General features: G+C 44.5%; 3 protein-coding genes across 3 annotated transcripts; 1 reads left to right on the plus strand and 2 right to left on the minus strand.

The window, feature by feature from the left end:
* Positions 1–210: 210 nt before the first annotated feature.
* LOC145404440 (Na(+)/citrate cotransporter-like) lies at positions 211–10,156 on the minus strand. The gene is made up of 11 exons (XM_080275958.1): positions 10,058–10,156; positions 9,168–9,417; positions 6,770–6,900; positions 6,409–6,536; positions 4,496–4,747; positions 4,135–4,254; positions 3,564–3,797; positions 3,133–3,212; positions 2,325–2,593; positions 1,983–2,120; positions 211–377 (listed from the first exon to the last, which is right to left on the minus strand). The coding sequence occupies exons 1-11, from the start codon at positions 10,154–10,156 to the stop codon at positions 246–248; spliced, it is 1,833 nt and encodes a 610-aa protein (XP_080132084.1). The 3' UTR covers positions 211–245.
* Positions 10,157–17,600: 7,444 nt separating this feature from the next.
* Positions 17,601–37,852, minus strand: LOC145404345 (glutamate-gated chloride channel-like). The gene is made up of 10 exons (XM_080275867.1): positions 37,809–37,852; positions 26,250–26,320; positions 25,778–25,881; positions 25,123–25,184; positions 24,603–24,666; positions 23,144–23,291; positions 22,511–22,593; positions 21,475–21,609; positions 20,258–20,598; positions 17,601–19,265 (listed from the first exon to the last, which is right to left on the minus strand). Exons 2-10 carry the CDS (start codon positions 26,300–26,302, stop codon positions 19,098–19,100), a joined length of 1,158 nt encoding a protein of 385 aa, XP_080131993.1. The 5' UTR covers positions 26,303–26,320; positions 37,809–37,852; the 3' UTR covers positions 17,601–19,097.
* A 15,717-nt stretch (positions 37,853–53,569) lies between these two features.
* On the plus strand, positions 53,570–64,057 carry LOC145404346 (deubiquitinase OTUD6B-like). The gene is made up of 7 exons (XM_080275868.1): positions 53,570–53,653; positions 55,902–56,044; positions 58,185–58,284; positions 59,475–59,664; positions 60,675–60,882; positions 63,485–63,532; positions 63,778–64,057. The coding sequence occupies exons 1-7, from the start codon at positions 53,572–53,574 to the stop codon at positions 63,934–63,936; spliced, it is 930 nt and encodes a 309-aa protein (XP_080131994.1). The 5' UTR covers positions 53,570–53,571; the 3' UTR covers positions 63,937–64,057.
* The last annotated feature ends 549 nt before the right edge of the window (positions 64,058–64,606 follow it).

Raw genomic sequence — 64,606 nt, forward strand, 5'->3', positions numbered from 1 at the left:
TCCCCCCCAAAGGATAGTGGACTGCATGAAAAGGGCAACCTCAGTCTGCAGTTCACTGGGCTCACGTATCAGATGAACCTGCGGCTACAACAACAACAAAAACTACCACTACTACCACTACTACTACTACTACTACTACTGCTACCACTAATTCTACTTCTACTGCTACTACTACTACTACTACTTAAAATGACAACAATAATAAAGGCTTTGAAGGACTAACAAAAAATACGAAACAGCCACAGTCATATCGTAGTAGTGGTTGAGTTGATCCACGATGGGTAGGTGTTAAGGTCAAAGAGGAAGACCCCCAGCGTGTTAATCATGCAGTTCACCACCAACACACACAGCACGTTCATCACCACGCCCGCACGCATCTAAAATAAAAAAAATAATGATATATATATATATTTTTTTAACGTTCATCGCCACGCCCGCACGAACCTGAAAGCAAAAGGAATGTGATAATTACATTTTTGCGTTCATCACCACGCCCGCACGCATCTAAAATAAAAAATGTGATAATTTTTTTTTTTTACGTTCATCATCACTGCTGCACGCATCTGAAAGGAAAAAGAATCTTATAGTCATTTTTTTTTTTTATCACAACGCTAGCTCGAATTTGGAAGTAAGATCTGTCTTTTTCATTTATCACTACGCCTGCCCCCTTCTGAAAATAATAATAGTACGGTAATTCTATATTCTTTTATTACAGTACCGACACAATTTAAGATAAAAACAATGCAATAATCGTCTTTTTTCTTTTATCTGAACGCCGGCACGCATCTTAAAAATAACATACCATAATCAAATATTTTCCTTTATCATAATACGCCGGTACGTGTCTGTTAGTGAAATTAAAACAGTAATTAAATCTATATCTTAACTCCGGCAAACATCTCGAAGTCAAATAAGATGAAAAGTCTGTACCTTGCCTCTGGTGCTGTGATGCGGAATTAAGGAGCTAGTTTCTGTTCCTCTCACGCGCCATGTCACCGTTACGTGTTTTACTGTAATTATTTCTTAGACATGTATGGTGTTGTCGTTATAGGGTTAAGGTGTGGGTGTACTGAATGAACCTGTATCTAAAATATATATATATATATATATATATATATATATATATATATATATATATATATATACACATATAGAGAGATAGATAGATAGATAGACAGATAGATAGATAGACTGACAGATAGAGATATAGATATAGATATAGATAGGTAGATAGATAGATAGATAGATATAGATAGATAGATAGATAGATACGTATGTACTGAATGAATCCGTATCTAAATTATATATAAAAAAAAAAATAGATACATATGTACTGAATGAATCCGTATCTAAATTATATATAAAAAAAAAAATAGATACATATGTACTGAATGAATCCATATCTAAATTATATATAAAAAAAAATAGATACATATGTACTGAATGAATCCATATCTAAATTATATATAAAAAAAAATAGATACATATGTACTGAATGAATCCATATCTAAATTATATATAAAAAAAAATAGATACATATGTACTGAATGAATCCGTATCTAAATTATATATAAAAAATAGATACAGATATACTGTACATGAAGAAATAAAAAAGTAACTATATTGAAAATAAGTAGATCAATCAATAAGATATAAATAAATAAATAAATAAAAATCTATATCTATCTACCTATCAATCTATCATCCATCTATCCATCTATCTTTCTATCTATCAATCTCATGAGACGATTTAATCCCAGAAGAGGTGGCCACAAACAAATCGCCTCCATGAGGGTCCACTTTTTTTTTTTTTTTTTTTGAAGCTTTCATTCACTCCTCCCACTGCCTTTACATTTGATATCCGTTTTTTAGTGACTAGCACAGAGTCTAGTGTTTATTTCGTTCTACAGCTAAGCATTCAAAATGGAGAGATGTCAATTTTACGCCAGGTTAGAGTGAACAGAGCATAGTTACTCATTTACCATCTCTTGCGTGGTCATGCGTGCGGCGGTGAGGACGATGGTGTTGCCTGGTGTGGCCACGGGTAGCATGAAGGCGAAGGCGCAACAGGTGGTGGTGGGGATGAGCAGGTACAGCGGGTTGATGTGCAGTGCCACCGCCTGAAGGTGCAAGAAGAGTGTAATGAGCCAGAGATGATTAATTTTACTGAGAGGATAGTTGTTGTAGTTGACACTGCTGCTTTTGTTGATGGGCTAATATAATTCTCGTATCTCTGGAGACGAATTACTTATATTACTCTGTCTCAGCAGGGTAATAACCTAACTTGACCTAACTAAATCTATCCGAACCGCATCCCGTCTCACCAGATCCTTAACGACAGGCAGTAAGACGGAGGCGGTGGCGGTGTTGGATGCCAGTTCTGTGAGTGAGGCGGCCAGGAAGGTGAGAATGAGGGCCACAACCTCCTTCGGCAACACCTGAAGGACCTGTAGCTGTCTCCCGAGGTATGCAGACAGCCCTGAGGTGTCGGCAGCCTTGGCCATAGCTAGACCTCCCCCAAGCAGGATCACGGCGCCCCACGGAACACGGCGCGACACAACCTCCCACGTGAGGCATCCTTCCATACGACCATCTGTGTATGGGGAAGGTGATGAGAAGGACAGTGACAGTAACAGCAACACTAACAGTCACTGTCAAGGAAAGTAGCAATGCCTACGCTTACTACTGCTATCACTACTACCACTACTACTACTACTACTACTACTACTATTACCATAACTAATAGGTACGCGAGAAGTGTGGCTCCATTTAGGAAGGAGGACATGATAGACAATTGATGATGACTGCAAGAATATACTGTAAATCACAGAAGTTTAGTAAGCCGTTGCCTTTTTTTTTTTCTCTTGACATGTGTACAAAGCCATCGCTCTTCGTACAGGGTAAACTATACATCACTTTGAAACAGGCGTGATATTTTATGATAATTAAATATGGCTACTCAAAGGAAGTGATGGCGTGGAAGATTAGTCTATGAAAAGGTGTTAACTTGTAAGACCCCATCCCACAAACTCACTGGCACTCACTGGGGCTCGAACCGATTCCAGAGCATCCCGCGAACGTGAGGCCAGTGCCATATCGACCGAGCCACTGAGCACCCAAACAGCTTCTCACCTTTGTTACGCCCCCTGCCAGACGGAATGCAGAAGAGGAGGTACACCATCAGCATGACGGGGGTGGCCGGGCGAATTGATCTGTAACGAGGGAGAAGAATGCTGAGAAAGAGGATGACGTGAGGGAGTGAAATGGAAGAAGGAGGAGGAGGAGGAGGAGGAGAGAAGAAAGAGGAGGGGTGTACTGATGTGGGTTTGAGACTGTGTTATTTCTTCGTGACCAGCAAGTGACTAGTTATTTTTGCTTTTGATAACTGTACGAATGTTTATTTATTTTTGTATTGAGCGCGGATATTGGTAACACTGACTGAGCCGTCCCTACAATGCACGTCTACCTATCTGTCTATCCATCCATCTATCTATCTGCCCTTCCATCTGTCTATCTATCTGTCCCTCTATCTATCTGTCTATCTATCTATCTGTCTGTCTCACATGTGGTCCCCAAAGGCTCGGGTGAAGAGCTGCGCCCATCCCTTCACGAAGCCCGGGGCCCTGAACAGCCAAAGCAGCACCACAGCACCGAAGGACAACAGCACCACGTATTCCCTGCGTGATACGGCCCCCAGCTGGTAGTACTGCTGCTCCAACACACATCTGATTGCCGCTTCTTCTTCCTCGGCTGCCTCATTCGTCTTCCTCCCCTTCAGTAGCGATTGGCAGTTTGTTCTGTGATTATGGGACGTGTGGTTACTTGGAAGCTGTTAGTGGTGTGGTTGATGGATGTGGTTAAGGATTGTGGCTAATGGTTGTGGTTATGGTTAAAGGACACACACACACACACACACACACACACACACACACACACACACACACACACACACACACGCAGAAAGAGAGACGGGGGCAGCGAGAAACAGAGACAGACAGATAGGTAACACAACATTAAAATACATATACCTTAACCAACAAAAACTCAAACCCAACAAAGAAGACAGAGATCGAGTGTTAGGTGTTACAGTATGTCCTGGGCTACAAATGAAGGCGGTAGGAGTTACGAGGCTACCTGCAATGGCCGTAGAGAACCTGCAGCCATACCCAGCCCACCACACTGCACGCCACCAGACCAGGCACGTTGTAAAGGAGCCACGTAGCGAAGTTTAGGCCCGTGGGTTGACTGTAGGTGCTGTGGAGAGGTTGGAAGATGGGTAGATAAGTAGGTAGGTGGATCGATAGATAGGCTGTTAGGTAGGTAGATAGACAGCAATTCCATCAGCATTAATATTCGGTACACATCTTAAGAGTGTTTGTAATTCTTCCTCACTCTCCCTCTGCCTCTACTCCATAGTTACTCTGTTTTACCTCATTTCTTCTTCCTCCTCCTCCTCCTCCTCCTCCTCTTCCTTCTTCCTCCTCCTCCTCCTTACCTCTGCAGCAGGCCCATCAGCACAATATTAGGGCCACATCCAAGGGGGGAGCCCGTGCCTCCTATGTTAGCTGCGAAGGCCACGGATAGGAAGAACATTTGCCTAAGCGCCTTCATTTCCGAGTCCTCTCTCTCCTTCCAAGCACCCTCTCCTTCCTCCATCTCTCCAAGTTCCTCCTTCGACCCCTCCGGCTCCGGTATCTCAGCGTAGGGGGACATTTCGAGGTTTACTGTTCCGTCCCTGTTGCTGTCTCTGTAATGGAAGGAAATAATAGCAGTTTATCCTCTTCCTTTCTTTTTTTTTTTTTCCTAAGTCGATGTGAGGGATGGTAAAATGAAATAGTTGGTCATTATATTATTTTTTATTCGTTTTTTTTTCTTATTGTGATTTTCTCTCTCTCTCTCTCTCTCTCTCTCTCTCTCTCTCTCTCTCTCTCTCTCTCTCTCTCTCCCAACCTATCTTACCTACCAATCTATCTGTCAGCCTACCTATCTATGTTATCTATCTATCTATCAGTCTGTCTTTTTTCCACATTCCTTTACTTTCTTATTCATTCCTTTCTCCCTGCTTCTTTAATCTCTCCCTTCATTCCCCTTTTCCTCCCTGTCTCTTCTTCCGGGGAGAGAGAGAGAGAGAGAGAGAGAGAGAGAAGCGGAAAAGGAGGAGGAAGAATATGACGAAGACGAAGAAGTGGGAAAAAAAGCAGTAGAAGAAAAAGAAGAAAACGAGGAAGAAAAACAACAAGATCAAAAAGAAAATAACTGCTAAAAACCAAACACGAATATGACGACATTGCGAAAAGCGCGGGAAAGTGCGAGCCGAAATATAATGACGAACGAAACAAGTCGCCTTGTTTATATAACCCTGATTTTGTGGCATAAATCAGGCTTGTTGCTAGTTGATCCGCCCGGTTATATCAGTGCCACCACATGAAGGCGTCCCTCTCGATCAGCCGTAACACCTCTTCCATACTGATTTATTTTTGGATACGGCCGGCTCATTTCGTTTTGTACTTTATTTATGCAGAGTATGGTGATATTACGATGATTTAAGTAACACAGAAGAGGACGGCAAGGTGCACTAGGTTAAATAAATCGCTTGGGAAAAGTTATTAAAGGGATGAGAATAAGGGCTAAAATGATGCTGGGGAGGGTCGCCTTCACGTGGTGGCACTGATATAACAGGGGGGGCTCCACTACCCGTTTATATAAGATTCCTTCACTTCCCTATCCCCCGAAAGGAGAATGGTAGACTGAGGTGAAAAAACGCGTCTTCAGCCTGCAGTCCACCGGGTTTACGTCGAGATAAGCCTGAGATCACAACAATTATAAGCTCTTTTTACTCTCACTTTTTACCCCAGGATAATAATAGTAATAATAATAATAATAATGATAATAATAATAATAAAACGAAGAAGAGTGAGGAAGAGGAAGAGGAGGAGGAGGAGGAGAAAAAATGAAATGAAGAAGAAGAAGAAGGACAACAACAACAACTACAAAGAAAGAAAAGCAAAAAGAGAAGCACAATTAAGAAAAGGAGAAGGAAGACGAGGACGAGGTAGAAAAACAGTCACTCCATCCTCCCCCCAAACCTTAAATCGCCTCTTAAAAATTCGAATCTACACGAGTCCCCCTTACCAAGATTGAGAGAGAGAGAGAGAGAGAGAGAGAGAGAGAGAGAGAGAGAGAGAGAGAGTTTGGGAGCGACTGAAGCTGTGGTAGGTGTATATTATAGAAATTAAAGAGATAACCAGCTGTGGGGAGAGAGAGAGAGAGAGAGAGAGAGAGAGAGAGAGAGGGAGGGAGAGGGAGGTTGGGGGAAAGACTACGTGACTGTCAAGATCTACACACACACACACACACAAAGTAAAAGTATGTAAATGAACTACTAAAATAAAGTGTGTGTGTACTGACGTGTGACTGTTCGCCTTTGATATGATATTAGCGTGACTCCTCCAGCCCTCCACGTCCTCCTCTCCCGTTGCCTCTCCCTTCACTTCACCTCGCCAACGCCGCTGGTGCTGCTTCCTCATTGACCTTATCTGCGGGCATGTCAGCAGTTCAACCTCATATCTACCTATCTGTCTATCTGCCTATCTATCTCTGTATCTATCTATCTATCTATCTATTTGTCTATCTGTCTGTAAAGCCTGAACTAATACAATACAGTCTAACGTAACTTAGTGTAATTTTACCAGGACAAATTCCATATCTATCTTTACCTACATACGTTCTCTGCCTTGCCCTGCCCTGCCCTGCCCTGCCCTGCTTTTACCTTGGCCAGCTCTTGCACCACCGCGTCCACAATGGGTACGATCATGGCGGCGGCGGCTGTGTTGGAGATCCACATGGAGAGGAAGCCTGTTGTCGCCATGAACCCCGCCATCAGCATACGCCCACTCTGACCTGACCGAAAAAAAAAAAAAAAGCAAATACACCGGTTTTCTATACCTGTATTTTGTAGCCTATATATATTCTGTGTCTATTCCCTGTAATTCAATGGCAGACGAAGAAAATACTATGATTCAACATACTTTTCATAGCACTTCCTCGTGACTAGTCTATATTCTGTGACTCTCTTGTTACGGCCTGACATCCAAGACTGATAGACAGAAATTTTACACCCAGTTAAAGTGAACAGAGTATAGTTGCAGCCAGAAATATAGGCCTTGAACATACTTCATATTAGCTAAGCATTTCTATAAAGACTATACTCTCTTCACTTTCACTAGGCATAAAATTGCCATCTCTCCATCTTGAATGCTGAGCTGTCAACAAGAGATTAACGCTTCAATGTGGTGCTAGTCACGAAGAAGTGCTATGAAAACAAAACAGGGTCGCTCCAGTGTTTTGTTGCGGCATTGAGCTACGGGAGATAGACTGCAAAAGGACGAAAATCACTCCTACAGTACTTTTACCTTAACTTGGCCCAGATTTGAGTTTCTTTGCAGCTTATTTCACGTAGCTCAGCGGCAGGTAAGGGCAGTGCTACGGCTCCACATCTTTTCCATAGCACTTCATGACACACAGGAAGTAATGAGATAAATATTTAGAAATGGAGACCAACACGTACCAGGTAAATGAACAGTTTAGGATAAGACAGAAAAACAGAGGAGTAAGCAGTCCGAAAATTGATAAAACAGAACTGGATGAAAGTACTGTAGAGGTGGAATGACTTCTGGGAAAAGAGTTCAGACTGGAATAGAAAAAGAATTTCTAAACCATATGAATAGAGATTTCACTGCACACTGCTTGAAGTGAAAGGTAATACTCAAGCATGTGCATACCAGAGGAGTGTAACTACTGAGATAAACTGGTAATTTACTATTAATAACAGTCAGGGATGGATCGGGGAGGGGGGGGGGATGGGAGCGATGCACTCCCCACCGGTCAGAGAGAGAGAGAGAGAAAGGGAGAGACCTGGTGGATGCAGTTGAAGGTGTCATTTTTATGAAAAAAAAAAAAAATACAATCTTGGAGAAATACAGATGAATGAAAGGATGCAGATTATGGTCCCTACACTACTGCACAGAATTTGGTCCACACAGTTGATGTTGATCTCTGCATTCCTAAACTCGCAGCTCGTCAGAGAGGTGGAAATAATGTACCTGCTGATAATGCAGATGATTATTTCAGGCGAGTTGTGTGGTACCCCTGCCTGATACAGTGACTGAAGCTAGTGAAAGTCGCTTTACATCTCACAGCATTCTTGTCAGCAAAAAGGTGGGGTTCATTCCAGCACAGTTACCACCCACGACCAGGATGTGAAGCTAAGTCGTCAAGAAATCACTGGGCTATGTCTGAATGCCTGGGACAAGGTGGTGTGTGTGTGTGTGTGTGTGTGTGTGTGTGTGTGTGTGTGTGTGTGTAAATCGTATACATATATAAACTGGAAGCATAAACCAAAATTTGTATGCACCAACTCTTATTTTTAAAGTTATCCATAAACGCAAATTCTAAAAGATCATGGAATTTTAAAGTCATGTCAGGTGCTCACTTCAAATTTTCGGAAAGGAAGCTTAAGGCCGGCATATCAGCAATAAATCATTTCGCCATCACCTCTATGCACACCTGGATTAATTACAGGTGAAAATTTATCCGTGTGACGTCATGGATCGCTAAACTTGCCTTACTATTAATGTGTATCTGTTACCAAAACATCTCAAAATCAAGTGGGCAAATTACGTTCAAACTTCGTGGGCAGTATCACGGAATATGTGGCTTGAACTGATTACATTTTGAAGTAAATTGCGACCATTTTACTTAGCAAATATTCATGATCTTTTTTTTTTCTTTTTTTTTTGTGATGGCAGGTGATATGTATTCATGGGCGAATGCTTTGGCTGTTCTTTCTATAATATGGGCCGTTGCTGAAAAGGGTCAAGAAATATTAGTCTAAGGTCTCTCACTCTCTCTCTCTCTCTCTCTCTACTACTACCTATATAATCCGTCTACTCATCTATCCATCGATCAGCATATCTACTTATCCATCCATCAGTCAGTCATTCATCCACCCATCCATCTATCTACCTATCCATCCATCAATCATTCATCCATCCATCCATCTACCTACCTATCCACCCATCCATCAATCATTCATCCATCCATCCATTTCTCTATCCATCCATCCATCAATCCATCCATCCATCTATTTTCTATCCATCCATACTCACCTAATCTCAGTATAACGAACAGGGCAATCCTCTTATGCAGCCCACAATGCTCTACCGCCACGGCCATGATGAGACCCCCAAGAAACATGACATTGGAGTCCTTCAGGTAGACGCCGCAGACAGTCGCCGTGGACAGGACGCCGAGGAGGGGGAAAGCGAAAACGGGAATGAGGGCTGTGACGGCAAGGGGGACTGCCTCGCTGATCCAGAGAACTGCCATGGTTACGAACACCACTCCACATCGCGTCTCCTGTAAGGGGGAAAGAGGCTAGTAACACCATTTATTCAGCGATTTATTCTACAGACTGTCTCGCTGATCCAAAAAACCGCCATTATTACCAACACCACACCACATCGCGTCTCCTGTAGGAGGGGAAAGAGGCCCCGTAGCACCGTTTACTGAGCTACTTATTCTTCTGGGTGATTTAAGACCCCAGAATAACACTAATATATCCGTTGCTAATGAATGGATTTATATAAACTCCGTACATACAGAATTCATACTATGAGTTCGACGATGAGAATGTGGAGTTGAAAAAGACTAAGAAGAAGAAGAAGAAGAGAAGAAGAAGAAAATGAAGAAGAAGAAAAGAAAAAGAAGAAGAAGAAAAAAACGAAGAAAGGAGAAAGATGAAGAAGATGACGATGATGACGATGACAGTGACGACAACCATGACTCTACTGACGAAGATGGTGACTAGACGGATCTTGAATTTGGCTCTCTGTTATCTTGTTTTTGTTTTTTCTTGGAGGGAACAATCTAGCGGAATCCTGGCCTTTGGTTCCTTCTTCCTTGCATAAAAAAAAAAAAAGACGATGACAATGATTAGACAAATGACGATGATGACGATGACGATGACGATGATGATGACGATGATGACGATGCTTACCGATGGAGGGCGGAGGGCTGCGGTGAGGGCTAGGGCTATGGGGGTGAGGAGGGCGAGATAGAACAGAAGGGGAGGCCTTAGGGAACGACACAGATCCATAGCGTAGGTGGCAGAGATAGATAGACAGGTAGATAAATGGCTAGAGATAAAGTGATAGATAGATGGACAAATTAGATACGTACATAAATAGCTGGATAGATAGATATACAGATAGATAAAAACAAATAAATTAGATTGGGATGTAGGTAGGTAGGTGAAATGGATGGACAGATAGGTGGACAGATGGACAGGTAAATGGGTAGGTAGGTAAGTAGGTTGACAGAAAGATGATTAAATATATACACTGACAAAAGAGAGAGAGAGAGAGAGAGAGAGAGAGAGAGAGAGAGACCCTTTTCTTCCTGTTTTCTTCTGTAGTTCCTCTTTCTTCTTCCTCTTCTGTCCTCCTTATCAGATCTGCGAAAGAAAAACATCACATTACTAAAAAATAAATTAGAATATAGATGTAGCAGATAAAAATATACAATAATAATAATAATAATAATAATAATAATAATAATAATAATGGGTTCTCCTAGCAAGAATACGCCTAATATTGAGGTCATCGTGCTGAGAGGGTTCACAGCACCAATATATTAGCGTCGGTTTAGGAGGCTCCCTAACACCTTTTCCTAAGCGATTTATTTTGCTTATTACGCCTTTCCGTCCTATTCTGTTTTGCATAAATCTTTCCAATATAACCAACTCCGTATAAATAACGTTCAAAAGGGTAATAACCACCCATATTCAAAAATAAATCGCTAAGAAAAAGGTGTTAGGGAGCTTAGTTAACCGACGAGAATGCGGATCTATGTTCTATGCATTTTTGGAAAGACTCACTTTCCATTATATTCTGAGTAACGTGAGACTAGCCCCGGACCTCTACGCCTCACACGGAATATTGAGTGTTTTTTTTTTCTTTTTACCTTTCTTATTATCAGTGTTCCTTCTGTTTCTGTCTTTTTATTGTATTTTCGTCGCTTTGCCTTCGTTTCGTTCAGTGGGGAGGAGTGAGGCGGCGAGCGACACCCCGTACGAGAGGTGGAGAGGCACACTGAGCTACCTAAGAGAGAGAGAGAGAGAGAGAGAGAGAAATTAAACAGCATGTGGAGGGATCGCAATGTCAGTAATTTGAGAGGTTTCGCAATCCATCTTCCGCGACGAATTATTCTACACACTACACCTCAGAATCGGATTGCATGTTACTGATGCAGACTCTCTTGATATTAAAGAAGCGTAAATGACATGCAAGAGAGTGTTAAGATTCAGCGTAAGAGAATAAATAGCCATGAAAGAAGTGTTGCGAAACCTTCTATACCACTTAAAATTCTGATAATCAACGGTAGTCCCACGAACAAAAATAAATAAATAAATATAGATAGATAGATAGATAGGTGGGTAGGTAGATAGACAGATAGATAGATAGGTGGGTAGATAGATAGATAGATAAAATAAAAATATTCGAATGGTAACTTACTTATCTTGTGAGTGTGTGTGTATGTGTGTGTGTGTCTGTGTGTGTATGTTCATCTCCAAATCACTTTATAAACACTTCTTAAATATCTTATAAATAAAAGTCTCTCAAAGACGAAGGTAAAATTCTTCATCCATCCATCCATCATCCAATCCTACATTGCCCCATGAGGAGCGTAGGGGCCCGGGGCTAGGCAGTTGGTCCCGACATTTAAGATGAGAGTGACCAGCCTCACTCATCCCTGAGTGGCATTACATGAGCAATCAACCCCAACCACCCCTTGGATATAAACTTTCGCCAGCTCAATCCGATTGGAACGCAATAATTACCCACTAAACCAACAGGCGCCAAAATTTGGCAATATGGTTACCACTCAGCGTAGTAAATGGTTTCCTGGTGCACAGGAAACCATTTGACTTGTCACTCAGTGTAGAGTGTTCTTAATCCAACAATAACAAAACAAACCGCCGCTCTCACCTACACTCAGGCACAGAAGTTAGCATAATATTTCACATCTTCGCGCCCTCCTTAGCTGGGTAGTTTCCTAAGCCGAGAGAGGCTTGGTATGTTTCACCTCTTCATGTCACTTTCCTCTGCTGGCTAATATTCCTAAGCTGAGAGAGGCTTGGCATGTTTCACCTCTTCATGTCACTTTCCTCTGCTGGCTAATATTCCTAAGCTGAGAGAGGCTTGGCGTGTTTCACCTCTTCTACTTGTCACTTTCCTCTGCTGGCTAATATTCCTAAACTGAGAGAAGCTTGGTACTGGTATTTCTCTGCCGTAATATTTCACCTCTTCTGCTTGTCGCTTTCCTCTCCAGGCTAATATTCCAGTGCTGAGAGAGGCTTGGTATGTTTCTCTGCCGTAATATTTCACCTCTTCTACTTGTCACTTTCTTCTGCTAGCTAATATTGCTAAGCTGAATGAGGCTTGTATGTTTCTCTGTAATATTTCACCTCTTCTACTTGTCACTTTCTTCTGCTGGCTAATATTCCAAAGCTGAGAGAGGCCTGGTATGTTTCTCTGGCCATAGATGATTCCCTTTGATATGATGCGTCAGGGAGGAAGGTGAAAGACATAAGAGGAGTAGTATGCTGAATTTTGACCCGTATCCCGGTAGGCTAAGAAAGCTCCCTAACACCTTTTCCTAAGCTATGTATTATGCTTATTGCACCTTACTTTCCTATTCTATGTTTTTCATATCCTTCTAACACCTTTTCCTAAGTGATTTATTTTGTTTATTGCATCTTACTTTCCTATTCTGTGTTCTGACGCCATCTCCTAAGAGATTTATTTTACTCATGACACCTTACTCTCCTGTTCTGTTATACAAATCCTTCTAACATTGTCATAGTCTGCATAAATAAAGTACGAGAAGATATTAACCGGTCATATCCAAAAATAAATCGCTAAGGATGAGGTGTCAGGGAGTCTTGTTACGTGAAGAGAATACGGGTTTTGTTACTGTATAGGGTGGTTCATATATTGCCCTCCCCCTTCAACGGCTCAGTCAGCGTTATCGGTTTCTACACTGCATCATTCATTCATTCATTTCCTACTCCCACTGCCTCACCCACGCCCACACCAGCAGACTCAGCCATGTCCGCCACACGTAGGGTACCGCCAAATGAGTTACTAGCGGAGTGTTATTTACAGACCACCCTGTATAAGGCGTCACGTAAAGTACAGTATGTAAAATTCCGTTTGACCTTGGAATGTTGCAGATTTCGAGATGCAATAAATAAATAAATAGATAGATACATAAATAAACAGATAGATAGATATAGATAGATAGATAGATAGGTATTGTACGCAGGTTGGTACATTGATAAACAAATACAAACAAAAAAATAACTAACAAAAACAAATAAATGAATAAATAAATGAGTAAATTAAAAAATCAATAAACAGAAAAAACCTGTAGGAGGTGATGAAAATAAAACACCATCCATCGAAATTCAAACACGCTGGTTGGGTGTATTTATTGAATCGGCACTTCCTTCACTGTTCTGGGAGAGAGAGAGAGAGAGAGAGAGAGAGAGAGAGAGAGAGAGAGAGAGAGAGAGAGAATCGAGCAACAGGTAAATCCCAATCCTCTGACCTTCAATGTACACACTTTTCCCACACACCCAGCAGATACTTCGATGTTCACGATTTGGGCGTATTTGGCGTAAAAATGGGGCTGTGTATGGGCGTAGGAGCGTAGTGGAGGGGTGATTCGAGGTCCTGGGACATAGTTAGGGGTCGTTAAGGTACGCACAGGTGAGATAATTAGGAGAAACGCACCTTTTTTGTAGTGATGAGTGAGTGTGTTTTGTGTATGTGAGTCCCGTCGTTGTCTGGCTATTACTGATATGCTCCTACCTGCTTACCTCCTGACTTGTTCCTACCTTCCTCCCCCTCCACCCCTCCCTCCACTTCCTCCCTCTCTTCCCTCCTCTTTCTCCCCCTTCCTCCTTCTCCTCACTTCTCTCCCTCCCCTTCCTCTCCTCTCTCCTGCGTTTTTCTTCTCTCTCACTTCTCTCCAGCTCCTTCCTCCTTCCTACTTTACTGTTTGCCTGTCCTTGTCTTTCCCTTTCCATCCCTTCTCCATCTCCTTCCTTCCCTCCCTCTCTCACCTCTCTCTCTCTCTCTCTCTCTCTCTCTCTCTCTCTCTCTCTCTCCCTCTCTCTCTCTCTCCAAAGTCCCCCACCGGCACCTCCTTCCTCCCCTTACTTCCCTATACCTCCCCTCTCTTCCTCCCTACCTTACCCTACCCCTCTCCCTTCTCATTCTCCCTTCCTCCCTCTCTCCCTTCCTCCCTTACGTCATATCTCCCCCATTCCCTTCCCTCCCCTCCCTTCCCCTCATCTAATTTTCCCTCTCTCTCTCCCTCTCTCCTTCCATCCCTCTCTCCCTCCCTCCCTCCCTCTCTCCCTCTCTCCTTCCATCCCTCTCTCCCTCCCTCCCTCCCTCTCTCTCCTCATCCATCCACTGTCTTTCTACTCATCTTTCTTTCATCCTTTCAGTTCATCCATTTATCCATCTGTCTGTGCATCCAGGGTTCATCCATTCATTCATCCATCCGCCTACCAGTTTGCCTATCCATCCAGCCATCCATCCATCCAGCCAGCCAGCCAACCATAGAACCATCCATCCATTCATCCATCTATCTATCCAACCATCCCCTCTCTTAACCCATCCATTCATCTATTCATCCATCCATCTTTCTCTCCACTCAGTCATCCATCCATACATCCATTCCATTCACATAATGGACAGTTGACCTCGGAAGCAATTGTGTGTGTGTAAAGATGAATGGAAGGGCAGTCACTGAATCATGACATCTGTGACTCAACTCTGCTACAGCCTTTTCATTATTTCACATTATTATTAAGATCGTCAAATAATAAAGTTAGTTTACGGCACACGCGTCATATAATCCTTCATATATAATTACTCATCTCATTCACCTTGATGTACAGAAAATGTGGGTCGCAGATAGGAAGAAAACGAGAAACGCTATATTGTCTTCCCTCTCCTCTCTCTCTCTCTCTCTCTCTCTCTCTCTCTCTCTCTCTCTCTCTCTCTCTCTCACACACACACACACACACACACACAGAAATTAACATGTATTCTTCTAGTCATGAATAAAGCAGTCGACATCAAAAACACCATTTGCTATTAAATTTCCTCCTCCGATATCCGAGTCAGCAAGATAGCAGTCACTTTTATTTACATTTACAAAAACATATCAAATTTTCATCCACCTAGGCAGCAGATGAGGTCAGTTATAGTTTTATTCTTTTTTACGTTAACTTGGCCTAATATTATCACCTTTCCATCTTGAATGCTGAGTTGTAGCAATAGATTAACACTGGTATACGATGCTAATCAAGAAGAAGTGCCACGAATGGGATGTAGGGCCAAAGCACTGTCTTTTTCTGCCACTGGGTTCCGTGAAATACGTTGCAGGTCAGATGCAGAAAAAAAAAAACGCAGTGGTTCTACATCCTTTCCACAGCACTTCTTTGTGACTATTATCATATTCTAGTGTTAATCTATTGTTCCAACTCGGCATCCAAGAAGTAGGTGATAAATTTTAGGCCAAGTTAGAGAAAAAGGAGTATATATTCGCTCTGTTCCAACCTGACAGAGATCCCTTACCTCCTCATCTTATGTGGTGGCCAAGTGTAGTGAGAATGGAGGATGAATTTGACTAGTAACCAAGGAGACTCATTTCTGCCTCATAGCTAAGACTTATCTATTTTCACGCCACCATGACTTAGCATTCAAGCTGAGGGTGGCCTAGTAAGACTGGAGGATAAATTTGACTAGCAACCAAGGAGATTTTCCAGCTAAGAGTGGCCCAGTTCCCTCAGATGAAAACAGACTCTAGTACACAAGGTTAATAGACAGACGATAATACCAATACACTTATATTTATATGTATTTTTATTTTTATCATAACTAAGAATTTCACGCAGTAACATCAGGCCCGTATTCTCGTGGGGTGAGGAGGCTCCCTAGCACCTCTTCCTTAGCGATTTATTCCTGGATATGGCTAGTTAATATCATTTTGCACGTTACCGAAGCAGAGTGTTGCGATATTGGAAGGAATGACGTAACACGAAGAAGGGAGTGAAAGTCTACTAAGCAAAATAAATCACTAAGGAAAAGGTGTTGGGATATTCAAACTGACAGAGCCCAGTCCCAACAAAGCGACTTTGGCACACAAAGATCGGTATATGGAAGCTCCCTAACACCTTTTCCTTAGCTATTTATTTTGCTTATTACCCCCCACTGTCCTCTTCAAATCAAATCAATATAGCCATTGGTTTACATACATAGCGTACAAAGAATATTAACCAGCCATATCCAAGAATAAGTTGCTCAGGAAGAGGTGTTAAGGAGCTGCCTTAATAGAAGAGGGAGAAGGTTAGCAGTTAAACAATAGCAAAAGAGGCAATTATTTATTTATTTATTTATTTGTGGAAGTTAAAAGTACAAAGCAACAGTTACTAGGAAAATTTAACAGAGCCGATGGACAACAGAGAACAACAGAGAATAACAGAGAACAATAGAGAACAAGAGAACAATACAGAACAACAGAGAACAGAAAGCAACAGAGAACAGAGAACAGCAGAGAACAAGAGAGAACAAGAGAAAACAACATAGAATGAGAGAGAACAACAGAGAACAACGGGTATACAGTGAACTAAAACTAAAGAGCTGTATACTAGACTATGGAAGCTCCGTAACATCTCTTCCTTAGCGATTTATTTTGACATTTAACATCTTTATATTCCATGTCCACTTTTTACAACACAAACCCTTTCATTGTGGTTGCCGTCCGTATTTGAAGCCTCCCTAACACCTTTTCCTCACCGATTTATTCCTGGATACGGGTACTTAACATCAATTTGTATGTTACTTATGCTGAGTATGGTGGTACTGGAAGGATTTAAGTGACACAGATGAGGATAGCAAGGAGTAGTGAGAGGAATAAATCGTTGTATTAAGCAAAATAAATAGCTTAGGAAAAGGTGTTAGAAAGCTTCCTTAACGAGCGGAAATAGAGTTCTAAGCTAAATAAAACTGCCTTAGAATGGGACCTCAAAAAAACACGAAGAGATATTAACTTACTTGATTCTCGAAATTCCTAGTCACGAAGAAGTGCTGGGGGCTTTCTAAAATGATGAAAATATGGGTCTAATCTCTTCACTATGCAGCTCAAATTACTTCTACGTGTTGGGCAGTTTTTACATATCTAGTCAGCTTAGTTTAAAGGACAGATTAATGCTAGTGTGATTATTTTACAAGCTAGGCTACAACAATACTACTACTTTACATATAACAATAAATGGTGTAATAATAATAATAATAATAATAATAATAATAATAGAAATAATAATAATAATAATAATGATAAAAATAATAATAATAGTAATAATAATGATGATAAAAAAAAATAATAAAAAAAAAAATAATAATAATAAATCATCCCACACCTTATTACCACCTAAAAATGGTGAGTTAGGATCCAGTAGATATAAAGAAATGAATAATATTAATAATATTATTATTATAATAATAATAATAAAAACTCTTGAAAACACACTGGGCCACTTCTTGGGAGAGTAAATGCAAAAGTGGCGAGAAAAACAATATAAAAAAAAAGGGAGGGCGACAAAGAGAGAGAGAGAGAGAGAGAGAGAGAGAAGCCATTTCCAGCTTACAGGTGAGCCGAGATGTAAGCAAGAGACGAAAAGGCACATAAACTTCACAAAAAAAAAATAAATAAATAAAATAAAATAAAGACCTTTGGCGTAATTCATACCAGGTAGATGTTCGTTGTATTTGTTCCACCTGTTCTTGTTCTTCAGTTTCATTTCTTACTGAACAGGTTCCAGTAATGATTTTTTTTTTTTCTTCGTTTTCAGTCTGTCCCCAAAATTTCAACCCCTCCTCCCTCAGGATTAGGTTCTGTAAGGTTAGAGTTTCCTTTTCTTTCTTTCTTTCTTTCTTTCATCTTTTTTTTTCTTCTTTTCTTGCTCCTCTTCCTCCCCTTCCTTCTCCTCCTCCTCCTTCTCTTCTTCTTCATCTTCATCTTCATCATCATCATCATCATCACCATCATCATCTTCTTCTTCTTCTTCTTTTTAACTTAGAGATCCATATAACACTCCATACAAAAGGAGACGATTCCTTTTATTTCTTCCTAGCCTGCATCCATGATTTCCCTTCGTTTCCTGCATGTAAACTATTAGGAAATAATAATAATAATAATAATAATAATAATAATATACCTGGAGCAATAGAGAATAAAATCTAACAATAATAACAGATGGAACAAATATAAAGAAGTTCACTCGATACTCCAGCCAATGAAACAAATACAACCAGCTTAAGGAAAGGCAGAGAAAGTGAAGAAAACGAGAGACATATCAGAAATCATCATCATATTACCTTTAAAAACTGGAAAGAGGAATAAACTGAGAATATACCAGCATTATGTGTGGGTTATCCTGAAGTGCAGCACCAAGAACTTCATGAAATACTTAACATTACGTCAGAGGAAATTCATGTGAAATTCTTACTCGTGTTCGCTGCTATGGCAACAGGTCTAGAGCGATTGGTTCACTCATTCTTATCTAAAATCTAGGAAACTATCTGTTACGTTGGGTGGTAACCATATCACCAGTAAATGGTAGTTTGGTGGTCCTATAGTTATGTTGTTCTAAATGGATAAGGGCCAAGAAGGTTAAAGTTCAAGGGATAGTTGAGATTTATTACGTACACAGTGCTACTCAGGGACGTGTAACTGGTCATCCTTGCATTATATGTCTGGACTAAATAGCCTAGCCCCGGGCCCCTACGCTCCTGATGGGGCAGTACAAGACAGGAGGATGGATGAAGAGGGAGAATTAAAAGGCAAAGGGAGAAAATTATGAATTAGAGACACGAGAGAAAGGAGGAAGAGTAAGAACCAGAGAGAGAGAGAGTGAGAGAGAGAGAGAGAGGAGAATAGGAGGGAGGGGGGTTGATCTAGCCAGTGCCACAGTAAGCCACGAAGTAAACAAAGAGGAAGAAGACGTAGGCGCCGATGATGGCCACGCGGGAGATGTATTCGGCGCGCTGCAACAATCGGCGCAGCAAAGTCGACTTCCCGCTTGGTTTGGGATTCGCCTCTCCGTCCTCTGCACCTCCGGCCTTCTGGAAAAAAGGACGGTGAAGTATAATGAGAGAAAAAACTGAATATGTCTTGTAAGTTGAATTTGTCAGTCGAATTGTCGGAAATGGATCACTATCACCTTGAATACTAAGTCGCGCTGGCATGAAATTCAGCGAGCTTTAGTTATGATGTAGAAATGAGTCTCCTTGGTCACTAGTCAAATCCATCCTCCAGTCTTATTACCTTTGGCCATCACTTGAGCTGAAGAGGGTTAGAAATCTTCTCCAGGTGAAAGCAAACTGACTATAGGAGCTAGCAGTGTTGAGAAATTTTGATACTACCAACTAATAATCCTGGAAAGTACTGATTCTACAGACGTGGGGCTTACGCAACGAACTACTGATGCTGAGAATTAATAGTGCTATGAACTACTGATGCTGAGAATTAATAGTGCTATGAACTACTGATGCTGAGAATTATTAATGCTATGAACTACTAATGCTGAAAATTAACAGTGCTACTAACTACTGATGCTGAGAGTAAATAGTGCTATGAACTACTGATGCTGAGAGTAAATAGTGCTATGAACTACTGATGCTGAGAGTTAATAGTGCTACGAACTACTGATGGTGAGAAATGATTGTGCTACGAACTACTGATGCTGAGAATTTATAATGCTACAAACTATTGATGCTGAAATGAAAAATCCCTGAGGAAAAGGATTTACATGGCTTGTTTTAGATGTCCTTAGGCATGACGTTACAGTATAATCATCATCATCATCATCATTATCATCATCATCATCATCATCATCATGATCATCATAATGACAGACTGAATGGATGAATAAAAAAAAAATACAGTAAATCATCTTTATCATTATCATCATGAAAAAAGATGATGGGTCAGGGGTGAAGTACGATTCTAAAAAGTGGAGAGTACAAAGTAAAGGAATATCAACAGAATGCCAAGTGAAATAACAGTCCTAATAAATAAATAAAGTAAAATCAATGAACTACGTCAAGGCACCCACCTCGTCTCCTTTAGCTGCGTTCCTCCTGCACATCCTAACGTGGCAGACGATGACGTAAACAAGGGTGAGGAACATGACGGTCAGGGAGATTCCGGTGAAGATGTCCTGCGCGCGCACGTACGGCACCGAAGCCAGAGACGCCCTGTTTTGGTGGCTGGAGGAGGCGAGGGCGAGGGGCGGCAGGAGGGTGAGAAGAAGGCGCCCGAGGAACATTTCAGGAGGTACAAGGAAGGAGAACCAGGCCACCACCACCAGGAACATGCACGGGATGTACCAGTCCACCAAGTACGACCCGAACACGCGACGAATCTGCATGCCCACCTCCACGCATGTGTACTCTCCTGAAAAGTAAGATATTTTGTTATGGTAATCAGGTTGTGTGTGTGTGTGTGTGTGTGTGTGTGTGTGTGTGTGTGTGTGTGTGTGTGTGTGTGTGTGTGTGTGTGTGTGTGTGTGTGTTTTGTATAACATGAATGAAAATAAACAGGGGTAATAACATTGGGAAGTTTCCTGTTAGCGAGAAAAATCGTCTGGTGTTTGTTAGCGTAAAGTATAATAGTTCCCCGATATAGCTGTCTGCCTACAAACTGTCCGTTGGCCTCATACTTCCCAGCCACATCTTGTACTACTAAGGTGCTTTGCCACATATAACTTCTGCCTCCACTCCCACTCGTGCATCTCCTATCACCAGTTCGCCTTCGTTTCGTTTCGTTTATAATGGCACCTCTCCGCACTGCTCGATTTCTAGCAGTTTCTCTGTTCAGGGCCTTATCCCTGAGGCCACACTCTATGGCCTCGTCCCAAGTCTTTTTCGGTCTGCTTCAAGTAACTCTACCTTCAACGTTCACATCTCTCGTCCTCCGTACCCAGATATCACCCTCCATCCTCTCCACGTGTCTAAACCATCTCAATCTACCCCGTCTCATCACAGCACTAAAACATTGAAGTCCCATCCTTACCTCTCAACCCTTCAATAGCAATCCTTACCTAACCCATCCCCCCCAGGCCTATCATTCAAGGACGCACTACACATCCATCTAAAAACTCTCATCCTTGTACGTTTGATAAATATCCTCTTCCTCCACTGCCCAAGCCTCACTACCGTACAGCATTACACTCCTAGTACTTCACCACACACACCAAAAAAAAAAAAAAAAAAGGAACGAAAACAAAAGAAAAAACAGTTTCCCGTCCTTATTTTCTTCCAAGATACTCACCCGTAGCCGTGACAGAATTGCAGTAATCGGAGTGTGACTTTTCAAACGTGAACCTGTCGGCGTGGATGTCCGACTCGATGGAAACACTGTCCGCGTCGGCAAATTTAAACACCAGGTCCTTGGTTGTGTAGCCGTCTGTGGGGAGGAAGAAGGGTTTAGTGGGGAAACGGGGAGAAAAAGGGAGGAGAAGAGGTAGTGAGGAAAGGGGAATAGGGAGGAAAAGGGGAGAAGTAGAGGTGGGGAAAGTGGGAGGACTCGATGAAAACATTGTCCTCGTCGGCAAATTTAAACACCAGGTCCTTGGTTGTGTAGCCGTCTGTGAGGAGGGAGAAGGGCTTAGTGGGGAGATGGGGAGGAAAAGGGAGGAGAAGAGGCAAGGAGGAAAGGGGAACAGAAAGGTAGGGGGAGAAAAAAAGCGAGGAAAGGGGATGGGGAAAGAGGGAGGGAGTGATAGGCGAATGAAAACTTGTACTTCGAAACATCATCATTAACCATATCTCTTTTCTTTTTCTTTTTCTCTTTTTACCTAAGGACAGGGTGAGATAAGATCCAGAGGGCAAGGGAAAAAATGAAAAAAAAAAAAAAAAACATGAACTAGTCAACATAAAGAGGAATTAACCACAGAATCCTCAATAAAAATGAACACACATCCATTCCTCTCCATTCACTTCTTTCAGGGTATCAGCTTCATCTCATTAGCAACTCATTCAGATATTATTTTATGTTTTCAGAATTGCGCTTTATATATGCCTGAAGACTAGAGCTTTTTTGTCAACTGATAAAGTAAAAAAAATCCATTTCTCGTCGTGTACGTCTTCATACATACTTCAGCTATTGTATATTAATAGATAGATAAATAGATAGACATAGGTAGACAGACAGATAGATAAACAGAGGTAAATAAATAGATAGACAGATAGATATGAAGGCAGATGGAGATATAGATAGGCCTATAGACATGCTGTATGCAACATAATCCATATCTTTCCTATACATGTTCAAACTCTCTCTCTCTCTCTCTCTCTCTCTAACTCACAGCTGCCAATCCTGACGAGGCAGGTTTGCACGTCGTGGGGGAAGCGGGCAAGGTTCATGGGGCAGCCCTGTTTCAACGACAACCTGTGGATGGGAGAAAGAAATATTAGAGCTAGTTCACTGAAGATAGTTCTTTAGAGATAGTTCATTAAAGATAGTTCGGATTTATGTTTCAGTGATAATTGGTACTAGGATACATACTGGGATACATACTGGGATACATACTAGGATACACACTAGGATACATACTAGGATACACACTAGGGTACATACTGGGTTACATACTGGGATACATACTACGATACATACTAAGATACCTGTACATATTAGGATACATACTAGGGTACATACTAGGATATATACTAGGACACATACTAGGATACACACTAGGATACATACTAGGATACATACTAGGGTACATACTAGGATACACACTAGGGTACATACTAGGATACATACTGAGATACATACTACGATACCTGTACATACTAGGATACATACTAGGGTACATACTATGATATATACTAGGGTACACACTAGGATACACACTAGGGTACATACTAGGATACACACTAGGGTACATACTAGAATACATACTAGGATACACACTAGGATACATCTAGCCTGCCCATACCTGCTGCTGTAGACGACCTTGCCAGTGGGGTATATCCTGACGAAGGCCTCGGGATGGACGGTCTCGCGCTGGGTGACGAGGGCGTTTTTGAAGAAGGCGTCAGGCAGCCACAGCATGTCAGTCTCCAGCACCGTCACGTACTCCACAGCTGCTGAGAATAAGACAAGGATAGGCTAGTTTACCGATCTTTTGGACTGGCTGTTTATTTGTCCATCCTTCCCTCTCTCCCTCTCTCTCTACGTCAGTCTGGCATTGTATCATCTTTTACATAAAGGCATCTGGGGCCCATAACACTGAAGTCTACAAAGTTGTCTAGCACTCTGTATCCATCCATCTATTTATCTATCTGACTATCTATCTATCCATCTATCTATCTCTCGCCAAAGCTGTCAAGAATTCAACATCTAATGCAAGAAGGTGGAGATTTTTAAACACTACAACTGGACGACTGAAGAAAAATGAGACAAGGCGATGAAAAAAGGCACAAGTACATACAGTGAAGAGGGAGGGGAAAATAGAGAGAAGAGTGTGGAGATGGAAAGATGAAGAGGAGAGGAATAGAAAGGAGTAGGTGGAGAGGAGAGGGAAAGGAGGTGACGGGAGAGGTGTGGTAAAGAGGAGAAGAGAGGGAGGAGAGAGAGAGAAAAGGAGAGAAAAGGAAAGAAAAGAGGAGATGGAGAGGTGGAGAGGAGAGAAAATGATAGGAGGAGGAGAGGGGAGTGGTAATGAGAAGGAGAGGAGAGGAAAGAGGAAGAGAAAATGGGATTGACGAGAAAAGAGATAGGAGGTGGAGAGGTGGAGAGGAGAGGAAAAGAAGGGAAGAGAATAGGGTCGAGGTAAAGAGAAGGAGAGGAGAGGAGAGGGAAGAGGAAAAGGGAGGGGAGAGGGAGGAAAGAAAAAGAGACAGTGGAGAAGGAAGGAAAAGGCAGGGATGGGAGTATGAGGAAAGAGGGAAGGTGTGAAGAGATGCCGAGTAGAGGGAAGGAGGAGAAGAAGAAGAGAAAGAGAAGAGAAGAAAGAGGGGGCGAAAGAAAAAAGTAAGCAAGGAGAGGGGAAGAGGAAAGAAAGGATGAGAGAGAGAGAGAGAGAGAGAGAGAGAGAGAGGGGGGGGGAAGGGGGGGAGAAGAAAAAAGAAAGAAAGTAGCAGAAGTGGAGGAAGGGATGAAATGGAGGAGGGAAAAGGAAGAAAAGATAATGAAAGTGTGAAGAAAATTAAAAAAAAATCGTGTGTAATGTACCTTGGCCCGGATTCACGTCGGTTAAGGAAGCTCCCTAACACCTATTCCTAAGCGATTTATTTTGCTTATTACGCCTTACTGTCCTCTTCTGCTTTCCTTAAATCATTCTAATATCGCCATAACCAGCATAAATAGCGTACAAAACGATAATAGCCAATCGTATCCCAAAATAAATCGGTAAAGAAGAGGTGTTAGGGAGAACTCGGGCCCTTGTTACTTACGCTGGACATATGTGAGTCTGTTGTCATTCCAGATCATTCGGAACGTGATATCGAAGTCCGCCTCCTGGGAAAGAAAATGGAGAGTGAGAGTTTGTGGACGTCTCTCTCTCTCTCTCTCTCTCTCTCTCTCTCTCTCTCACACACACACACACACACACACACACACTCATACCCACATAAACCAAGCTGCAGCGTATAAAACACATCTTTTGAACACACACACACACACACACACACACACACACACACACACACACACACACACACACACACACACACACACACACACACACAAACCCCTTCATCAATCTTCACAAAATAAACCCCTTCCTCTTCACTAAGTAACGCACTGGAGATTACGCTTCCATTGAGTTAAAACAATACTCTTTTTTTTACTCTAACTTAGCCTAAAATAGCAATAAATATTAGATGACCGTGCTTTGACTTTCGCGTATTCAGTTTTAAAAATAAGATAGCAGAATGCCAGCCCTACCCCTCGCAGCAATGTCGCCTCACTCACCATGTTGACGTCATTAATTTCAATGTCCCTGAAGAAGGTCTGGATCTTCACCTCCGTTGGCGCTGTTAGGGCATAAAAAAATAAATAAATAAATAATCGTTGGTATCTTATATATATTTTCTATCTATCTCTCTTCCTATCCTTTATTTTTCTTTCTTTCGTTCTTTCTATCTATCTACCTAAAACCAGACACGCTCATCCTGGAAGGGGTACCTCAAACGAATCGCGTCCATGTCACCTTGTTCTCCGTCATCAGGCTACCCTCCCTCCAACTCACACCTCCCTCACTCATATGCCTCTCCACTCTATCCCTCCCCATCCTTGAATTCCCTCTCCCACTCCCCCCCTCCACCTCACATTCACTCCTCAAGTCAAATTCTGCTTCTCTCGGTGCTGCTAACATCTTGCTCAGCCACATCCACACAGAAGTCTAGTAATAATTATCTTGCCAGTAAGGCATTAGGAGTACATTAGAAATATGTATTAATTAGATTTTACTCTCCATCTGCCAGATAAAATGACTCTGGCCTCACTCTCACTGCCAAGCCAATACATTATGATCCCGGCATCACTCTCCACTGCCAAACCAAAACAATTTAACCCCGGCCTCACTCATACTGCGAAACGTAAACATTATGACACCGGCCACACTCACCGCCATCCCGCGTCATGGGCCTAATGGAGGGATCGTAACCGTCTGGCGCCTTCCTCAGCCTCTCCATCAAAAGCTGAGTCGCCCTTGCCTCCTGATTCTGGGCCCTGAAACATTATCCCTTGTGAATAGCTCAGGTAAGAACGAAAATATAAGGAAAAAAGAGAATGACAGTTGAAATAATCTGAGTTATGATTACTTCTCCCTGTCATTATTTCATAAACAAAAATATAAGTTCATAAATAAATGAGTAAGCAGGGGGACAGAGGTTTAAGGGAAATTTGTTTAAAGAAATACTGAGTTGTAGATTACTTGTTTTGGTGCAACAATGACGAATATAACTTCTCATTCTGACTTAAAAATGGTGAGGGTAACGTAGGGCATGACCGATCAAAAGTTTAGGTTGCCATTGATAACAGAAAATATCTCAGCACAGTGTTGCTAATATTTATCTGTACAGTATATAGAGTCTTACCAGGCTCCAGCGGCCAGGAGTACAAGCAGCAATATATGACAACTTCTCGCCATCTTGGTCACTTGGCGACTCTGCAGATAAAAACGAGTATATATTAAAAACAAAAATCACAACTGTATCATTCCCATTGCCGCGATTGGGGCTGACCACATTGATTAGCACTGTGTTTTACGTCGTTATCCAAGTTATTATTATTATTATTATTATTATTATTTACAGTAGATATCGTAACACCTCACCCTTAGCGGTCTCTGCACATTACATCTCAGTATCCTCAGGTATATTACCGGTGCAAATTAAGTTGATATTAAGACGACATAGTGACATAAAGGAGAAGGGTAAGATTAAATAATTCAATGCACAAAATAAATCGCTAGCGAAAAGGTGCTCCTCCTATGACACCAAGGTCCTTACTCTCATCAGTTAAGGAAGCTCCCAAACGCCTCTTCCTTACTGATTTATTTTTTGATACGGCTAGTTAATATCAATTTGCATATCATGATGAGTAAGGTGGTAATTGAAGGATTTATATATCACAGAAGAGGACTGTCAGGAGTAACAAGCAAAAGAAATCGCTAAGGAAGAGGTGCTAGGGAACTTGAGCGAGGCCCACACTGAGAAAAGATTGTGACAGATCTTATGATAGTTACGACAGGAGATTGATCGTAAGTGTCTTTGTGAATAACTGAGAGAGAGAGAGAGAGAGAGAGAGAGAGAGAGAGAGAGAGAGTGAGGGGGGGGGGCTTCTCACACTGCCGCCCACCCCATCACCGCTTTATTAACAGCCTTGCCACCTGTTGCGCTACTCTCACCCCTGCCTCACCCCACACCCCTGCCTCACCCCACACCCCTGCCTCACCCCACACCCCTGCCTCACCCACATTCGTGCCTCACCCCACACCCCTGCCTCACCCACATCCCAGCGTCACCCACATCCCAGCCTCACCTCACATCCCTGTCTCACCCCACACCCCTGCCTTACCCCACACCCCTGCCTCACCCCACACCCCAGCCTCACCCCACACCCCTGCCTCACCTCACACCCTTGCCTCACCCTTTCCTCCCTCAAGCACTGCCAATGGTGCTAAGTGATATCAGCTGTTGTGCTACCAGCAGAACATCTTAACAACCACAAGTACACTTCACTTCATTATACTCCACTCCACTCCACTCCACTCCACTCCACTCCATTACACTACACTCACACTACACTCCACTACACTACACTCACACTACACTCGGACTATACTATGCTACATTACACTGCATTACATTACACTAGACTTCACTTCACTTCACTTCACTTCACTTCACCATACTACACTACACTACACTACACTACGCTACACTACACTACACTACACCTCACTCCACTACACTACATTGTAGTACACTACTCCAGTCCACTACTCACACTACACTCCACTACACCACACTCTGCTCCACAACACCACACTCCACTCCACTCCACTTCATTACATTACACTACATTCCATTACACTACACTACACTACACTACACTACACTAAACTACACAACGCTAACGACCTCAAACACTCGCTGCACCACACCACACAGCTCAGAGCATCACTACACTTCTCACTACTAAAATACAATACTCTACACAATACAGCCTTTCAGTATGCTACAATCTAAAACACTTCAAACCCTCACTACAGCACTACACAAAATGATAACTACAGTAAAAACAACCATACCCTTTACTGTATGATGAACTCGTTAAGTCTAGGGCCTGTATTTTGTTCCCTAGCACCTCTTCCTTAACGATTTATTTTTCAAACGACCCATTCATGTCCTGTTTTTTGCTTCATGTAACTCTTTAATAACGACATAAATTGCATAACACACGAGGATATTAGCAACGGAGCTGAGTCAGGAATAAACCGGTAAGGAAGAGGTGTTAGTAAGCTTCCTAAACGTGAAAGAATACCGTCCTAGGTCTCTTGTTTATTTATTTTTACATATTTTACGAGCAACGTGTTTAATGAAAGTTTGTAATTCTAGCTTATTTGGCTACGTGTCTAGCGAAATTCAACTTGTTTATAGGAGCGAAATTCAACTTGTTTATAGTAGATAACGAATTTAGCCAGTTACTTTAGTCGTTAGTTTAGCTAGTTTACTTTGCCAACTGAGAAAATTAACGTTATCTGTGTTGGAGGTCTGGTCCCCATCCTTTCCTCTTATCAATGTAGTGTGCCATTTTTTTTTTTTTTTTTTTTGTGCTGCAGCTGTCTATGTCTTCTAAGAGTATGAAAATGACTGAAGTTGGAACAATTTTCGGTTTACTTCTGTCAGAATTTGAAGCAATAAACAAATGCTGTTTTCTGAGCACGTATATGCCACTGATTTTTATGCACAAACAGCGAGCACCAAACGCCAACCAAAAATGTATAAAATCAGAGTGTTTAACAATACGTGTCAGCAGCTAAATTTAACTCCCTGATGCCAACGGGTTTCTTCTTTGCTGAATTAAATCTCAAGGTTTTAACCGCAGTAAAAACAAAACCCGTCTCTCCATTAAATCGCTAGGCTGAGTCTGGGCTGAGGAGGGTCAGAATGGCGCCATCTCAACTTCCGCTCACAACAAAACGCCTCGGCCATCTCTCCCTAGTGCATATCCTTTTTGCCTAGCGAAGTGGCAGCCTTCATGGCTCAAGTGGGTGCCATGTCGTCACTGTGCCACTTAAAACAATAATGATTTTAATTAGGGCGGGAATGGTGTCGAGCGGAACTTGGCGTCGCGTCGCTCGGGTACGCATACTGGTAAGTGGGTGAGAATATATCTCATTATATTCGTCCTCTTGGAGGGTTGTAACACCTCTTCCTTACCGATTTATTGTGAATATTGTAATTTATTATTGTCTTGTTTCTTGTCTGTGTTTTTTATATTGATTTAGATATACAAATAGCTTAAAGAAACATAAATAAACTGGCAAGGAAGGAGTGCTAGGGAGCTTGCAATACGGGCCCTCGTAGCACTTCCTTCTTAGCAATTTATTTTGTACTAAATTATTGCCATGCTTGTTATTCCTATCTATTTAACTTTTTCACTCCGATCTGCGTCTGTGAGCTGAAAAAATATGTCCTCAGAAGACTTCGCAGTTCCCCTTCCATAGTGATTTTATTACTCAAGTTCCGTATCCTCGCTGACATAGGGTGTTACGTAGCATGTTTCCTCTGCGATTTATTATGCATTTTACATCATAATATTTTCCTCTTTGTTATTAATACATATACGGTATATTTTTAGTGCCGACTCAGGTTGGAAGTTGAATGGAGTAGTAGTAGTAGTTGTAGTAGTAGTAGTAGTAGTTGTTGTTGTTGTTGTAGTAGTAGTAGTAGAAGTTGTTGTTGTTGTTGTTGTAGTAGTAGTAGTAGTAGTAGTAGTAGCAGCAGTAGTAGTAGTAGTGGTAGAAGTAGTTGTAGTGGTAGTAGTAGTTGTAGTAGTAGTTGTTGTAGTAGTAATAGTAGTAGTAGTAGTAGTAGTAATAATAATAATAATAATAATAATAATAATAATAATAATAGATAATAATGATAAAAATAATAATAATAATAATAATAATAACAACACCTCTGAAGAATATATATCCTCTTCACTGTACTGGAAGTGTATTATGTCCTTAGATACAAACATTTCAACTTTAAAAAGATGAACATTCTTTGAGAGGAGAAAGAATAGTACCCTGCCTTCCATCTGCGTGCACCATAATTGAGAGAGAGAGAGAGAGAGAGAGCTGTATTGTGTTTAGAGCTTCCCTTTCTCCTCTGACTCATGTCCCCCAAGATATCACAGAGCATTTCTCTGGATTTCCACACTCACTATGCTCAAAAAATTCGTTTATAAGTTAATTTAAATAAGAAACTGTAATTTTTTCAATGCTTTTTGAGGGCGGGGGTATCTCTGGGAGCAGCCCTGTCAGTCTGTCTCTCGCTAATGCTTTTCGGATGTGAATTGTATTATCCCCGTAGACTTGAGAGATTTTCGTGAAGGCACACCACACTACACCATATAACTCATCATACCACACCACACCATACTACCCTCTCACACCACAATACACAAAATCAACCCACCCACCACACCACACCACACCATACCACCTCTCACCACACCACACCGTAGCATCCTCTCACACCACGCCACACCATACCACCCTCTCACACCACACCACACCTACCGGGCCCAGGTTCAAATCCCCGCTGGGGCAGGGAACAGTTTAAGGATTTGAATTTCATAAAATCAGACTTTATTGATCTACAAGAAGACCCGTCGACATGTCATAAAAATACCCCCGCTAATACCAATACATCAGTCTGTATGAGACAGCCCTAGCATGTATTCAATATGGACGGTGGGTGTTAACGTCGAAGTGGTGACACGTGGAGGTGTATGGTGTGTAGAAGGACTACTGGGCCTTGAGAGCTGACTGTGAAGCTTATGCCCAGAGTCGTGCACATAAAAAAATAAAAAAAATCTCACACCACACCGCGCCATACCACCCTGTCACCCCATGCCAAAGAAGACCATCCTCCCACACCACACCGCACCATACCACCCTCTCACACCACACCACACAAAATCTACATCAGAGTTAATATGTGCATTTGTGAATCTGGTAGCAGTTGTTGACAGACCCTCCACACACACACACACACACACACACACACACACACACACACACACACACACACACACACACACACACACACACACACACACACACACACACACACACACACACACACACACACACACACACACACACACACACACACACACACACACACAAGCAGCACACAAAGCACACAGGCACTCTTCATTCGCCACTTCCTCCGCCATTTTATTTCCATTCAGGCCGCCTCACGTCTCCCCCCCTCCCTTCCTTCCTACCTCACTACGGTCCCTCTCTCTCTGCAAGCATTTTTTTTTTTTAATTTGTTTGTGAGAAAAGTTTTGGGGAACAGACAGAAAATTTGGGAAACGTGACAAGTGTATGCATTGATTTTTTATTGCAATTACTTGAAAGGAATGAGGGAGAGGGGTGTGAGTTGGAGAAAGGGCAGACAAATGATGGTGGACAGAGCGACGTGGTGAGAGATGTGGAGGCGATTTGTTTGTAGCCAACCCTTACGGGATTAAAGCGTTTGGCAAAATAGATAGATGGACAGAGACATTTTTTGCGCGGAAATGAGTGCTTAGTTGATTATGTGTCACTGCAGTAACTGACCTAACCTAACCTAACCTGTTATAACCCAGGCTGCATTAGGTCAGTAGGATGTAAAGTTGAAGTATTCTATCTCTGCCACGAAGATGCGTGAAATAAGCTGGAACGGGACGAAAATCTGGACCAGGGTTGAGTGAGTGGAGTGTAGATTTGGACACCCATTAGCCAGCGTATTTTAAGTATTCTGCCTTTGTGGAGATGAAGAGTGGGTTGGGTGAAGGGGTGAAGTGCATCGATTAACACGCGTTTTACTCTACCTTGGCCTAAAATTGCCATCACTCCATCTCGAATACCGAGCTGTAACAATAAATTAACACTAGAATATAATACTAGTCACGAGGAAGTGCTGTGGAAAGAATGTAGAACCATAACACTGACTTCTTCCTCCACCGAACTACATGATAATTTGTAAAAGGACGAAAATCTAGGCTAAGTTGAAGTGAAAGAACTGTAGCAGATATTCCAGCATATAACTATTTAAGCACATAATTTCGTATAAGACTTTAGTTGTTTAATGACAGAAAATTCGATGTGAAGAGTTATTTATTTCAGTATTGCCAGAATGTTTACGTTTTATTGGGTCGTCTGTTGATGTGCACAGTAAGAGTGTTTCCAAATTCCACCAGACATCATCATCATCATCATCATTATCATTATCATCATCAACCAGTTTACCTCCTCCTCCTCCTCATCATCATCATCATCATCATCTTCATCATCATCACATTTACTTTTCCAGTGAAGTAAACAAAGGAAATATAAAAAAAATAGGAAAAAAACGAGAGAAGGAAAGTATCAGGTTACGAGAGGAAGGAAGAGAAATTGGGCAAAGTGAACCCAAGGACGAATCTGGAGTCTGGCAGAGTGAGGGTGAATGAGAGGTGAATGTGAGATGAATGAGAGGTGAATGTGAGGTGAATGAGAGGTGAATGTGAGGTGAATGGAGGTGTAGCAATGAGGAAATGAGCAGAGAGTTGCCGAGTTAGCCATTTTGTTGCTGGTATCCCGAAATCTCCCGCCACTCCACTCAATTAGGCGAACTCTCTCTCTCTCTCTCTCTCTCTCTCTCTCTCTCACACACACACACACACACACACACACACACACACACACACACACACACACACACACACACACACACACACACACACACACACACACACACACACCGCTCGCTGGTGCAGTGGTAACGTTCTCGCTTGCCAACTGGTGGACGGGAGTTCGCGCCTCGCTCAGGTTGCGAAAAGTTTCACTGACGAAGTGGCTGGTTACTGTCCCCCTTGAGCAAGGGGACGGGTGTGTGTGTGTGTGTGTGTGTGTGTGTGTGTGTGTGTGAAGGTCACAGCCTTGCCCTTAGATCGGACTATATGAGCTCTCAGCTTCCTTCCGGGAGGGTAAAAGCTGACGATCACGACCATCATGTGATCCTGACCGATCGGTGAATTACACACACACACACACACACACACACACACACACACACAACACACACACACGTACATACACCCTCCTACACACACACCACACACACATACACACCACCACACACACATCATTCTCAGTGTCACTACTCTTACCTTTTACTGTCATAAAACGTGTCGCAAGTCCTGTATGAAACAAAATCAACATACAGCGGGGAAGCATGCACCAGTGCCACCAGAAGAAGCATAATCAGTGTGAAACCAGATGAAACGTAAACAGAGATTAGTTCCTCCCGTGAAACAATTTAAAAAGATGTTAACCGATTTTAACCCAACTTGGTGGAAGGATAGGGGGTCAGTTCATAGCGAATCTTATTATTATTTTTTTTTTAGAACAACAGATGAAAGGTTAAAGTCACAGGGCTAAATCAAGTGTTTATATAGGAAAATAAAACTTAAAAAATTCTAATTGGTTCAGACCGCACTTAAAGAGAGGGTAGAGGGTAAGACAAGAATGAAGTGACAATTTTGAAAACTTGTCAAAGGTCAAGGTCACAGAGCAAGGCCAAATCGCAACTCGTGTGTGTGTGTGTGTGTGTGTGTGTGTGTGTGTATTAACAAAACTATCCAACTTTAGCCAAACTTGGTGGAGAGGTGAGAGTCAGACAATAAGTTAGTCTACCTTTTTTCGAACAATAGGTCAAAGGTGAAGATCAGAGGACAAAGTCAACCTAGACAATTTGCATCCGATTTAGACCATACTTTGTGGGAATGTTGAAGATAATGCAAGTATAAAACGATTCAATTCTGAGGACAATCGGTCAGAGGTCAAGGTCACATGGCAAGGTTAGTGGAAAGGTTGAGGGTAAAACAAGGATAAATGAGATTCGATTTTGAAAACAAGCAAAGGTCAAGGTTGCAGGGGAGGGAAAAATATTCAGATCACTGGGAAAAATAGGGTCACTGTCTATGTAATTCGAATAAAAGCTAGTGGAAGGGTTAAGGGTTAGGCAAGAATGAAGTAGTTCAGTTGTAAAGGCAATCTATCGAAGGTCCAGATCACAGGGCAAAGCTAAATATTCTGCCTTTAGACCAGTTGGTGGGCATGGGTGTTGCGCTCCCTGGGACCTGCTTCCTGTATATTTATGTTATCATTTAAAACAATTCAGTCAGAAGGGGATTTAGTAATTAATTGCGAGGATTTTGGTTAATAAATTCAGTCAAAAGAGGGATTTCGTCATTAATATTGAGGATTTTTTTAAGCAGTCAGCATGAATTCAAACATGTGGTAATTTTGCAAGGAAGCTCGCCTCCCCTTTTACCACTGTGGTGGATCCGCCCTAATAAAAGGACCAAGGGCGGGTGGAAGCAATGTTTAAGTCGTGACATCATTGCCGCCTGCGTCTCTCATCAGGCAGGGGCCGCGTATGTAAACCCTCTCATTTTCTTGTGTACTGGCGAATTAATGTGACAAAAAAGTTTAAATGTGCCTCGGGTCTATAAATATCTGTGACATTTGCATTTTTTTTTTTTTGAAGTTAGGTAAATAAACATGATTTTAATTATACGAAGAATATACTACATTTTAATACTTTGGGTTATAATTGTTAGATTTATAGCAACATGAAACTATATCCCGGGGTCACTTAGAGAAGCAAAATGGCGGGAGGGAAGCAACTCATCAGTTCCACCATTTCAGGCCTTGTAATGGAGCCAGTAACCCTAGCTGACATTAAAAGGGTGAGCAAGGGTCTTAAAATTGCAGCAGGGGATGGCAGGCTCATAGCAGGCATAGCAGGGAGTGGGAAAGAATAACAGGTGGTGGGAGACAGCAGGGAGTGAGTGACATAGCAGGTGGCGGGAATGCATTGAGAGTATGACAAAGCGATTACAGTAAATCCTTCGCTATCGTGACTTCATTTATTTGTTTCTGTCACTCATGGATTATTTTTATTTGGACAGCTTATGATGGACGTCACGTGCTGGAAGGACTTAACAATGTGGTAAATTCTGTGTGTAACCCCAAGCTAATCTATACCTAACACTTTAACACATTCCTTCTTGTGTGTGTGTGTGTGTGTGTGTGTGTGTGTGTGTGTGTGTGTGTGTGTGTGTGTGTGGATAAGAGCGCATATAAAAAGCTATGTTACTGCTTTAATCTCTCCTTATTTATAACTTATACCTATGTGGGGGCCTCAAATATTTAAAATCAATATTGGGATAATTATAGAAATGATATGACCTACGCGAAAAACACACCTCCACTACTCTCTCATACTTGGCACAATTTCTGACCATATTTTGAGTTGGTAAATAAAGGTGACAACAACGGATCTCTCTCTCTCTCTCTCTCTCTCTCTCTCTCTTTTGTTAGTCTTTGAGATTTTTAGGCACCATGTCACACCGCTTGAGAGAGAGAGAGAGAGAGAGAGAGATGGGGGCGGTATTTCATTCCTACTTTGCTGAGAAAGAGGGAGAGTATGGCCAAGATACCACAGTAGTTAAGAATAGTGCTCTCTCTCTCTCTCTCTCTCTCTCTCTCTCTCTCTCTCTCTCTCTCTCTCTCTCTCTCTCTCTCTCTCTCTCTCTCTCTCTCAGGGCATGTGCATTTGACAGATCCGTGACAAGAGATGACAGTGACATCAAGACGCAAACACAGCATATAACAACACATACACACACACACACACACACACACACACACACACACACACACACACACACACACACACACACACAGTAACACGGCGCACGTCAACACAGCAACACCTAGTAACACAGTACACACATCAGTACAATACATAACACACAGACGTAGTACATAAACCTGCACATAAAATCACACAGCAACACATAAATACCCTTGACTGACACACAACAACACAGCAAAACACAGCCACTTACACAGCACACGGCAAAACACAGACACTTCTAAAGCACACAGAAAAACACAGACGCGAACAAAACACACAGCAACAGTGAAGACAGGAGGCGGAAGAGAGAGAGAGAAGGAGAGGGAGAGGGAGAGGGAGAGGGAAGGGGAGAGGGAGAGGGTATACCAAGTTTCCCTCAGTGACCAAAATATATACGCAGGTTAAAGACACTGACACAGCCCCTCCCACCCCCACAGCAGCGCCCTGGCCAAGCTTTACCTGGCTAAGTATACGGCTGTGGCCAAGGTAACAGGGCAAGGGCAGGGCAGGGCAAGGTCAGAGCAGGGCAAGAAGTAGCCTGTGTTGGGAGGGGCTCACGACCTTGTGGGGTGTCACGGTCTTGGTATCGATGAAGTAAGTGTAACAGTCAAACGTCGCCTTCTTTGCTATTGTCAGGTGTTCGCTACTTTTGTGCATATGATCGTTGCAGACGGTCCATTGCAGAACTGGACCCCATGCAACAGCCGTTTTACTATCCATGTCCCTATTTCTGTCTTAAGTGTAAACAGACTGAAGAAGACTCACGTAAAAGCATATTGATACGCACACATGAACCATATAGACAAACACGTGAAAGCATAGTTACGTCCACGCACATGAAAGCATAAGCACACACACACACACACACAAAGACGCACACATAAAGACGCACACGACAAGCAGAGCGTGTTTTATGGTCAATGCGAAGGCTAGAATAAATAAACATGTACGAAATCATTACTCCAGCTTACGTGCACACACACACGCACATGGCATTAGATATGAACACACTCGAATGAAAACACACACACAATTATGTATAAGCATAAACACATGAAAAAATACAAGTACACACACATACACAAGCACATAAATTACACGCACATGGCCTCTGTCTCCCTCACACATATGAAATAGACGAAGAATCACACACACACACACACACACACACACACACACACACACACACACACACACACACACACACACACACACACACACACACACACACACACACACACACAAACAATATCAAGTAGCAACGGGGCAAATGAAGGCTGTATCTGACCCCTCCAGTTCAATAATAAAATCTATCTTAAGCTGAATAAAATCGTCTGAAGAGGGAAAGAATTAAATAAACAAAATACGCAATGGAACTGAGGGGGGTTGGCCATTTTATTGTTGCTTCCGAGATAAATATTTTTGGGTCTCTCTCTCTCTCTCTCTCTCTCTCTCTCTCTCTCTCTCTCTCTCTCTCTCTCTCTCTCTCTCTCTCTCTCTCTCTCGATAGCGAGGGAAGACGTTGTTTTTTCTGAATAAAAACTCAGTATGAGGAAGAGAATAGTTAAGATGTTTCTCATCTTGGTATGGCTAAATAAAGACGGTTTTTCCACTCCACAGCTAGCGCCAAGAGTGGGCTAGACACGGCCTTTTTCCAGGGGGAGGAGGAGGAAGAAGAAGGAAGAGGATGATAATGATGATGAGAAGGAGGAGGAAGAAGAAGTCAAGAAGGAGAAGAAAAAGGAAGAGGATGGTGAGGAGGAAGAGGAGGTGAAGAAAAAGGAGGAAGAGGAGGAGGAGGATAAGAAGTAGAAGGAGGAGGAGGAGGCGGAGGCAAACCACCACGCCTCAGCCCCCAGCAGAGCAAACGTCCTCGCAAACGTAACTATGCACATATTTATTTATTTATTTATTTACTTATTTATCCATTCTAGTGTACCTTACGCAAGACGATTATACTCACCTGTGGAAATACCTGTCGCTAATTAAAAGCCAGACGCACCTTTGCACTAGAAAACTCATACTCTAGAAGTTTTTGAGTTATTACATTCTAACTTTATTAATAATTGCAGCTAAACGTGAAATAATCAATAAAATGTTTGAAAATAAAATACGTGCCGATTGATGTTAGATTTGAATGTTTGTAATGTTAGAGGCTAATGTTTGTAATTTGAAAAGAGGCTGTTCGTTACTTACTGATGAGGAGAGGAGGAGTGGAGAGGAGGGGAGGTGTGGTCCCTCTCTCTGTCACGGAGGGAATGTAACTCTCTCTCACGCTCCCTCCACCCTCCCTCCACCCCATCCTCTTCTCCCTCCCTCCCTCCTCCCCCCTCCTTCTCTCTCCCTTCCTTCCCCATCCTCTCATCTCTCTCTCTTCCCTCACTCCTTCCATTCATCTCTCTCTCTTCCCTCACTCCTTCCATTCATCTCTCTTTTCTTTCTCCGTTAACCTCTCTCTCTCTCTCTCTCTCTCTTCCCCTCTCTGTATCAATCTGTCTCCTCTCTCTCTCTCTCTCTCTCTCTCTCTCTCTCTCTCTCTCTCTCTCTCTCTCTCTCTCTCTCTCTCTCTCTCTCATTCCTATTCTCCTCACCAATTTAAAGAAAAATTATTACCAAGATCATGTTACATTCTCTCTCTCTCTCTCTCTCTCTCTCTCTCTCTCTCTCTCTCTCTCTCTCTCTCTCTCTCTCTCTCTCTCTCATGTCACTCTCAATCCCTTCTCTTCACCACTTGACACAGAGCGCCAAAAATGTTATCAGCTTTAACGTGCCTAAATTCAGACCAGGTGGTGTAGCCTTAGCGTTTTCCTTACTGACTCATTTTTTTTCCATTTTGCAAGCGCCATCATCCTTTTTATCTTTATCATTTCTTATCAGCATCTTCCCGTTCTTTACTTTCTTTAATTAATGTCTTCTGATTGTTTTTAGTTTGCTCTCGTGTCCCCTGTCAGAATCAAAACAAACCAACAGGGTGTACGGGGCTAAAATGTTTATATTCGTACTCCTTGACACCCTTTCCATCCATATATTTAAATTAAGACTAAAATAGACGAATTGATATGCTGATTTTTAATTGCTAAGGTTACTATTACTATACTGCTACTACTGCTACATTTACTACTACTACTACTATTAATTTACCATCCACTCTCTTGATGTAGTGATATCCTCAGGCGACTCTACACCGATTGACAGGCCGAAAGGTTTCTTGTAGCCCTGGAAATAATCTACTTCTTTGGGCGGTAATCACAGGACTTAGGAGCCTATGTATACCTGGTGGTCTAGTGGGTTCAGGCTCTCCAACCGAATGTAGACTATAGAGGTTTACATTCGACGGGATTTTGTTTTATTACTTGCAATTCTTATATAATGCTACCCATGGAAGTGGCTGGACAAAAAATAGATAGACAGGGAGATAGACAAACAGACAGACAGACAGACAAATAGATAGATAGATAGACAGACAGACCACATTTACTACTACTACTACTACTACTACTACTACTGCCCCTACTACTGCTTGAAGGTAGTCATTGTGTCCTGGCTTTCATTGTCTCTACACTGTTCATTCACCTCGTCATCTCTCTCTCTCTCTCTCTCTCAACCGGAATTAAAGGCACTGGTAAGCGGGAAGTAGGAGTTGCCCAATTGAAGAGCTGAAAGAGTTGTCCAATTGCTGGAGAGAGAGAGAGAGAGAGAGAGAGAGAGAGAGAGAAAGAGTAAATAAGGAAAAAAACTGTCTGTCTGTCTGTCTGTCTGTCTGTCTCTCTCTCTCTCTCTCTCTGGAACCAGCAAGAAAAACACTAAAAAAAAAAGGGCTAGCTGAAGAGAAGCGTCTGGAAGGATGAAAAATATTATGTAATTGTTCTATTCCTAACACCTTTTCCTGAGCGATTTAATCTGTAGCTACATATTATCTTACTGTATATTATCGATGGAAATTTTGCTGATGCTATAACTGTATGAAAATAGAGTGCATTAGAACTTCAAGGTGTACTGGCAGAATAAATCGCTATGGAAGTGTTGCTACGAAGCTTCCCATGCCACTTAGAATACGTCCTAAGTCATATGGTGGCCTGTTATCTCCATTTCTTGCTCTCCTCCCTCCTCCCTCCCTCTTTCCTCCCTTCTCTCTCCCTCTTCATTATCTCCTTTCTTTCACTACTTCCTCCCAGTTCTCTCTCTTCTCCTCTCCTTCTTTCCTCCCCACCCCCTCTTTCTACACTTTTTTCCTTCCTCCTTCCCCTTCCTTTTCCCTCCCCCTCCCCCTCTTTTCTTTCGTCTCCTTACGTCTCTCTCCCTCCCTCCCTTCCGGTTCTCTTCCCTTCCCCTCCAGCACCATCCTCCCCTCCTCTCTCCTCTCCCTTTCCCTCCCTCTTCCCCTCCCTCCAACTCCCTCTTCCCCTCCCCCTCTCATTCTTTCTTCCTCACCCCCTCTCACCCTCTGTGTCTTCCCTCCCCTTATTCCTTCTCTCCCCCTTCCTCCGATCTCCTTTTCCTCCCACAATCCCTCCCTTTCCTTCTCCCTTGCCAGACTCTGCCTCCTTCCCTTCCTCCTATTTTCCTTCCTCCTTTCCCCTTCCCCCACCTCTCCACCCCTCCATTTTCCCTCCATCCCTTCCTTTTTTCCTCTTCCCTCCCTCCCCCTTTCCCCTCTCTCTCTCTCTCTCTCTCTCTCTCTCTCTCTCTCTCTCCCTCCCTCCCCCTCCCCTCCTCCCTCCCTCCCCTTCCTCCCCTCATAACTTAAACAACAACAAAGAAACACCTACGTCAAAACAATGCTACTCAACCCTATTAAAAGCATCTGATTGTAAGGTCGACAAACCCATGTATAAACCCTGTGATTCTCGACCTTGTGGTGTGAGGGTGATGGTATTTTGTTTTGCGGTGTGTGTGTGTGTGTGTGTGTGTGTGTGTGTGTGTGTGTGTGTGTGTGTGTGTGTGTGTGTTTTAAATGGGTGTGACATATGACCCCCTGAGACTTACGATGGTGGTAGTTGTGGTTGTGGTGGTAGTTGTGTAGTAGTTGTGGTGGTAGTAGTGGTAGTTAAGGTAGTGGTGATGGTAGCTGTGGTGATGATGGTAGTAGTGGTGATGGTAGCTGTGTTGATGGTGGTAGTAGTGGTGACGGTGGTAATTATGTTAGTGATGGTAGTTGTGGTGGTGATGGTGGTGGTAGCTGTGATGGTAGTTGTGGTGGTGGTAGTTGTGATGGTAGTTATGGTGATGGTGGTGGTAGTTGTGGTAGGTGTTGTGAAGGTGGTAGCTATGGCAGTGATGGATTTAAATTTCCCACTTCCCAGATGAGAAAGCTACACACACACACACACACACACACACACACACACACACACACACACACACACACACACACACACACACACACACACACACACACACGAAAATAAAACCACCATGGAAAAAAAACACCTAGAAAATCTTTTATTTTTTCCTTTCTCTATTCCATCTTACTAAAAAAAAAAAATCTTAACTAAACGCGGATGACATGAATATTCAGTATATAAATCAACAAAATTTTCAAAGGACATGTTAAAAAAAAAAAAAAAAATGCTTCCCTCTAGATAGGTCGAATTACAGTATACAACAAATTAATGGATTTGAAAATTGTCGACATATACACGAAGGTAAACGTTTCTTGGGCAGTTGAGTTGTAAATATTCTGAACTGATTTTCCGTTATTGTGATCAAGTCCTAAAGATTTGAACATCGCTTGAATAATTATGTACTTGCCTTCTAATCATCAAGCAGCTTAATGTGTTCACTCTTTACTATGCTGCTAGTCACGAAGAGGTGCCATGGAAAGAATGTAGAGCCATGTGTTCTATTCTGCCACTGAGCTACGTGAAATCGTCTGCAAAAGAACGAAAATCTAGGCCAAGTTAGTGTAGAAAGAGTTTAGTACATTTCTGAAGCTATAATTATTTTCTGCAGAATAAATCATGGACTTGGACCCTAACACCTTTTCCTAGGCGATTTATTTTGCTTATTACACCTTACTTTACTATTCTGTGTTTTACAGATCCTTCAAACATCGCCTTACTCTGCCTAAACAACGCACAAAACGATATTAACCTTCCATATCCAAGAATAAATCGATAAGGAAGAGTTGTTAGGGAGCGTCGGTTAAGGAAGCTCCCTAACACCTCATCCTTAACGATTTATTTTTAGATAGGACTGGGTAATATCGTTTTGTACGTTATTTATGCAGAGTATGACGATATTAGATTGATTTAAGTAGCACAGAAGAGGACAGCAGGTGTTATAAGAAGAATAAATCGCTTCGGAAGAGGTGTTAGGGATAGTGAGTTGGAGAAAGGGCAACTTGATGATAGAGGACATAGATAGATAGACAGACAGGTAGATAGATAGATAGATAGACAGACAGGCAATTGTGGTAAATGGTGGTTGCTGCGATGGTGGTAGTGGTGGTAGCTGTGAGTAGGAGGATGGTTGTGGTATTTGTCAGCATACACACACACACACACACACACACACACACACACACACACACACACACATACACAGAGAGAGAGAGAGAGAGAGAGAGAGAGAGAGAGAGAGAGAGAGAACAATTAGACACCAAGAGGGGGAAGCGAGGAGAAAAAAACACAAACAAAAACAGTTAGGGGATGTGAGGAAACAAAAAATGAAATGAAAAAATAAGCTAAGACCAGAGAGAGAGAGAAAGAGAGAGAGAGAGAGAGAGAGAGAGAGAGAGAGAGAGAGAGAGAGAGAGAAATTAACTCCCAACACCTATTCCGGCCAAGCGTTCGTTACCTAGCCAAAGTAACACTACTGTAGTTTCCAAATACTACACCCGCCCTGCCAAATGTACACCAATTCTAACTACCTCCTAGCTTGCCAAATTCGAATGACGGTGAATTTACTGGTACTGGATGATGGAGAAAAGAGTTTGATTTTTTTACGGTTTTGTGGACAGATAGAGAAGAGGCGGAGTTACACACATATATATATATATATATATATATATATATATATATATATATATATATATATATATATATATATATATATGTAAGTGTGTGTGTGTGTGTGTGAGTGTGTATTTTTAGTGGGTGAGCTATATGTTTTGATGGCCATGGTAACAAGCAAGGGGAGGTGGGGGAGGGTTGGGGGTTGTGAATGTGTGCTAGTCTCTTTTAAGCTTGTTTTGCATACTCTCTCTCTCTCTCTCTCTCTCTCTCCAACGAGCTTTAAGACAGGAGGAAGGGTAGGGAAGAGATAGAGGACTCAGGAGATGCCCCCCCAGCGTGCCGTATCATGCCTGGTGCTGGTGGTGTTGGGGTGCTGGTGGTGTTGGTGGTGCTGGTGGTGTTGGGGTGCTGGTGGTGTTGGGGTGCTGGTGGTGTTGGTGGTGCTGGTGGTGTTGGGGTGCTGGTGCTGGTGGTGTTGGTGGTGCTGGTGGTGTTGGGGTGCTGGTGGTGTTGGGGTGCTGGTGGTGTTGGGGTGCTGGTGGTGTTGGGGTGCTGGTGCTGGTGGTGTGTGGGTGGTGGTGCTGGTGGTGCTGGTGGTGTTGGGGTGCTGGTGGTGTTGGGGTGCTGGTGGTGTTGGTGGTGTTGGGGTGCTAGTGGTGTGTGGGTGCTGGTGGTGCTGGTGGTGTTGGTGGTGTTGGTGGTGCTGGGGTGCTGGTGGTGTGTGGGTGCTGGTGGTGTTGGGGTGCTGGTGGTGCTGGTGGTGCTGGTGGTGTTGGGGTGCTTGTGGTGCTGGTGGTGCTGGGGTGCTGGTGGTGCTGGTGGTGTTGGGGTGCTGGTGGTGTTGGGGTGCTGGTGGTGCTGGGGTGCTGGTGGTGTTGGGGTGCTGGTGGTGCTGGTGGTGTGTGGGTGCTGGTGCTGGTGGTGTTGGTGGTGTTGGGGTGCTGGTGGTGTTGGGGTGCTGGTGGTGTTGGGGTGCTGGTGGTGTTGGTGGTGCTGGTGGTGCTGGTGGTGCTGGGGGTGCTGGTGGTGTGTGGGTGGTGGTGCTGGTGGTGCTGGTGGTGCTGGGGTGCTGGTGGTGTTGGGGTGCTGGTGGTGCTGGGGTGCTGGTGGTGTTGGGGTGCTGGTGGTGTGTGGGTGCTGGTGGTGTTGGGGTGCTGGTGGTGCTGGGGTGCTGGTGCTGGTGGTGTTGGGGTGCTGGTGGTGTGTGGGTGCTGGTGGTGCTGGTGGTGCTGGGGTGCTGGTGGTGTGTGGGTGCTGGGGGTGCTGGTGGTGCTGGTGGTGTGTGGGTGCTGGTGGTGCTGTGATGCTGGTGGTGTTGGGGTGCTGGTGGTGTTGGGGTGCTGGTGGTGTTGGGGTGCTGGTGGTGTTGGGGTGCTGGTGGTGTTGGGGTGCTGGTGGTGTTGGGGTGCTGGTGGTGTTGGTGGTGCTGGTGGTGTTGGGGTGCTGGTGGTGTTGGGGTGCTGGTGGTGTTGGGGTGCTGGTGGTGTTGGGGTGCTGGTGGTGTTGGGGTGCTGGTGGTGTTGGGGTGCTGGTGGTGTTGGGGTGCTGGTGGTGTTGGGGTGCTGGTGGTGTTGGGGTGCTGGTGGTGTTGGGGTGCTGGTGGTGTTGGGGTGCTGGTGGTGTTGGTGGTGTTGGGGTGCTGGTGGTGTTGGTGGTGTTGGGGTGCTGGTGGTGTTGGTGGTGTTGGGGTGCTGGTGGTGTTGGTGGTGCTGGTGGTGTTGGGGTGCTGGTGGTGTTGGTGGTGCTGGTGGTGTTGGTGGTGCTGGTAGTGCTGGTGGTGTTGGTGGTGCTGGTGGTGCTGGTGGTGTTGGGGTGCTGGTGGTACTGGTGGTGTTGGGGTGCTGGTGGTGCTTGTGGTGTTGGGGTGCTGGTGGTGCTGGGGTGCTGGTGGTGCTGGGGTGCTGGTGGTGTTGGGGTGCTGGTGGTGTTGGGGTGCTGGTGGTGTTGGGGTGCTGGTGGTGTTGGGGTGCTGGTGGTGTTGGGGTGCTGGTGGTGTTGGGGTGCTGGTGGTGTTGGGGTGCTGGTGGTGCTGGTGGTGCTGGTGGTGTTGGGGTGCTGGTGGTGTTGGGGTGCTGGTGGTGCTGGTGGTGTTGGGGTGCTGGTGGTGCTGGTGGTGTTGGGGTGCTGGTGGTGTTGGGGTGCTGGTGGTGTTGGGGTGCTGGTGGTGTTGGGGTGCTGGTGGTGTTGGGGTGTTGGGGTGCTGGTGGTGTTGGGGTGCTGGTGGTGTGTGGGTGCTGGTGGTGTTGGGGTGCTGGTGGTGTTGGGGTGCTGGTGGTGCTGGGGTGCTGGTGGTGTTGGGGTGCTGGTGGTGTTGGGGTGCTGGTGGTGTTGGGGTGCTGGTGGTGTTGGGGTGCTGGTGGTGTGTGGGTGCTGGTGGTGTGTGGGTGCTGGTGGTGTGTGGGTGCTGGTGGTGTTGGGGTGCTGGTGGTGCTGATGGTGTTGGGGTGCTGGTGGTGTTGGTGGTGCTGGTGGTGTTGGGGTGCTGGTGGTGTTGGGGTGCTGGTGGTGCTGGTGGTGCTGGTGGTGTTGGGATGCTGGTGGTGCTGGTGGTGTTGGGGTGCTGGTGGTGCTGGTGGTGTTGGGGTGCTGGTGGTGCTGGTGGTGTTGGGGTGCTGGTGGTGTTGGGGTGCTGGTGGTGTTGGGGTGCTGGTGGTGCTGGTGGTGTTGGGGTGCTGGTGGTGTTGGGGTGCTGGTGGTGTTGGGGTGCTGGTGGTGTTGGGGTGCTGGTGGTGTTGGGGTGGTGGTGGTGATGGGGTGCTGGTGGTGTTGGGGTGCTGGTGGTGTTGGGGTGCTGGTGGTGTTGGGGTGCTGGTGGTGTTGGGGTGCTGGTGGTGTTGGGGTGCTGGTGGTGTTGGGGTGCTGGTGGTGTTGGGGTGCTGGTGGTGCTGGGGTGCTGGTGGTGTTGGGGTGCTGGTGGTGTTGGGGTGCTGGTGGTGTTGGGGTGCTGGTGGTGTTGGGGTGCTGGTGGTGTGTGGGTGCTGGTGGTGTGTGGGTGCTGGTGGTGTTGGGGTGCTGGTGGTGTTGGGGTGCTGGTGGTGTTGGGGTGCTGGTGGTGTTGGTGGTGCTGGTGGTGTTGGGGTGCTGGTGGTGTTGGTGGTGTTGGGGTGCTGGTGGTGCTGGTGGTGCTGGTGGTGTTGGGGTGCTGGTGGTGCTGGTGGTGTTGGGGTGCTGGTGGTGTTGGGGTGCTGGTGGTGTTGGGGTGCTGGTGGTGCTGGTGGTGTTGGGGTGCTGGTGGTGTTGGGGTGCTGGTGGTGCTGGTGGTGTTGGGGTGCTGGTGGTGCTGGTGGTGTTGGGGTGCTGGGGGTGCTGGTGGTGTTGGGGTGCTGGTGGTGTTGGGGTGCTGGTGGTGTTGGGGTGCTGGTGGTGTTGGGGTGCTGGTGGTGTTGGGGTGCTGGTGGTGTTGGGGTGCTGGTGGTGTTGGGGTGCTGGTGGTGTTGGGGTGCTGGTGGTGGTGGTGCTGGTGGTGTTGGGGTGGTGGTGGTATTGGTGGTGCTAGGGTGCTGGTGGTGTTGGTGGTGCTGGGGTGCTGGTGGTGCTGGTGGTGTTGGTGGTGCTGGTAGTGTTGGTGGTGTTGGGGTGCTGGTGGTGTTGGTGGTGCTGGTGGTGCTGGTGGTGTTGGTGGTGCTGGTGGTGTTGGTGGTGCTGGTGGTGCTGGTGGTGTTGGGGTGCTGGTGGTGCTGGTGGTGTTGGGGTGCTGGTGGTGTTGGTGGTGCTGGTGGTGTTGGTGGTGCTGGTGGTGTTGGGGTGCTGGTGGTGTTGGGGTGCTGGTGGTGTTGGTGGTGCTGGTGGTGTTGGTGGTGTTGGGGTGCTGGTGGTGTTGGTGGTGTTGGTGGTGTTGGTGGTGTTGGGGTGCTGGTGGTGTTGGTGGTGTTGGGGTGCTGGTGGTGTTGGTGGTGCTGGTGGTGTTGGTGGTGTTGGGGTGCTGGTGGTGTTGGTGGTGCTGGTGGTGTTTGTGGTGCTGGTGGTGCTGGTGGTGTTGGGGTGCTGGTGGTGTTGGGGTGCTGGTGGTGTTGGGGTGCTGGTGGTGTTGGTGGTGCTGGTGGTGTTGGGGTGCTGGTGGTGTTGGGGTGCTGGTGGTGTTGGGGTGCTGGTGGTGTTGGTGGTGTTGGTGGTGCTGGTGGTGTTGGGGTGCTGGTGGTGTTGGTGGTGTTGGGGTGCTGGTGGTGTTGGTGGTGTTGGGGTGCTGGTGGTGTTGGGGTGCTGGTGGTGTTGGGGTGCTGGTGGTGCTGGTGGTGTTGGTGGTGCTGGTGGTGTTGGGGTGCTGGTGGTGTTGGTGGTGCTGGTGGTGCTGGTGGTGCTGGTGGTGTTGGGGTGCTGGTGGTGCTGGTGGTGTTGGGGTGCTGGTGGTGTTGGTGGTGCTGGGGTGCTGGTGGTGCTGTTGGTGTTGGTGGTGCTGGTGGTGTTGGTGGTGTTGGTGGTGCTGGTGGTGTTGGTGGTGTTGGTGGTGCTGGTGGTGTTGGTGGTGCTGGTGGTGTTGGTGGTGTTGGTGGTGCTGGTGGTGTTGGTGGTGCTGGTGGTGTTGGTGGTGCTGGTGGTGTTGGTGGTGTTGGGGTGCTGGTGGTGTTGGGGTGCTGGTGGTGTTGGTGGTGTTGGGGTGCTGGTGGTGTTGGTGGTGTTGGGGTGCTGGTGGTGTTGGTGGTGTTGGGGTGCTGGTGGTGTTGGTGGTGTTGGGGTGCTGGTGGTGTTGGTGGTGCTGGTGGTGTTGGTGGTGTTGGTGGTGTTGGTGGTGCTGGTGGTGTTGGTGGTGTTGGTGGTGTTGGTGGTGTTGGTGGTGTTGGTGGTGTTGGTGGTGTTGGTGGTGTTGGTGGTGTTGGTGGTGTTGGTGGTGTTGGTGGTGTTGGTGGTGTTGGTGGTGTTGGTGGTGTTGGTGGTGTTGGTGGTGCTGGTGGTGTTGGTGGTGCTGGTGGTGTTGGGGTGTTGGTGGTGTTGGTGGTGCTGGTGGTGTTGGGGTGCTGGTGGTGTTGGTGGTGTTGGGGTGCTGGTGGTGCTGGGGTGCTGGTGGTGTTGGGGTGCTGGTGGTGTTGGGGTGCTGGTGGTGTTGGGGTGCTGGTGGTGTTGGGGTGCTGGTGGTGTTGGGGTGCTGGTGGTGTTGGGGTGCTGGTGGTGTTGGTGGTGTTGGGGTGCTGGGGTGCTGGTGGTGTTGGGGAACTGGTGGTGTTGGTGGTGCTGGTGGTGTTGGGGTGCTGGTGGTGTTGGGGTGCTGGTGGTGTTGGGGTGCTGGTGGTGTTGGGGTGCTGGTGGTGTTGGGGTGCTGGTGGTGCTGGTGGTGCTGGTGGTGTTGGGGTGCTGGTGGTGTTGGGGTGCTGGTGGTGTTGGGGTGCTGGTGGTGTTGGGGTGCTGGTGGTGTTGGGGTGCTGGTGGTGTTGGGGTGCTGGTGGTGCTGGTGGTGTTGGGGTGCTGGTGGTGTTGGGGTGCTGGTGGTGTTGGGGTGCTGGTGGTGTTGGGGTGCTGGTGGTGTTGGGGTGCTGGTGGTGTTGGGGTGCTGGTGGTGTTGGGGTGCTGGTGGTGTGGTGGTGGGGGTGTTGGGGGGCTGGTGGTGTTGGGGTGCTGGTGGTGTTGGGGTGCTGGTGGTGTTGGGGTGCTGGTGGTGTTGGGGTGCTGGTGGTGCTGGGGTGCTGGTGGTGTTGGGGTGCTGGTGGTGCTGGGGTGCTGGTGGTGCTGGTGGTGCTGGTGGTGTTGGGGTGCTGGTGGTGCTGGGGTGCTGGTGGTGTTGGGGTGCTGGTGGTGCTGGTGGTGCTGGTGGTGCTGGTGGTGCTGGTGGTGTTGGGGTGCTGGTGGTGTTGGGGTGCTGGTGGTGTTGGGGTGCTGGTGGTGCTGGGGTGCTGGTGGTGTTGGGGTGCTGGTGGTGCTGGGGTGCTGGTGGTGTTGGTGTGGTGGTGTTGGGGTGCTGGTGGTGCTGGTGGTGTTGGGGTGCTGGTGGTGCTGGGGTGCTGGTGCTGGTGGTGTTGGGGTGCTGGTGGTGTTGGGGTGCTGGTGGTGCAGGTGGTGGGCTGGGGGGCTGGTGGTGTTGGGGTGCTGGTGGTGCTGAGGTGCTGCTGGTGTTGGGGTGCTGGTGGTGTTGGGGTGCTGGTGGTGTTGGGGTGCTGGTGGTGTTGGTGTTGGTGTGGTGATGGTGTGTTGGTGGTGCTGGTGGTGTTGGGGTGCTGGTGGTGTTGGGGTGCTGGTGGTGTTGGGGTGCTGGTGGTGCTGGGGTGCTGGTGGTGTTGGGGTGCTGGTGGTGTTGGGGTGCTGGTGGTGTTGGGATGCTGGTGGTGTTGGGGTGCTGGTGGTGCTGGTGGTGTTGGGGTGCTGGTGGTGTTGGGGTGCTGGTGGTGCTGGTGGTGCTGGGGTGCTGGTGGTGTTGGGGTGCTGGTGGTGCTGGTGGTGTTGGGGTGCTGGTGGTGCTGGTGGTGTTGGGGTGCTGGTGGTGTTGGGGTGCTGGTGGTGCTGGTGGTGTTGGGGTGCTGGTGGTGTTGGGGTGTTGGTGGTGTGCTGGTGGTGTTGGTGGGGTGCTGGTGTTGGTGGTGTTGGGGTGCTGGTGGTGTTGGGGTGCTGGTTGTGTTGGGGTGCTGGTGGTGCTGGTGGTGTTGGGGTGCTGGTGGTGTTGGGGTGCTGGTGGTGTTGGGGTGCTGGTGGTGTTGGGGTGCTGGTGGTGCTGGTGGTGTTGGTGGTGTTGGGGTGCTGGTGGTGCTGGTGGTGTTGGGGTGCTGGTGGTGCTGGTGGTGTTGGGGTGCTGGTGGTGTTGGGGTGCTGGTGGTGTTGGGGTGCTGGTGGTGTTGGGGTGCTGGTGGTGCTGGGGTGCTGGTGGTGTTGGGGTGCTGGTGGTGTTGGGGTGCTGGTGGTGTTGGGGTGCTGGTGGTGTTGGGGTGCTGGTGGTGTTGGGGTGCTGGTGGTGCTGGTGGTGTTGGGGTGCTGGTGGTGCTGGTGGTGTTGGGGTGCTGGTGGTGCTGGTGGTGTTGGGGTGCTGGTGGTGTTGGGGTGCTGGTGGTGTTGGGGTGCTGGTGGTGCTGGGGTGCTGGTGGTGCTGGTGGTGTTGGGGTGCTGGTGGTGCTGGTGGTGTTGGGGTGCTGGTGGTGTTGGGGTGCTGGTGGTGTTGGGGTGCTGGTGGTGTTGGGGTGCTGGTGGTGTTGGGGTGCTGGTGGTGTTGGGGTGCTGGTGGTGTTGGTGGTGTTGGGGTGCTGGTGGTGCTGGTGGTGTTGGGGTGCTGGTGGTGTTGGGGTGCTGGTGGTGTTGGAGTGCTGGTGGTGTTGGGGTGCTGGTGGTGTTGGGGTGCTGGTGGTGTGTTGGGGTGCTGGTGGTGTTGGGGTGCTGGTGGTGTGGTGTTGGGGTGCCGGTGGTTCTGCGGTGCCGGTGGCCTGTGGTGCTGGTGGTGTTGGGGTGCTGGTGGTGTTGGGGTGCTGGTGGTGTTGGGGTGCTGGTGGTGTTGGGGTGCTGGTGGTGCTGGTGGTGTGTGGGTGCTGGTGGTGTTGGGGTGCTGGTGGTGTTGGGGTGCTGGTGGTGTTGGTGGTGCTGGTGGTGTTGGTGGTGCTGGTGGTGTTGGGGTGCTGGTGGTGTTGGGGTGCTGGTGGTGTTGGTGGTGTTGGTGGTGCTGGTGGTGTTGGGGTGCTGGTGGTGCTGGTGGTGTTGGGGTGCTGGTGGTGCTGGTGGTGTCAGGGTGCTGTGGTGCTGGTGGTGTCAGGGTGCTGTGGTGCTGGTGGTGCTGGGGTGCTGGTGGTGCTGTGGTGCTGGTGGTGCTGGGGTGCTGGTGGTGCTGTGGTGCTGGTGGTACTGGGTTGCTGGTGGTGCTGTGGTGCTGGTGGTGCTGGGATGCTGGTGGTGCTGTGGTGCTGGTGGTGTTGGGGTGCTGGTGGTGCTGTGGTGCTGGTGGTGCTGGGGTGCTGGTGGTGCTGGGGTGCTGGTGGTGCTGGTGGTGCTGGGGTTCTGGTGGTGCTGGGGTGCTGTGGTGCTGGTGGTGCTGGTGGTGTCAGGGTGCTGTGGTGCTGGTGGTGTCAGGGTGCTGTGGTGCTGGTGGTGTTGTGGTGCTGGTGGTGGTGCTGGTGGTGCTGGGGTGCTGGTGGTGCTGGTGCTACTGGTGGTGCTGGGGTTGTATTGTCCACACGTTAAATAATCCGAAATTTCAAATGGGGATGGGGCCATGGGGGGGCCAGGGAAGACTGATAGGGTGGTCAGGCCCGCAGACTCCCACCTCTAGCTACACCCCTAGGTACGTGGGGGGGCGGGGTATTCTCACTATTTTAGGAGGGGGTATGTACGGCGTAACCCCACAATTTTGATAGGAAGTACAATGTAACCCCACTATTTTAGTATGAGTTACACCCAACCCCCCACAGCTGTCATAAGGGATTTTTTTTTTTTTTCTGTGATATCAGATACATCCTGATTCCCTACCCACGGGAGTTGCCTGCTCTATGTGTGTGTGTGTGTGTGTGTGTGTGTGTGTGTGTGTGTGTGGAGATAAATATATGCATGGATATAATCTGTCATCTTTAAAAGAATAATGTATATGGAATACAGAATCATTGTTTGTGTGGAGATTTTCAGAACTGTAATACGGATAAGATTTAAGTGGCCAATAATAACAGTAGCCTACGGTGATGATGATGATGATAATAATAATAATAATAATAATAATAATAATTATTATTATTATTATTATTATAACAGGAATAACAACAACAACGACAACAACAACAACAACAATAATAATAATAATAATAATAATAATCATAATAAGGAGCATTCAGTGAGTGCAACACCACGCTCACCTACGTGGTCCACTGGCCGAATATTTGACTTTGTCCTGTGTCCTTGACCCTAAACAGATTACTCTTAGAACCGAATTACCGTACTTCATTCTTGCCTGACCCTTACTCCTTCCACCATGTGCGATTCAGATCAGATCAAAGCCATTTGAGCTGATTTTGCAAAATGACAATTGACATTTCCCTGTGCTCATGACCTTCTATTGCATGTTCTCGACACAATCCCTTTATCCTTGTTTTAACCCGATACTTTTGACAGTTTTGCCATGTGACCTTGACCTTTGACTCACTTCTCTAATAGCAATATGTCACACTCTTGGGTGATCCTCAACTCAGCCACAAAATTTGATCCAAATCAGATCACACACGAATGGGGGGTGAGGGCAAACCCATTTTAATGGGGGTACAATGCTACTGTCCACATCGACCACACATTAAATAACCCGAAATGTCAAATGGAGGGAGGTGGGGCTGTAAAGGGTCCCCCAGGGCTCCCTCTAGGTACGCCACTGGGAGAAGATAAACCGAACAAATGTGAAATTCATCAGGCCCCGTCACTGAGAGTTGCATCCCTCCCTCAAAACTGAAATCACACTCACATAGCCGCTAGTCAGTTTAATGGATGCCAGAAGGTAGGGTTGTGTGGTGAGGATTACATCTGAATGAAGTTCATATTCATTTCCACATGGAGGCAGACACTTGACCACTGCTAAGTTAGTCACGGAATTACTGTATGTATATATCAAGCACAATAGATTTTTTAAGATCTGTATATTTGTAAGACTTACCTTCCTTTGTTTTCTTTTTCTAGGTTTCATTCATTCATCATCTAATCCAGTGTTACCCACTGAGCTCTATAGTATGGAGAGGCTATCTCCCCCGCGGGCATGTGATTTTGGCCGCCATATTGAAACACCTACACTCAAATTCAAATTCAAATCCTTTTTCTCCACTAAGCAGTGGTTATTAATAAAGATCCAATCGTCGCTTATGTTGATTATGATTTTTTTTTCTGCCTATTTCAACGAATTATATCGGGTACATTTAGCCAATGGGTATAATACAGGGAAACTGGGGAAGAATCATCCCGCCCCACTCCCGGGGGCAGTGTTATATAGAATTAGCAACAAGATACTTGTGAAATGTAACGCCATCTCTTCGATGAAATCCTGTGCCCATTTTTGCATCCGTAAGCTGCACAGTGGACCATGGCACTATATTTTCCGGAATCATCAGCTGCTTTCAAAAACCCACAGAGCAGCTCAGTACAAAACAGCGGGCATCAAGCGTGGTGTAACATGGCTGCAGCTACACCATCGCCGCCCTGGCGGCGGTTACATAAATTACGTGGTGCTACCCATGAGAAAGCCTCTCCATATTTAGAGCTCAGTGGTGTTACCCCATGAGGAGCGTAAGAGCTCGGGGCTAGGCAAGTTGGTCCTGACATTTTTTTTAGATTTCACAAGAAGCAAATCGTGTTTTGCTTCTTTAGACCGATATGTTTGCGGATGTGGGTATTTATTTAAAACTGCTGATATTCTGATATTTTTCATATATTAGTATAGTATTTTATATATGACCTATAATAATACAACGACTATGCCTTCCAAATCCGGATTCCGGATGAAGGCGTCTGTCGTTCTTGGAAGATGAGCACAGTGTTGACATTAGTTGTGACAAGTTTGTGGTGTGTATATTGACTGACTGAAACTTCGCCACTAGCTAGATACTGTACTCAGTTAACAGGTAAGGAGGAGTTATTCTGCGGCAAACTTTAGTAGAGGGACAACATTTGTAAGGATGATTAAACCAAACTTGTGTCCCTTAGCCAAATGGTCGCAAATATGCAGCACAAGTTAGCCAGGGCATTAGAGTTGTGTACACAGCTAATGAAATAAAACTTTGAAGGGAAGAGCGTTATGAAACTGGTTTTAGAGTACTCCTCGACCTAGGGAAGTAGTCGGCACAGATGAACATTTTATAATAAGATGGATACCGGTTATACAGAGAAAAGGCAGGAAATGTCTGTTGTGTAAACTGTATTACACGATTACACTTTACAACAAATGTTGATGAACGACTGGTTCTGACTTTTAATATTTACCCTAGAAATGGATCAGCTGCCAATCAGTCAGTCAAATGACATCATGCCTCCCATTTCTGAATTCCCATAGTGAGGTAGACCATAGTACAGCTGATGCATTTTGTGGACTGGAAGTAAAAGTTAAAACATTTAATTTTATTCCAGATATATAATTCATAATGTCAGACAAGGAGCAAGGAGAGGGTGATGCCATGGAGGAGCTCATGGCACGACAGCGAAAGGAGAAGAAGGAGTTGCAAGGTCAGATTTTAGGATACATACAGCCTTTACTTGAAGTCTATATTCTGAAATCACTAATTTATGTTGTAGCCTAAATGAAATTTAGGGTTTGGCTTGCTGAAGGTAAGTGAACTGTGATCAGTTTTTCATTCCTGTTATTTTCAGATTTTTTTGAGGTGTGACTTGCAAAAATAAAGACAAGATTAATTTTATTTTCCCTTGCTGTCCCTTGGATATATAATAACAAGCTAAGTGTCAGTAATGTTTATCCACCTACCAAAGTAAGTTAGCTGCTTTTATTTATAAAATTTCATTTTTTCAGATTAATGGGGCAATTTGACTTGGCCCCATGGGGCAGTTTGACTTGGCACTTTGGGGTATTTTATCTGCTGCAGCTTCACCAAGTACCATCTGGATGGTTGTAGACACTACATCGTGGATTTCAAGGATAATCTTCCAGGTACAGAGTGGGTACATGGCTTCCTGAAGAGACATATTGTCCTGCTTTCTCCAGGATATGCCAAAATATTTTAAGGAAGCGGGCTTCTGTCTCTTAAGAGGTCATAGCGGCCTACTTTAAAAAGCTAGAAGACAGCCGTAGGGGAGTACCTCCTGCAAACATCATTAACTATGACGAACTCAACATCACGGATGATCCTTAGGGAAAGCTGCAGATATTCTGGTGTGGTATTAATCGTGTGGAGCATGTCATGAATACGACTAAGAGTTCAACATCCGTCATGTTCTTCATCACTGCCAGTGGAGAGCCCCATAGTCCATGTGTTGTTTACAAGGCTGAACACTTGCAGCAGTCATGGATTGAAGGCGGGCCAATTGACGTTTACAACCAGACATCTGGCTGGTTCAGTTTGAATTGAAGCAGGGGGAGTGGCGAGGCAGATTTCCTAAAGGCACACAACTAAAGGACAAGACACTACTGGGCAAGAAGGCATTGAAGGTCAGAGTGATTCAGATGAAAACTTTGAATGTTTCACTGAAGAAAGCCCCCGCTGAATCCAATTGCCCCGCATCTGGTGTTGATAAACATTATTTTTATTTTTCACATGTCTTTTCTGTGTTTTTCTATGTTAAAATCCATTTTCACATATGAAGTTGGATCGTTTGTGTTTGATTACCCATACAGGAAAACTTTAAATGCCCAAAATGTTGCACCACAAACCTTAGTACAGTATGATGAAAAACAGCCAAAAGTGAGTAGAATAGCCCCATCTTACAGTATATTTTTTCATAAAGGGGTACTAGAAATGTGCATTGGTGCTGTACAGGATTATACTGTACAGTACAGTAAACTCTCAGTTATCCATTGTACCGTAATTCAGCCAAGCCCTATGCTGGTTAAAGCAAAATGCCAGATATTGCAAATCCGGTGCAACATTCGACTTTGAGCTGGGTACAGTATTGTGATTCTATCCATCTCGACCCTCTGTCCTAAAAATGTCACCATGAGTAAAAGATGAAAACTAAACATATAAAAACAATACAGTAATGATACAGTACAGTAATACAGTACTGTACATAGTGTACCATTGTATGTACTCATCAGATGTTGGCATCGATGGGGAGAAGCAGCTCTGGGGTGTTTACACTCGTAAACAGTACGGTACTGTACACAATACAGCATGGGTAGTTTAACAATCACAGTAGAGCACTGACAGGCCATTTGCCTTGCAGTACAATACAGTACAGCAGCACGAATTTACGATGCCACAGAATTAGTCAAAGCATCAGGGTTTTGCAACTGCCTGGTCAGAAGAGCAGGAGTGCACAGACACATCTTGACTCTGTGACATCCACGGGCGAGAATTAGAGCACAGCTGTATTCTTGGCATGCCAGATAAGCCACACCTAAGATGGATTCTGATTGGCTGATGCATACCGGGTGTTTTCATTGGCTTCCGAGTTCCTGGATTTCCTGTGGTGTCAGCTGCCACTGCATATGAGCTGGTTGAGACCCCTCAATGCCAGATATTGCATTGGACCATCAGTTACGTCCCGTCTCAGTGCCAGATGTTGCATAATAATTGCTGGATATTGCTTTAATAGAGCCAAGAACTGCCCTGGATGTTACGTTGGGCCGGATATTGTTATGATGGATAATAATTGAGAGTTTACAGTATCAGTAATGTAGTTCTGTAGTACAGCATAGTCATAAGATAAATTTTAAACAACAGTTTATCTCCCTTCCCCCACACACATGCATACAGTTAAAAAGTTATGAACAAGGACATATTTGCTCTGTGTATGGTAGGTCACATCCAGCACCTGAAGAAGCACATCAACAAAGACAAGAAGAAGAAAAAGGAGGTGACGGAGGAGATACAGCGGCTGGAGACAGAGCTGAAGGAGCGGCATGCCTCAGAGCTGGCAGCACTACAGACGTCTCAAGACACTGTTAGTTACCCTGGCCATTCTGTGCACAGTACTTTGCTTTGGTAACTAGAGAATATATATATATTTAAAGCTATGACAAGACTCCTTAGCTGAGTAAAGCTGTGAGCAAGAGTAGAATTAAAATTGTGTCATTGTGCTGAAATTGAAGAGTATTTCACATCTCATCATGTAAGTTGAATAAAATCATCTGCTGTTAGCAATATATTCATCTTATTTCATACTAATGCCTTGCCTTCTCCTGGGAACTCTCCCATATAGGATGGTCATGACAGTAGTCTCTCTAGACTGTTCTGGTCTGACAGATTTCTTTTCCATCTCAGCCACTTTTCTATTCCAAACATTTTCACCCATAAATTGCCCTACTCTTTCCTTTCCCATGCCCCTGGGGAGGGGGGGTGGGGGGAAGAATACTTCCCCAATATCCCTGCTTGTTGTAAGAGGCAACTAAAGGGGGCCTTTTTGTCTCCAGTCTTTCTCTCCTTGTTGTCCTTTTCTGCTTTTCTGTCCAACCTCTCATCTTGATATTTCCATGTTTCTTCTGACCTTTATTTTCCTTCTACTCGTACATTGCCATATTGTCATGTTATGGCTTGGTTCTAATTTTTCAATAGCCATTCCTTCCTTCCCTTCCCATGTAACTAGAGGTCTTCCTCTCGCAGTGTTACCGGTTACCGCACATTTAAACACTCTCTTTGTCACTGTGCGTGTCCATTACCTGAGTGTGTTTCTCTTCCATTATACAGCACCATTGTGCATGCCCTCTGCTCATACCATGGTAACAGATCATCCATATATCGTATTGTAACTAATTTTATTTGCTCTTATGAATCTTTTTTTAGTTGCCTGAATCTTTGATACTTTCTCCTTCACTGATTTGTGCACATCTCTCATCTATATGTAAAACTTGGTAATAATACACTGCCTTAATGTCTTCATTACTTCCAAACTAGCCAGTTTCATTTGTAGCATACTGTTCAAATCTCGAGTCACTCTGCTTCCCACAAGTGTAACAAGAATAAACAAATAATGTCATCTTATTGGAGTGACCTGCATTAAACCCTTCAATCCAGTATCATGTTTTGCATAGTAATTAATCCACCTCCAGGTGATTTTATGTAATGTAGCAAGAACAGAGAAAGTCCGATAAATAATGGAGGAGAGAGAGTAAAGGTAGAATCAAACCCCTCCAGTTGAGAAGTCACCCGTAATTTGAATAATATACTGTAGTGTGGTAATTAGTAGCAAAAATGAAATACAGTACTGGTGTAAAATATGCCATCAAAGTAAAGTGGTTACAGCAGGATCACCTGACACTGACTTGAGATGTCAGTGGTTTGTTGTAGCTTATACATGTATGATTCTTTTGACTAAGTTTGATTTGAGTCATATACAATAGCTGTGTTGTATGAGCAGTTTAGTTATGGCCATTCTCATGCTGCAGAGTTTTAATGTAAAGATTATTACTTAATGTATTGACATCTCAGATGTATATTCCGTTTGTGTTGTTTAATATACCCATATTGTCATCATCATCATCTAATCCTGTTCTGCCCCACAAGGGCCATAGGAGCCTGGGGCTAAGCAAGTTGGTCCTGACATTGCAGATGAGAGTGACCAGCCTCACTCATTACTGAGTGGTATTAGGTGAACAATAAACCCCAACCATCCCTTGGATATAAACCTTCATAGGTTCAGTCTGATTGGAGCGTCTTAATTACTCACTAAACCACCAGGCACCATAATTTGGTTATATGGTTACCAGCCAGCATAGTAAATGGTTTCCTGGTGTACAGGAAACGATCAGGTTTGTCTTGCAGTGTAGAGTCACCCATAGGCAGAATGTAGAGCCCTGTAGGCATAAGGGATAGGAAAGAATGAAGGAAAAAAGACAGAAGAGGACGGAAGGAAGAGAGGCAAGGGTAGTCACCCAAGAGCAGCACTACATCGAGTGAGTGGATGGTGAGTGCCCCCACCTACCACTAACCAATATTGTCCTACTTGTAATATTATATTAAAGTACTTCCTGGCAGTATTAGGTACTAAACCTTCCTCTGTCTTGACAAAAGACAATGCCACTGTATTTGCCAACTTTTGCCACATGAATGGTATGTGAATGATTGATGGTGGGTATTTTGTTTAGGAACCGATAGCTGCAGTGAGTGATGGTGTGAGTGCAGTCAGCTTCAATGACACCACAGAAGACCAAGAGGAAGAGAGTCAGCCTCCAATTGGCCAGCAAGGTATGGAGTATGACAGTGTTTACCTTTTCACCACAAGAGGTCCTTCCTTAGTTGAATACTCTCATCTGGAAGTAAAAAAAAAAAAAAAAAAAAGTTGTTACTGCTGTTGTTGATCAGCCTCAGTCTGTCAGGCTGAGCAGACCCATCAACTGCAGGCAAGCTATTGCCTCTGTAGGGCCATCCCGTGCACTGAACTGACATTCCCATGTGGTTTACAATGTCTCGCAATACCGAGGCTTGGGGAAGTATGTGGTTTGTTTCTCAAGTGGCAGCCACATTTGTGTCACTCCACCCAGTTAGGAGGGGCATCATAGCACGCTCCACATCACTCCATTATCTGGTTATATGATTTTTCACCCAACATTGTAAATGGTTTCCTGAGTTTTAGGAAACCATTCATACTTGTTGCTCAGTGTACAGCTGCCTGAAGTGGAAAGAATAATATAGTAATAAAATGTGAAAGGAAGGAAAGGGAGAACTAGGAATAGAGGAGGGTAGACATAGAGATAGAATGATAAAGGTCAAGGAAGAAGTAGGCAGCACTACAACTTGTGAGTGGGTGATGGTTAGCCACCATCTACCACCAGTACCATCACAGTAAAGGGATGAATGAGTTTGTCAAGCTTTTATTTTTTTTTTTTTTATAGTATGTATCCAAACAGTCTGGTTTCAGAGAGGGGTGCCCTCGTTTGTCAGCATTGATGTAATCTGTTAAATTAATATCGTATTTAACTCTCAGAAATATTGTTTTTTTGCCTTGTAGGCTGTTTACGTTTTTTGTAATGTCTTTCTAGGCCTTCATCTTTTCTCTATACACTTCATTGCATGCCCCATACTTGGAAGCCAGATGTTCTACTTGTCACCACGTCTCATAAATTCTTTGAATAGTTTTCATCTCTATCCTACAGCATCATTCCCTCCTCATCCCACCATCATGTCCCATTGTGTTTTAATGGTACCTTCGTCCAATCACATACTGTGCTGTGTCTGTGGATGTTAATAAACCCTGTGTTAGCAATTTCCAATAGTCCGTAACATTGCCACACACTCTGCCTCATTCTTCTACCCATCTAGTGTCAATACCTGATGTGAATAAATCATGTAAATTACACAGCAGTGTCAATTAGTTAGAAGACATTCAGCTAATTACAGGTCAGTACTGTATTGTTGTTTATTGAAACCTTAATCAGGGAAGAAGATAAGCAAAGCTGAGAAGCGGCGTCAGAAGAAGGCTGAGGCCAACCGAGAACGTGAGGCAAGGATTAAGGAAGCGGAAGCCAACAATAAGCATAGTGCCCGCAGTGTGGAGGCGGCCAAGTTGAAGTCGCTGCTCAGGGAACGCAGTCTCAAGATGCATGAGATACAGCCTGATGGCAACTGGTGAGGCTCCTGCAGATGTGAGTTGTATCCATAGTGATGCTTAGGTCCTCTTCTAGCATAAGTTGCAAACTGCCTTATTTTAAAAATCTGTAATGGATTTAGTTTTTTGTCATAATACAGTGATCTTGTACATTGTGCATGTGATAAATATCTCCAAATCCTTCCCATATACATATTTGCAAGATATACCTTTACCTACATTAATTTATAGGGAAAAAATAGTTGGTACATGGTAGTCAAAGACAGACCAGTTTTTCAACTTATATTTGGCCATTATTAGCTTAAGCCAACCCAAGCATGAAGGCACTGGTTCTTTTCTATTCTTTCCCACAAGATGGTAAATATTTGTAAATATGTTTTGTTCATAAATTTCTAGGAACTTGTGGAATGTTTTACATTACAGGAGTCCTCATTTTGAGTGCATTCTTTTTGCACAAACATGTTTTGCACTGTAGGATAAACCTCTACTCCAGTTCAGTTCACACAGTCCCATTCACAATTTGCACACTTCCATTAGTTGTTTTTGCTGTATAAAAATGTATTTTTTGAGATCTAAAGTTACTGCAATAGAGTGAAATTTGTGAAGAGTGATTAGCAGCTGATTCTCGGTGCCCGCCACCACCATACCCAAAACAAAGCAAAATTTTCCTAATTATGGTCTGTGCATTAGCATGGTGAACAACAGTTAACAGTGTTTAAGCTCTGTATTAACAGTAGTTGACTGAAATGTGATGAGTGAAAATTTTCCATGTCAGAAAGGGAACTGGGAAAATTTTTTAATATTCCAAGACTAGACATTAGCCCCCCAGAAGTGTTTCATATAGAACATAATGCATGATTCTTTTTGCACGTGATACATTGATTGTGTAAAGCAAGATGTCACTGTATTCTCTGTATAAACAATATAGATGCATTCCCATATTTCTATTGATTACAGTTTAGGTTGAGGATAGGAAGATTTTTTTATTTATTTATTTATTTTATACCCTAATGGATTAATTTGTTGCCAGCATGTATGCAGCTATTGCCCACCAGTTGGGGGGGGACAGTACAATAGCTAGTCTGCGTACACAGGCTAGTCAGTATATCCGTGACCACTACGATGACTTCTCACCCTTCATCACTGACCCCAACACCGGGGATCTGCTCACCCCAGAGCAGTTTTCAGACTATTGTGACCGTGTTGAGAGTACACCTTTGTGGGGAGGACAGCCAGAGGTTTGTACTGCATTTACTATCTGTTTATCTATCTAATTTCTCTCTCTAAGTGGAGAGAAGTGGAGAGAACAGCTATGGAAATGATATGTGAAATGAAGATTTGAAATAAAGGTAATCAGTCACTGAAATTATACATAATGTTGTTTTAAATATTTAACTTTAATTAACTTTAATTGTGGCACCTGAAGCCCTCTAACTTGACTTCAGAAATGATCTGTGGGAGATGTATGCTGATGATTTGGTGTTGATTGCAGAGAATGAAAGGGAGGCAGAGGAAAGAATTAGGAAATGGAGAGATGGTATGGGGCACCAGGGCTTAAGAGTAAATGCAGATAAAACAAAAATGATGGTATCTAGGGCTGCGGGTGGTACTGTCAGAGAAGAGGGGGAGTAGCCATGTGCAATTTTCCACAAGGGCATGGAAAGTAATTCCATCTTCATGCAGTATTTGTGATGGGTCTGTAAGAGATCTAGTGGTATTAGATGTAGACCGTGATATGATGCAGATTTCATGTGTAGTGTGTCGGGGAGAGCAGGTGGAGATTGCCAGGTGTGAAAGGATTGAACTTGCTGGTGAATCTCTTGAGTGTTGAAAGGGTTTTGTTATTTGGAAGACATGTTATGTGCTGGAGGTGGGGCTGGCTAGCTAGCTCTGTGGCTAGAGCAAGGAGTGGTTGGAAGAAGTTAGGGGGCTGCTGCCTCTCCTGACATTGAGAGGGCTCTTCCTCCATGCTGATGGATCTTTGCATGTGGCATGTGTTAGGAGTGTAATGCTGTATGGTAGTGAGGCCCAGGCAGTAAAGGAAGAGGATATTTGGAGGCTCACACATATAGAAATGGCAATGATTAGGTGGATGTGCAGTCCGTCCCTGAGTTTGAGGCCTGGGGTGACTAGGTTTACGATGGAAGAGTTGAGGTAGGATGGGACTGGAGTGTACAGTGTTGGTGTTGTGGTGAGGAGGGGTAGTTTGAGATGGTTTGGGCATGTGGAGAGGATGGGGGAATGATAACTGGGTGCAGAAAGTGAGAAGTGTTAATGTTAGAGATTGGGTTGCAAGAGGTAGACCGAAAAAGACCTGGGATGAGGACATTGAGTGTGACCTCAGGGATAAGGGACCAAGTAGGGAAGCTGACTGAGACTGAGCGGCATGGAGAGCCACCATTAGGTGGCCAAGGTCAACGCCTGCAAGCATGTTGGATCCTTCAAAAATGAAAACAAATGAAAACAATTACATTCACTGTGTTTAATTTCTCTTCCTTATTTTCTTTTTGCCATCTTCCCAACCTCTGTCTTTCTGTTTGCTCCATCATTCACATTGATTATGGAAGTAATGGTAATGATGCTGCTGCTGATGATGATGATGATCTAACTAACGAATGTAGCAAGGCAGGACTTACGTACTGGGTGGTTAATTGAGGTTTGCCAGCTGTAAATATTTTTTTATTTCTTCATACAAGTATATATACTTTTTATTTATACATTTATTTTATTGCTTGAATATGTGCAGTGTGCAGTTTTTTGACTGCAGCAATTATGAGGCTATACTGTACAATGCCTAAAAAAGTATCCTTACTTGGGGATAGATAGTTGTGAAATCATACGTTCACCTCTATAATAATAATACAGTACACAGGTATTAAATATATCATTGATGCATCACAGCTGTAGAAAATGCTATGATAACACATAGCATAGGTATGTCACATGGCAGCTTGGATCTTCAGGGCTACCACCACATGTCCGAAGGTCACAGTTGTGTTTCAGATCACATCATTGATTTTTCACTTTGTTTACCATGAAGTTGTTCTGATACTTTTTCTAGGCACTGTACATGTATTATTGTTGTCAGTCTTCACTCATTGTGTACCTGAATTTTTATGTTAATTTATTCTCCAGCATATCATTTGGGATATGCTGTATACTGTATAGGTATACAGTAAAACCTCAATGTAACGGACTTCAGTAGACCGGACTTCGTTTTTATCGGACTTGAGGAGCTACCGGACTAAATTCCTATATATCAGGAGAAGTCCGATAAAGCCAGAAGCAGTCCGGACTGCCTGACCACTTCAGCTATGTTCACCACAATATGATAAATAAAAGACATGTTTGCACAGTATTATTATATATATTATACCATTTGATTAATGTAGTGAACTTATAACACAGTACAGTACTGCAATGGTAGTCAAAACAGTTTAAAAACCGTTCATACGATCCGGACTAATGTCTGATATATAGGAAAAAGTCCGGTTTAGCAGGGGGAAGTCCGGATGTCGCTTTTATTGGAATTTCTCATTTTTTGGAATGACATGGGCCCCAATTAGTCCGTTATAGTGAGGTCTTACTGTATATATATTTTAGATAAAGCTAATTATGTTTCTATCAGTGCCATCCTTGATTATGTCAGTATGTATCTTTGTTTATCTTAAGAAACCAATTGTGCTGTAATTAGAATTTGATTAAGATATCTAAAAGTACAGTGCATAGAATGGTCCACTCTTTTCATTTCATTTGTTTTGAGTGTACAGCATATTATGGTAATATTTATTTTAGTTTGTATTTCATTATAAAATTATTATGCATTGTTATAATTTTCAGCTGCGAGCCCTGTCGCTAGCTACAAAGAAAAGAATAGAGGTATTGCAGGTATGTGACAGTTGAATGCGATTCTTGTTAAATGGTAAAATAGGAAAAGCTGCTTATTTACCAGGAAGCGTTTTCTAATATATCCAGTTTAGTATTGCAAAGAAATTTTAGAAATAAGGTGACAGGTTGAAGAAAGCAAGAGGAAGTTTCTGCTTTCTCCTTCCTTGACTCTGCCTCACCCCATCTTTAGGTGGGGGGGGCAAAGCTTGGGATGACAATTATTACTGTATTATGTTTCATGACAGGCGGAAGGTTCCCCAATTGTGTTCGGCGAGAACTTCAAGGACGAGAAGGGCATCGTGCTGACCTACTACCGCCACTACTACGGCCTTGGCGAGCACTATAACTCCACCATGCCACTCAGCAGACAGTCTGACGAGGCCCAGGAGGAGGAGGAGTCTTGATAGTACCCTAATGTTAGGTTAGTTGAAGATGGATAACATGCTGTCCTTACCGTAAGTCAGGGATGCATTCCTGAACAGCACAACTTTGTCCATACTAATGGTATTGTAAGTTTCAGGAAAATGGCAAATCAGTCTTTTTGGTAGTGATGGAGATGAAGGAGGCATTTTTTAGTCATGTTATTTTGAAGTAATAGCAAAATATCATAAAATGAAATGCATAATGAGGACTTGTTTTTATAGTTACAGCCACTTCATTATGTAAGTACATGTAAAGGGTTCACCTAAAGTAGAGTAGGGATTGCTGTTTAGGATGAGGGAAATGAATCACATTAGTTATGCATAGATCAGTTTTAACACGATACAGAAATGATGTTTAGTTTAATCCTTCCATCCATCCATCATCCAATCCTACAGTGCCCCATGAGGAGCGTAGGAGCCCGGGGCTAGGCAGTTGGTCCTGACATTTAAGATGAGAGTGACCAGCCTCACTCATCCTTGAGTGGCATTACATCAGCAATCAACCCCAACCACCCCTTGGATATAAATCTTCACCGGCTCAATCCGATTGGAGTGCAATAATTACCCACTAAACCACCAGGTGCCAAAATTTGGTTATATGGTTACCACCCATTGTAGTAAATGGTTTCCTGGTGTTCAGGAAACCATTTGG

This window comes from Coenobita brevimanus, chromosome 63 (genome assembly GCF_032717465.1).
Source record: "Coenobita brevimanus isolate Jiangsu-jjx chromosome 63, ASM3271746v2, whole genome shotgun sequence".
Taxonomy (NCBI): Eukaryota; Metazoa; Arthropoda; class Malacostraca; order Decapoda; family Coenobitidae; genus Coenobita; species Coenobita brevimanus.

What these genes read in the sequence shown, in the direction of transcription:
- LOC145404440 (XM_080275958.1), bottom strand. Translation starts at nt 10,156, where the DNA reads ATGGATCTGTGTCGTTCCCTAAGGCCTCCCCTTCTGTTCTATCTCGCC. An exon ending in TGCCTGTCGTTAAGGATCTG is followed by an intron (nt 2,121 to 2,324) that starts GTGAGACGGGAT and finishes TTGCACCTTCAG; the next exon opens with GCGGTGGCACTGCACATCAA. An exon ending in GCATGACCACGCAAGAGATG is followed by an intron (nt 378 to 1,982) that starts GTAAATGAGTAA and finishes TTTTTATTTTAG; the next exon opens with ATGCGTGCGGGCGTGGTGAT.
- LOC145404345 (XM_080275867.1), bottom strand. Translation starts at nt 26,302, where the DNA reads ATGGCGAGAAGTTGTCATATATTGCTGCTTGTACTCCTGGCCGCTGGA. An exon ending in AAGGTCGTCTACAGCAGCAG is followed by an intron (nt 22,594 to 23,143) that starts GTATGGGCAGGC and finishes TCCCATCCACAG; the next exon opens with GTTGTCGTTGAAACAGGGCT. An exon ending in CAATTCTGTCACGGCTACGG is followed by an intron (nt 20,599 to 21,474) that starts GTGAGTATCTTG and finishes CTTACTTTTCAG; the next exon opens with GAGAGTACACATGCGTGGAG.
- LOC145404346 (XM_080275868.1), top strand. Translation starts at nt 53,572, where the DNA reads ATGTCAGACAAGGAGCAAGGAGAGGGTGATGCCATGGAGGAGCTCATG. An exon ending in GGAGAAGAAGGAGTTGCAAG is followed by an intron (nt 53,654 to 55,901) that starts GTCAGATTTTAG and finishes TGTGTATGGTAG; the next exon opens with GTCACATCCAGCACCTGAAG. An exon ending in AAAGAATAGAGGTATTGCAG is followed by an intron (nt 63,533 to 63,777) that starts GTATGTGACAGT and finishes GTTTCATGACAG; the next exon opens with GCGGAAGGTTCCCCAATTGT.